This window comes from Aplidium turbinatum, chromosome 4 (assembly GCF_918807975.1).
Source record: "Aplidium turbinatum chromosome 4, kaAplTurb1.1, whole genome shotgun sequence".
Taxonomy (NCBI): domain Eukaryota; kingdom Metazoa; phylum Chordata; class Ascidiacea; order Aplousobranchia; family Polyclinidae; genus Aplidium; species Aplidium turbinatum.
This window is the reverse complement of record NC_137475.1, coordinates 5444667-5516755: the sequence shown is the minus strand read 5'-3', so window position 1 is coordinate 5516755 and position 72089 is coordinate 5444667. Positions and strand designations below refer to the sequence as shown.

General features: G+C 36.4%; 2 protein-coding genes across 3 annotated transcripts in view; both read left to right on the top strand.

The window, feature by feature from the left end:
• The window catches only part of LOC145768446 (protein FAM78B-like), an 11890-nt gene extending 1652 nt beyond the window's left edge, over positions 1-10238 (top strand). Inside the window, exons 2-3 of the mRNA XM_082579937.1 lie at positions 4827-4974; positions 5793-10238. Coding sequence (XP_082436063.1) covers positions 4827-4974; positions 5793-6374 — 730 coding nt within the window. The 3' untranslated portion in view covers positions 6375-10238. The remainder of the gene's footprint in view (positions 1-4826; positions 4975-5792) is intronic.
• Positions 10239-29377: 19139 nt separating this feature from the next.
• LOC145769475 (uncharacterized) lies at positions 29378-61357 on the top strand. Of its 2 annotated transcripts, XM_082581122.1 has the most exons (12): positions 29378-29717; positions 30189-30276; positions 31634-31730; positions 32658-32718; positions 57485-57614; positions 58254-58314; positions 58522-58651; positions 58800-58905; positions 59204-59301; positions 59624-59716; positions 60246-60462; positions 60857-61357. In XM_082581122.1, the coding sequence occupies exons 1-12, from the start codon at positions 29680-29682 to the stop codon at positions 61022-61024; spliced, it is 1287 nt and encodes a 428-aa protein (XP_082437248.1). In that variant the 5' UTR covers positions 29378-29679; the 3' UTR covers positions 61025-61357. The 2 variants fall into 2 exon arrangements, with proteins under 2 accessions (XP_082437248.1, XP_082437247.1); XM_082581121.1 differs by lacking the exons at positions 29378-29717; positions 30189-30276; positions 31634-31730; positions 32658-32718 and adding an exon at positions 54261-54801.
• Positions 61358-72089: the final 10732 nt, after the last annotated feature.

The following is a 72089-nucleotide window of genomic DNA, read 5'->3' as shown; positions in this document are numbered from 1 at the left end:
TTAGAGGATAAGCCCCCCCCCCAGGCCACCGTTCAACGAGGTGTTTCTTTGGGCGCCGGTTTTAGATTGTCCACTTGTATTAACAAGTTTTGCTTTGTTAAAATTATGGTACTTCTCAAATTGTTTTTCTACATGTAGACCCGCTACTGGGTTAGGGTTATTAGTATCTATACTTATTCCCTGATTCATAGTCCCACGCCTGTTTGCAATCTTGTGACTTACCTAAGACGATAAAATGAAAATGAATCTATCATATGTTCTGAAAAGCCTTGCGCATCCGAACCATCTGTTGCCTGATGTTGCTCAGCTTTTCAGTATCTTCGCTTAAATTAAAAAAGAAAACAAAACTGCAACCACCTGTTTCCTACCGTCTACTTACTACGTTGGCTTACCGTGTAGTGCTTTGTAATGCAAAGAAAATAGCCTGCTTTACTTGACGAGAATGTTAGGTCTATTGCAGTAGACTATTTTGGATAGCGGCTTAACAAATTTGTTGCATTACCATTTGTCGAGCATAAAACTTATTAGCTTGACCCAGGCGCGAATCTAAGAGTTTTTTTCGGGGGGGGGGGGGGGGGGGGGGCAGAAAATTTGAAAATCAATTAAAAAGAAAGAAAAAGCTAAACAGATATGAACAATGATACTACGACATATACGATATGCTAGAAAATAGACATTAAAACAACCATTTTCATCAATTGTGATGCCGAGGGACTAATATCAGCTGTTTAGAAGCATATCAAACCATTTGATGCGGAAACATACAATTTTTCACAAAATTTCGGGGGGGGGGGGGGCCGGGCCCCCCCCCATAAATCCGCGCCTGGCTTGACCCAAACTTCGCTAGTTTGTGTCAGCACGGCAATTAAAGCGGTCGCTTTTTTACAAAAAAGCGCCCTTTGAATTCAGTCTGACGCAGTCTACTGGCTTCATAGATTTCTCCTGCATGTTTGGCATTCAGCTATAATACTCTAGGGATTAATTTAGGCCAGAATGTAGTTGCGGTTGTAACCAGTAGTGAGTTGACCAGAAGTTTACACCCAGGGAGCATACTTTAGGCCAATGGCCATATCTTGTATGCAAATGTCGTGTGTGTGACACGAAATCTTCTATCTTGCTCCACTTTTCCTCTTCAGCTTGCCATGAAAGACAGATCGCCCCCTCGTCTCTTGCATCTTTCCCCTTTGATAAAACACCGTTTGTGACAAAACCAAAGAACATATTTCATACTTTCGAAGACAAACCTTCTGAAAAATGCTCCACTTCACAAACTTTCCTTTTTACATTGATTCGTCAGAAGGAACTGTTTTTTCATTTAAGATGCACACTCATCAAATTAAAAACTAGATTTCTGCAAAAGTTACAATTACAAAGTTTGATTTACATTGAAATTAGATTTCAAATCATATTTTTTTGAGACCACCGAACATTTCGGTAGTGTATTTTTGACGGCGTTTTGCATAGTCTTGTGTGATGTTACACAGGCTTTCAGGGAATCTTTGAAAATCCATCAGAGATACCCTCATGTTTGCTTTTAGGCACATTTCATCTCATACATCAATTGACACTGGAGTAGTTTAATTAATTGTTAACTAGATGAGCGAGCAATGTGTTCAGTTCGGAATATTTCATTATTTTTTCCAGCGAGGGGCATAAGAATCTCTACTTCTAAAACCCACTGTTGAAAACACGGATGCCCTATGCCTCGGATAGGTTAACAAAATGTATTCAAGCAATTAGCGAGAAAATTTTGCAGTCAATTTGATTTTGTTATTTTAAATCAACTTTTCCTATTGTTTGTCCACTACTTTTATAGTTTCTTTAAGGATCCACTCCATATATCGCCTTGATTTGCTTCAGTGTACTGTATACAATCTCTGCCTTGTGTGTAGTTAGAGTCCAATGGACCCAAAGGTAAAAAAATGGCATGTTTTTGTGGGAGACAACGGAATAAAGATATGCTTTATTATGTGTGTCTATACGAGCAGTTCTAGCACTTAACCGACGATCCATACGTCGACGGTTTGACACCCTGCGTGAGCATGAAGTTGTGGTCTTAGTAAAGCACCGCACTATCAATATATTTAAATGTGAGCTCAAAGATTAGCTTCCTTTCATTTTAGGCCAGGCCCGTAATTGCCGGGGGGGCTTGGGGGGGCAATGCCCCCCCAAGCTCAAAGTAAGAGATACATATTGTATTCAAATCTGTTAGGGAAGTCAAAAAACTGGTGAAAATGATTCTGTTAGCACCATCAACTAATGCTTGCAGGGAACGTTCATTTTCAGCAATGAAGCGTTTAAAAACTTGTTTAAGAACATCTATGTCTCATGACAGATTGTACAATTTTTTGCTGTTGCATGTACACAAAGAAGAAGTCTCTAGCTTGAATGTGAACGATATATCAAGGGACTTCATCAATGCAAACTCTGCCAGGCAAGCTACATTTGGTTTTCCAAATGAGTAATCCCAGACCCAAGACTTTCTATATTTAATTTGTTTTGATTCTCATAGCCTATGTCACTTTGTACAATTATCTTGCTTGTAATTTTGTAGTTGTGATGTAGGCTACTGGTAGAGTAATAGTTATAGGGTTCGTCGTCGTCGTCGTCTGAGCTTCTGGGGTCGAGGGTCTATCCTTTTACCACCCCAGATTTACGATGTTCCCGGACTACACTGGAAAGCTGCTAGAGAGCAGCCAGTCTTTAGTTTCATCACCCATGACACGCAGACCTTCCACTCCGTTAGGTGGCTTGAAGATGGTACAGTCATTGATGATGTGGTCTGCGGTCTGTTCCTCGGCACCACATTCACAGGAGGAGGAAGAAGCCATTCCCCACTGGTGCATGGTTGAGCGGAAAAGCCCGACGCCCGTACGGAGACGGTTGAGGCGCACCCATGCCTGTCTCTGTAGTGTCAGGCCGATGGGGCGTGTGTCGGTGTTATAGGGTTATTCCAGACAGATTGCACGATAATGATTTTTAAATTTGGGTGATTTTTTTTGGCAAAGCATCTCAGGTAAAAGCAATTACAATGGAGTAAGATGCTGGTTTTGGAAATATTGTCCATAAATATCTCTTAAAAACAAATCCATCAACATTGGATAGCTGTTAGAGTTTTTTGAAGTTTACTGGCGAATATTACACCCCAAAGGGGATAAATTGGTTTGGTGGAGACCTGTACCAGACAAAGTCACGAGGGTCATTCCTGACAAAGTTGTGTGTTAAAAATATTGCATCTATTCTATTCTGCAATCATCATGGCTGGAATTACCCATGTTTTGGATGGAATTATCCCAATCATTCGAAATTACTGCTATCTAGCACCTTGTGACTTCATAACATATGCCGTGCCTTTGTCCGAAAAACCGCAAATTAGACTCATTGCAACTACAAATGTTATGTGCATAGCCTTTTACTTCGCAACAGCTTTTGAGCCCCCCCCCCCAAGCTAAAATGTATGATTACGGGCCTGTTTTAGGCTACTTGATTCAGTAAATTATGGATAAAGCAAAAACTCTGTGCAACGAGCCAGAAGAATATCGTCTTCAGTCAAGCTAAAATCTAATCAAGTAAAAGAATCAATATGCATTTTTTCGCATGAGTTTCAACGTGCATCGCGGAAGCCTTCGGTTATGTTTTCATGTAAACATACTTTTGGATTACGCAAAGCTTTTCCGTGCATGTGGGTTTGACTAACGTAAGAAAACGTTTTTTCAACGCAACTTAAAACACTCTGGACAGCAGGGATGGTAAACTGTCTCTTGACGCATTGCTTCCGGAAGTGACGTCACGGTAAAGTTTTGAAAATGTTAATGTCTGAGCGCTGAGTGGACAACAGATGTTTGTGTACAGTGAGAAGCACATTTACTCTTTCAGTTCATAAAACCCTACACAATAACACTTTGAAACTAGCACTGAGGTATACCAACCTCCACCAGTGCCAAACGGTCGTGAACGTACTTCACAAAGGCAGGGGAAGCGTTGCCATTTCGCAAGCTAAATGCTAATAAGTTGGATACCCGAGTAGTTGATAATGTACATCACAATACGCATTATTTGCATTACATTTACATAAAATAATGTGACTAGTGTGACCGGTTAATTCCTTTTGTATTCCCTTTTACCATCGCCTTTCTCTCTGATACTACAATTTCTAGTAGATAACGTCAGAGTAAACTGTAACTTATTTAGTTTTGCCAACCACAGCTTCTTCATGTCGATCTTTCGGTTATTCAGAGTGCTGCTTTTTCAGCAACACTTGCTTGATGCTGTGGCTGATTTCCCTGGTTTCTTACAGACATTGTAAAACTTTTCGCAACAGATTGCTTTAAGCTTTCAGTATTTTACTGTGGTTGGAATAAAACAGCTGTTTTGGTGCACATTTTCCCCTATAGGATATCGACTATTATGTAGCGAAGACTAATGATTTTCTTGTTTTTGAAGATGAAAAAACCATCAACGACAAGAGATTATAGACTTAAAAATTTCCGAATTTAAAAGTACAAAGTGTGCGAGTGAAATCCATTCAATCTCAAACAATGCCTTCTACTCACATTGCCTGTATTTTGTAACATGTGATGTCACAACCATGGGATGATGATAGACCACGTGACAGACTATCTTGTTCAGACTGTAGCCTACTTCCCAAAACCCAATTGTTGAGAATCATATTATGAAACAAATAACTGATATTTTGTGCTATGCCATGAAATTTGTTCAGTTTTGTTTTTTTGCGAGGCATGCGCGCACATTACCATTTGAAACTAAGCAAGTTTGAGTCTACAAATTTGGAATATAAAAAGCTAATCACTGGTTTTGCTTTGCAGTTCAAGCTGGGAGATCCCTGCTTTGAAATCAGGAAAAATTTCCGCTGTGAGCGACAGCGACGGGGTATCCTACCCTTGGTATGGCAACACTACGGAAATAGCTACCATTGTGGGACCCACCGATGGCTACAGACGAATGAACCTTACTGTAAGTGTAGTCATCCGATGTCTTAATGGTAATGCTATCATTGCTTGCTCAATAGGAGTCTGTATAAATTAAGGATTATTTACAACTCAATATTTATCCATTTGTACCACACCCCTTCTGCTGTAACCCAGTGACGTAGCTAGAAAGAAAATTTCAAGGAACAAAAGCAACTGTAGGGGGACAAACTTCATTTAACATAAATTACTATGGTATTTTTTTAGGGGGGGGGGGCGATTGCTACCCAAGCCCAACCCCCCCTCTTCCCCCGTGGCTACATCCCTGCCGTAATCATACTTTCTTACCATTATCATCCCAACTTATTCCCACGGCTTTGGGTCAGAAAGAACATAATCAATATCGTTTTCAAAATCTGTGGTGTAACCCGGCCTGGAATCGAACCATACCTATTAGTAGTATAATGGTTGAAATACTAACCACATTGAAGGGGAATACACGTCTGTTCAAAAATCAAATATTTGGAAATGTCAACCGCACTGAAGTCATATATTTTCTATTCTGCAATTTCTTGACTGACAAATTGGTGTGCCGGGGCATATACCGCGGGGAATGGCTGATGGTTGCCGAAATTTTGTCATCTTATGTCTGAAACAAAATACGTTGAAGTAAGCTATAGAACTCTTTATAATGTCAGAGAGAAAACGTTGATCGGTTGTCTGTTTTGGCGCAATTAAGATTAATTTGGCACATATTGATTTGACTTAATTGCACACCCACTACGCACATTATATCACGAAACGTAATATGTTTTTCACAGTATTTCAAACATACAAAATTTACATTTTTAAACTTTTTTGCAGATGAATGACAATTTTTATCCATCCGTCACGTGGGATATACCAGTAAGTGAAGGTACAAACGCCCATCTCACCAGGATAGTCCGAAACCAAAGTTTTATAACCTGGCTGGCTGCTGTCAATGAAACGACCAAAGAAATTTTCGTTTTGAAAACCGTCAGATGGAGATTTAATCTGGAAATTGACATTGACCCACAAAAGGAACTTGGCCGTCGAGCCAACATAGTCTCCGCTCCCATTCAACAACAACCCCTGGTGTCAAACGGGCCTTGCGAAGTCAACCTCATAAACAACTCAACAAAGACCCGACGTCGTGGGGTTGTTACAGACAATAATAGCAATAGTAATTACGTTGGACAGATACCAATAACTGCTTTGGTAAGGCCGAGTGCTAACAACGCCCAGACATTAATTTGGAGACCAACAGACAACCAAGACGTTGTTGTGGTCCCTGCCAAAGAAGAACACAGAGATTCAAATGAACTAGTATTCTTCAACGGCTGCTCAGCTATGCATGGTAAAGAATCTATTGTCAAAGAAGTGTCCAAACAAGAATTGATTCGATTACAGCGCCTCACCAGGTGACGACTTGTATTCATTGAGTAATTGTTTACCTTGTTCATACTTTGCGTGTTACTCTTTCAAAGGTGAACAGAGTCATTGTAAGTTCCTCAACAATGACCCTATGTCCTATTTGTGTCTTTGTAGCTTGTCATGCCCCATAAAAAGGTCGTTTTTGTTGATTATAAAACTAGACTTGAAAATTGCAGCTACAGTCAAACTTGATTGATCAAGATCCTCTTCTGTCCTATTGCTTCCAATGCATACACTTTTTTGTTTTCTGATGAGACAACCTCGCTAAATCGATGTTATTGGATGCAATGGGGTAGGTCTGATTAGCAAGGTCTCACTGTACGAGAGACAACAATGGAACAAATACACATCTTTGAAGAACACTGCGCACTCCAAGTAGGATCTTCATGATTGCACACACGAACGAATTGTACGTACACAGCTTAAACATACACTACACACGCACAGATTGCAAGTGTGGTGAGAAATTTTGTTTCAAAAACTCGCTTTTGTTGTGTTTGTAACTCTTGGATTGATTGAACGGTGTTTCGAGGAGAAAGATAAAAGATCTTTTGCACTTATGTTTCTTGGTTTATTTATTCTAACTACATTATGTTTTCTAAGGAAGTCACTTGTTGTTTGCAAGTTGACAGTATCTCAGCAACAAAACGCGTTATGGGCCTTCCAATTAGGGTCGTTCAACACAAACATGGTTTCTTGCAAAAACTTGCTTGGCTAGGTTTGCACGATGCAACAACAATATGCATATTGAAATTGATAGCACCTCCCTTTTAAGACATTGAGTTGATTGTTACAAAAGTTCAATTGTGCTGGTATAAATAAGGCCATAGCTTGAAAACACAAACTTGATTTGTAGAGCTGGGAGGAACAAAACGGTTTTCTACAATCTCATAAATTTTTATGTTTTTCTGTGATCAAAACTCTGAAAAATACTAAAAATGTTGTCAATACAATGTTCTTGCCGTAGTCTATTTTTACAACAATGGGACTGAGTTTTGTGAAAATTATTCACAGTTTTAACTAAGTGATCAATCAACTATTTTTTCTCGTTAATGAAATGTAATTTTATGTTGTTTCAATTCTTAATCGACTTGAATTTACGCACTAGTGATTTGAAACGCTGCAAGAGATTTCAGAGAAATATTGCACAACAAAATTTATTGATTACTATTTCTAATGGTCGCGTGTGTTGTGCTTGCATGGAAATGGTCAGGCATCTCAAACCGGTTTTGACTTGTTACAGCCAGTTAAATGTAAAGCTGGAGGAACTCTTCTTTGCTATCCATCTCAACATATTTGCAACGTTTTAAAATTTTGTCTAACTTATTTTGGAACATCTACATTCTACAAGGGTGTATTTTCAATCTTGTATCATCGTCTTAATGTTATCTGACAGCATCTGGCAACACTTTTGTAATTCTTGTGATTCTAGCTCGATATTCTATTATTGTAATAAAAAACCTTCTAAAACGTCAAACCATCTCAACAAAAATGCTAAACATGTTTCCAATGCTCTGAAAACTTGGCGTCATCACATCCTAATATCTATCCATAAACAGATGACATATAAACATGGTAGGGCATGTCCAAGTACAGCCACAATGCAGAGGGGAAGCTTTTCAATACAAGCCTACTTTCTCAAAATCACTTTGTGAGCTACCTCAGTAATAGTTCGGCTGTCAAAACATTAAAAATGTATAACACTTCAGCTTTCTAGAGGCATGGAAGGTGACAAAGCAAACTGCAAAATTCGTCATTTGTACGTTAATTCAACATCTGCAGATGATTCAACGGGAGCAATGAACAAATGGCGAATTTTGCTGTCTGGGATATTCTCAGTCTACATCGTTAAAATGTAATCACTTTGGACCCCAGATTACATGCACAAAAGCTATCAGCACGGCATTTGTGTCAAAATGTGCCCAGCAACTAGACACGTAGGCTATCTGTTTGCATTTGTTCCTTGCTCAAATTTTCAGTTCATTAACTGCTTGTAGTATGTCATACGTAACAAGGTTAGCCTCCTTCAACAAAGCGACACTACTAAATGCAACTGAAAATTTTTTTTGAAAATTTTACACATTTTCTTCAGACTAATTTTGTTTTACGTAGTCAGTTTGAAAAATTAATGATTTGGTGAAAAGTCCTTCTGTATCCTACTTTATCATCTGAGGTTGTTTGTGCTTGTGCAATCAATAGATATCTTGGCTAATTAAACGTTTTTCATTATAATGCAATGTTGTCTTGAGCTAACTTGGCATGTTACACAAGTGTGCAACCATCAACACAAAAATTTTACCGCTCTAATACCTTCAGTTTGCATTGAAACGTTGGTGAAGCAATGCGCCGTTCAGAGACATGTGTTTTATGTGCATGCCGTCTATACCAGCTGTTCCTGAAACATTTCGCACCAGTTTCTTTGTTAATTTGCTCAGTGTGTCAGTGCGTAGTCTCTGCTGTCATCTAGCGGTTTTTATAATCACTGTGTTTTGCCCAGCCGTTCTCTTCCTATTGCTTAGTAGCTCCTACAAGCTTCACTGTGCTCCTAAAGTTGTTATGGACAAATTTTGCAGTAGACGTCTTCTTCAATCCGATGCCCTTTCTATTGCTTTCCCTTAGGACGTCTTACATCACTTTTGCATTGGCTTTCTGATGTCGAATGTCAAACTGAATTAGCCTACTTCACAACTGTGTGCAAAATAATTATGTTACTTGTTACATATGTTGATCAAAATTATTAAAAAACAATAATCAATTATTGTGTCGTCATTACTGTCATCCAAATTTATATAAAAACATGTCTTAAATCCTCTCGGTTTGAAGTTTTTCTCAAAGCGTCTTATTGCAAACTGCACTTCTACTGTACTGTAGAACACAGGAAAAACGGGTATCTCAATCTTGGTAACGTCTAATCTTTTGACAATTTTCTGTTACAATTTTACGCCCTCTCACGAAGGGAAATTGTCCTTTCGGTTTTTGTTATTTGTCGTGTTCTTGCCCCCTTGAGTTCCTTGGGTTGAAAAGTTCCTTAACTTTTAAGAGATTTTGTTCTTGTTCAATCAAGCTTAAACTAAAGCGCTGTAATTATTACGTTTGTTTTTTACGACTTCTTGTACGATGCAGCACATTATCATGAAGTGCAGTGTTTTCCTTTTTAAAATAAACTCAGTCATGTTTTGTGGTCGTTTTATGGAAGCAACTTTTATTGCGCCAAAGAATGACACATATAATCCTTTTTAGACCATTTTACACAACCAACTCGTATATTCTCTTAAATAGAAACACACAGATCATATTTTTAGCTCTTTTGCTTTGTCACTTGAAGTGACCATTATTTCAAAATATTTAGGGTATAAGAGACTTTACTCAGCAGGAGAAAAGTAGTAATGGATAATTTACTGTTAATGTAACAGTTCTTCATTTCACAAATTCGAAACTTGACTTTAGCCTGATCTTAATCAGGCATCTTTTAAGGACTTTAGTATTTTATCTTCGACATAGTCTAACAATACTGTCGATACCCAGACAATAAATCAACCGTTTTTTACATTGATTCAACGGTCCACACATTGAATCAAGTAAAGCTGTAAGTTGATCAAAACGTTATTACACAATTACTATCATCGCTCGTGACTGCAGCTCTGTTTATTTCTTTATTATTTTAGTTCTTTAATTTATTTATTGCTATCTTTTTGTTGTTACTCGTATTGCAATGAAATTTTAACAATCAATGTTATTTCACGTTTGATTTGCGCAAAACATGAGCTATAGCATATCTGTCTTGTTATTTAAATTTTTCTCGTTATTTTTGATGAAAATGAATTTAATCAGACATATGAAAATAAAACAAAATCAATTAAATGTTGTTTATGTTTTTATGAACTTTAGAGACCATTAAAATAACGTGCAAGTTCAGGGCTGCATAAAAACAAAACCAGGAGACAAAAGTTTGAATCTTATCCTAATCAAATTTCAAACTGCTCCAATTTTTCAGTGACCTATCTCCGCGATTGAGCCTAATATATTTCTGTCAGTCGTGGTAACCAGACCTACAAGTAGGCCAATGAGGGATTGTTAGGATTTAACGTTTAAAGAGGCTTTCGCAATCCAAAGATAAAGATTTCACCACCCTGTTGCAACCGAGGTTATGTTGAAAGAGCCCTCGAAGAGTCCAAATTGTTGAATCAAAGTAAAAATGACAGATTTTAACAAGTGACCATGAACATGCAGTGAATATCCAGGCCTGATGCTAATAGCCCAATGCTGGTTATCATAACAAGATTTATTAAACTACTAACAGTACCAATTGACATTTTATGATAAACAGAAGCCCTTCTATTGTCAAACGTAATAAAAGCCTTTGTATCCCCTTCTTTAGATATCTCTGAGTTGAATTGACAGTGATTTGAATTTGTTAAAAATATCAAACAGTTTGAATGAATGGCATTAAACTTTGCAAATAAATAAACGAAAATACTTAAAGATAGATGGCAGTAAACGACCAAGATGCTGTAATAGCGAATTGCACTAGCTTTCTGAACACAGTTCCCCAGTCATGTGCTATGACGAATCATGTTGAAGTCAATGAGTCGTTGTTTTATGCTGCTCTTTTGTTTTAAATTTTTGTTGCTCTGTGTCCACAACAACTAGTGCTCTTTAGAGACCGTATATTTGCCAAGTTTCTATCACATTTACAATGTACTTGCATTACTAGGTTAACTTATTCTTTCTACTTTGTAGAAGATAAAACACACTCGACGCCATGTTTAAAGTTTTTAGATTGCCTTGCCCTGGAATTGAACCCAGACGTAAAAGTGAAGGCACTAGCCAGTAGTTTGCGCGGATAGTGAATTAAGGATTGTCCAGTTGATCGTGAGGTCATGACCTTTAAGGAGATGGTTACTGCCCAGACAGTTCCAGTCCATATACCACGAAGCGATTCGCGTCTGATGCACTTCAACGCTCTTTTTATTGCGTCGATTCGCTGAAATTGTAAATCTAATCAACGTCTAAACAACTATGGTAGCGTATAATCTTAACATTTCACGAAGTCGATGGAGTTAATTAAAGAACAAAAATCGCTTATTGATTGATGGTAACGTAACAAGCGAATCGGTCTAGGAAGTCTTTGCCGATTCTGATTAATTCAATTGACAGAAAGCAATTCTAAGCCAAAAAGTCAGTTGTGTTAGCATATTCCACAATCTGTAGACGTTGAACCGATAAAAAATGGAACTGGTTTGCTGACTGGGAAAATAGGCACAATTGCGTAAATCGGGGTCACTTCTACTACAATGTACCAGAGTCGGTGCAACACCTGGTCATATACTTTCAACGGTTGTGTAAAGAAAACTCAACAGCAGGTGAGTTTATGAGCGCAAGCTGTGGTATTGTACTTATGTTGCTTCTTCTTGCTTATGAGGCAGCAATTCAGGTAGCATCTCCCAATTGTTGCAACCAGAGCAATGTCTTCATATCAGGGTCTATGAGATCCACATGTTCTGCAGGTCGAAACACTGGACAGTGATTTATGATGTGCTGTGCTGTTTGACATTCACCACAAATACAGGCTGCTGAGTCACACAATCCCCAGGAAAACATATTGTGTTCGAACCGACCAAACACAATAAATGTAGCTGTTGCTTACTCACACAATGTATACAGATAAGTTCATAAGTAATATTAAACTGACCAAAAGAAAGTTGCTCAAACAAGAAAGACGAACTGCATTTTTAAATACCCAAATTCTGGTAAAAAAAAATAATTTGTGGGGATAAATTTATTTTCCGAAAGTCTGTACATGAGTGTACAGAGTTAAACGAGATTAAAATGGCTCTGAGAGCCTCTGATTTATCAATTTACTGTAGTTTTTCTTTTCATGTGAGATGTAAAGTATACAGATGTCATCGGTTATAATAAGTTTCACGCTTTAACAAATGACCTTAGTAATTTAATATAAGTTACGTAAGGGCACGTATTTTAAAAAGGCACTGAATGAATCACATGGCTTCAAAAACCTTGAGACTAAACAGCAGAGGACATTGCTTATTGCTGATAACACACTGTAGGTGTATGAAAACCCCTTCATGTAGAATCGTGAATCACTAGGGAAGAGGAAGAGACACAAAAGAAATTGTGTCAGAATTAACCACTGTTGTCAACAATCGTCTTTACATACAACCATTGTGTCATTGCTTGCCCATTACTCGTCTAATTTTACGTCATTGACAAACCTGCAGATGACGTAACGACAACCACCAAACATCTTTGACTGATGGTTCCACTTAAGGGAAAAACCCACTGCTTAAATAGAAAATATTTCATTTGCTTATAAATGCATAAGAACGACAGATAGTGAGATGTAGTAAATAAAAAAGGGCCATACTAGAAAATGTCATGTGGCGTTGATCTAACTCTGAGCAAAAAGATTTTTAAAACGCAGAAACTAACCTTAAATGTCAAACGTAGCGCAACAACCAAACCATTTTCCTTTTCAATAACAAACTTCAATCACTTCATTCATGTACATTGTACACTTGTACAGCACCAAACTCATGTACGCCATTAAGAGCAAGTAAAACATGATAAAGCCGTGAAACCAACCAAAGATTGGTTTACAGTCACTACACTATCAACATGCATCTTTTACAACTCTACCGCCACCTAACAGAAACATAGAGTACAATTTGAAAGCCTCAAGAAACAACAACGTAACATAATGTACACTTCTTCTTCGTCGTATGAGCTGTCTTCTTTCGGACTATATGTTTGGGCATGAGGTCATCAGCCACTCGACAGTCTCATCATCCAGGGCCTTCAGTCCAAGCGTTCCATGTGGTGGTTGATGGATTGGGTAGTCATGGACGACATGGTCTACTGTCTGGTCTGTGGCACCACACTCGCATCCCGGTGAGGGAGCCATGCCCCATCTGCACATGTCTAAACGAAAGCGACCGACGCCGGTTCGTAGGCGGTTAAGCCGGGCCCACGCAAGTCTTGCGAGGGACATTCCCGGAGGGTGGGGATCGACGTCGGGTAGGAAATCACGGAGTCGGGAGGTGTTGTTTTGCCACTCCGTGTTCCATGTGTAGTTCGTCCAGTGTGCCGCACTTATTCCAAGATCTTCAACGTTGTTCAGAAGTTGTCGTGCGGCGGGCGCAAATGGGCGTCTTGATTTCAGTCGCTGCTGTTCTCCATGTAGGCGCTGGAATGTACTGTGGACTGTGGAGGAGGTGGTCGGGGTCCAGTGCGCGACGAGCAAGGGAAATCATGGCTCCTTTACGGCAAAGCTCAGCAGGTTGAATGCCTGCAAGGATGGGAAGGCAGTCCGTTGGAGTGGGACGCAGGCATCCTGTCACAGTGCGTAGTGCGTCGTTGATGGCGGTGTCAATGTGGCGGGTGTGAGAGCTGCGGCACCACACTGGTGCGCAGTACTCAGCGGTAGAATGGAAGAGGGCCAAGGTAGTTGTGCGAAGGGTTTTCGCGCCAGCTCCCCAGCCAGAACCCGCCAGCCGCCTCAAAAGTGCAATGCGCGCAGATAGTTTTTTGCGCAGTGACTCCAGGTGTCGTCCGTACGTGAGTGACCTGTCCAGGGTTACGCCGAGGTAGGTGGGTTCGGCGCAGTATGGCAGGCGTTCGTCATCGGTGGTAATGTTGATTTCACGTTTTGCTTCCTTGTTGTTTAGATGGAAGGCCATCGACACTGTCTTTGCCTTGCTGAGCTGTAGCTTCCATTTCTGGAGATATATTAATATAGTTGACATGTCCTGGCTTAGGTTCCTCTCCATTGACTGCCAATCTCCGGCTGGATGTAAGAGAGCCAGGTCGTCTGCGTAAGCATACTTCCTGGAGATGGTGTCAGGCAGGTCATAGATGTAAGTGTTAAAGAGGAGGGGGGCCAGGACAGAGCCCTGTGGGACGCCGTTCCTGAGTCGACGTAGTCTACTTCGTCGGCCGCTACCAGTGGAAAGGGTAAAGCTGCGGTTTTGTACAAGTTCCATAATCATATGGACCATGTGCCTGTCAGGAAGGAGACGGAGTAGTTTGCAGGTAAGGCCGCTGTGCCATACAGTGTCGTAGGCAGCCGTGAGATCGACAAACACGGCACCAGCCTTCTTTTTTGCCGAGAAGCTATCCTCGATGTCTTGGATCATCAGAGTGACCTGGTCTACGGTTGATCTTCCGTGGCGAAAGCCGGCTTGTTCCCGAGAGAGCTGAGAGTCTATTATCGGTTCGACACGGGCGTAGATAAGTCTTTCGAGTATCTTGAAGGGGATACAGAGCAGAGAGATGGGACGGTAGCTCTTCGGATCTCCTGAGGGCTTCTTCGGCTTTGGGACTGCAACCACTAGGGCTCTTCTCCAGATTCTTGGGATGCGCAGGTGACGCAAGCAGCAGGAAAGGAAGTCTTTTAACCAGGACCTCATAGTGGGGGCAGCTTGGAGTATTAGTTCCGGGCATAGGTGGTCAAGGCCCGGGGATTTGGTTGGCTTTAGGTGCTGGAGGGCGGAGGCAAATTCCTCTGGGGTAAACTCACCAGAGATGTTGCCCTCGACAGGTGTTGGGATCTTCCAGAGGTAGGTCCGTCATTTCCTTGAGGGAGGACTTGTCTGATTCACGGTCTCTCGTTCTGTGCACTCCATTTTTCACAAGTTGTGAGGCGATGGCATTTGCTGAAATGGGGCATTGGCGACGAGAGGCACGTGATCTGCCAGTGAGGTTGTTGAGTGTACTCCATGCTGTGCGGCTGGAGTGCGTGAAGTCGATTGAGTCGATGGCTTCTGTCCAGCGCTCTTTCCTCTTTGAATCCAATCTTGCCAGCAGGGCTGTTGCTGAGTTGGAGGTGGCGGTGCCCTGGGGGGAACGGAGGAAGTCGCGGTAGAGCCTGTCGCACTCCACATCCCAGCAAGGTATGTAGCTTTTTCGTCGACCTCGCGGGATGGAGTCTTTTGCTGCAGATATGATTGCATCACAGAAATCCTGGTAGGCTTGGTCCACTTTGATGGTGTGTGGAGATGGGAGATACTGCGTAGCTTCGTTTGTGAGGAAGCTGTAGTATTCCCAATCGGCCTTTCTGAAGTTCCATCGCTTGACAGGCTTGCTCGGAATAGGTGTGGCGAGCAAGGGGGACGTGATAAGCGAGGGTCGATGTTGAGACCTTGGGAACTTTTCTAGCACACGTCTGTCCGGCTGGCGATCATCGGGGTCATCACTTGCGAAAGCCAGGTCTGGGTTCGTGCCAGTGTTCCAACGACCGGAGAGGAAGCTCGCTGCGCCCTTAGGATCGTATAGGAGGGCGAGGTTGTTGTTGGTTGCCCAAGCGGCCAGACTTTCTCCGTCGTTGTTGATGGAGTTGTAGCCCCAGTCAGTGTGGTGGCAGTTAAAGTCGCCAGCGTAGAGGCTGGGGTGGGGGAACACTGGGATGGCTGTTGATGTTATCCGCGAAGGTGGGGACTTGTAGACATTGACGATGTTGTAGCCTGCTACATCTATACAATGCCACTCGGTCTCCGATTGAGCTTGGGATTGATCAACCAAGGACCAGCTCAGCTGGTCATGGACAAACGTGGTGAGACCATGTTTCCTGCTGCAGGTTGCGCCTGCTAGTGTGAAGTTGGTGAGTACCAACTTATCCACAGATGTGCAGTGGGTCTCCTGGAGGAGGATGATGAGGGCTTGATGCTAGGTGGCCAGGTGCTCAATGATGCTGAGCTGGCCTGGCTGGCCGTGATGCCCTCAGTGTTCAGCTGCAGTACGGTGGGTCGTCGTTACTTTTCAACAGTGCGAGGACTGCCGTGCCATGAAAAGGGCATTCCCCTGTCCACCCTGCGCTGAACAGTCTCGTTAGCTCTTGTTTGACAAGCTTCGTTCGCATACGTTTCATTTATGTTTCGTATGTTATTGACGGGGGGACCACGTGAAGGTGCTTGTCTTCCTCCCCCTTGTTTATAATGTACGCTGGAGTTCCATTACTCATGTTTTTTTAGGCACTATTACAAATTTTCACCACGAAAGTTATTGTCTCAAATGAAAGAAATATACAAAGACTGAGCCTTGTTAACTGAGCCAAGCTAAGTTAACTAAAGTCTATCTCTTCAAATTGCTTATGGTAGTCTCATGGCTACAATTGCATCTTGTTGATAAATTTGTAAATCTATGAAAGTAATATTTTTAAATTTGTTTGGGACATAAAACCCCTCATGATCGTATAAATAACATTCAAGTAAAAAGCAAAATTGATCAATGTCCGTGTCGACATATGCGGAAACAACTCTAAAGGCTTCAGCACGCTGCAATTCGTCCCAGAATGGAACCTAAATCTGCAAGAATAACGGAAGAAGAGCCATCTGTTCGAACGCTACAACATGGTCTCCAATGAAGCATTATATTCAATGTTTTTGTTCTAACTGCCGCTATTTTACACGATTTATTCTGCTAATGCCGATTATTGATAAAACTGTTTGGAAACAATGTAATTCAAATCTTGACGTTTCGACGCAAAATTCCATTGTCGCGATTTTGCTTTGAATTAATTTTTTTTGTGAAAAATTTTGTTTTTTAATTTTTGAACCATCTTTAACAAAGGAATACTTTTATTTTGAGCAAACCATTTTTAATAAATAACCTTACATAGTAGTCTGAGAAGCTTTGTTACTATGGTAATAGCATCTTGAACTACTCTAGGCTGATTTTCTAATTCCTTAACCGAGAATCAGATTGTGCAAAGTTCATCTGTGGATTAGTAATCGGGATTCTAATCAGTGGATTGCGATTGGCGCATAAGAAAAAATATTGCGCTGATAAAGCTGCTAAATTGGCGAATTAGCTTAATCAGTGCTTGAATTGTTGTTGATGCGTTCACCTAAAAAAATGAAATGCAAAGAATTGTTTCAAATGACGTCACTCATAAGCAAGGACTAAGATGTTATTGTTCAGCTCTGTATGGACTGACCTGTTATTTGACAGTCTCTTGTTGTTTATAGTTGCAAACCAATAGGCTTATGAAGCATGATAACATGTTTTTTGTTTGTTCTGTGAGTTTTCATAAATTAAAAGCTTGTGAAATTGTATACGATGATTGAGATTTTTCAGTCTGTAAAAACAATAGCCGTCAAAGAAACATCAACAAATTATTTCACCCGAAAATATGAGGTGGAATGCTCAAAGTTTTGGAACTGAATAATCGGACAATTAATAAAAAAAATCAGATGCCCTTCTGACAGCAAATCAACCATGTTTTACATTGATTCAACGTCTGCAGACGTTATCATCTTGCACTGAGTATTGTTACCGCATAACTGCGTAATGTGACCACGTTGTCTTTAGGACTGCAGAGTCACAGTAGAATCGGATGAGATGTACAAAGTCCTGGGCAGAAATTGGTCAAAAAAACAACTTTGACTCTATTTTGTTTTTGTCTTAGTCTATGTCCATTTTCTCTGTGTTGTTTTTGAGCCTCGTACAACTAGAATTTTAACTGGTTGGTCTGTACAGCAACTGCAACAGGTAAAACAAAGAAGTCAAACGCAGCACTAACAATAAAGTTATGGCTTATTTATACAACGGCAAAGGTTGGTAAGCAACAGCAAATTTATTCAATTTTGTGTCATAGTTTCAACGTAAGTACGTGATCACTCGAATTATCCTCGCTGTGTTATGCAAGAAAAAAAACACAATGGATAGCGCACCGGTTCTAAAGTTTTTAGTATGACCCGACTTGGAATCGAACCCAGACCAGCAATCATGGGCCTAAAGGCGATATCCATCCGCCCACTGAGCTGGTGAGAAGTGAAGAAATAATAATAATAATAATGGTAGGCCTATGTCTTATTTATTGTCGCTTTATAACGGCTCAGGTTGTTTAGCAACAGGTGTCTTTTTCAATATTGTATCATATTCAAAATGTTACCATGGTATCACCCAGCCTGTCCTTTATGCGTTATGTAAAAAAAACACAATTGGCATCGTTTTTAAATAAAAGATTTAGATTTCAAAATAAGGAAACAATTTTTAAGCTGGAACAGAACGAAATATTTCTATTTCCAACAACTTTAGTCAACATCGCCATAACGTACATTGTTGCTTGAGTTTACATAATTTTTTCTTTTAAATCTCGAATTCAATAAAATTACGACTTAAAATTTCTAATTCAGAGACGAGCAGACAATAGTGTTGTAACCCTATTAAAAATCACAGCCACTGTTGCGAAGTAAAAACACCCATCACCATTATTATTATCACTCCACGTTTGAAAAAGCAATGTAATACATTACTTTTAGGAACAGATATCCGTGAGCCAAATTGACAAATTTCTCAAATTTTCTAAGTCTAACTAAAGGTCTAAAATTCGCTTGATCAAGTCAATCTAAACGTCCGTTTAACATCTACAAGTGCTTGAAAAATACTATTAACTTTGACTTTATGTTGTGAATGATCGGTCGTGTGAAATCCGATCTCATCTTACTCATGTGCTCTTCAACTTCATGATGGTCCAGTAGTCTTCGTTAATGTGTTTGCAGTAAAGTTTCATTCAACAAAGACGCCTTCGAAACGTTCTCAGGCTTGCCTTGTTACGTCACAATAGGCAAAATACCAGTAACGGTCTAGTGAGCATGCTGGTCACAAAAAATGCCCCCACAATCAGCTGCAACAAAAAAGGGTGAAAAGCGTCTTGAGCTCATGTTTACTTTATGCTGAACTGACAAATTTGACCTTGCAATGATCGTACATTGATTTGTGCTTTTGTCTTTTTTGATGGAAAATATAAACAACGTGAAAAGTTTTTTATAGCTATAATATAGCATGCTTTCATTAGAAGGACAGCTTGCCAAGTTTTACTGAGCCAATCCCAATGTATTGTATCACTTGTGATTGTGCTGAAATGTATTCTGGCTACGTTTGCGCAGCTACAGCTACTGTTTGTGTACAACTGTATGTCTTTAATTTTTGGGTATTTTTATTTTTTATTCGAATATGGCATTCTTGTCTGATGCAAATAAATAACAATAGTAACAAATGAGCGAATATTATTGTCCTAAAACCTTTACAGCCTGTTAGCACTCTTGATGTAGAGTTAATAAGATTAGTTGCATTATATAATACATATCGCTTTTTTTCAAAAAAAGAATGGTTTGCTTGACTGGCAAAAGAGCATTTGTTAACAAAAATAATCAACTTATAATTATCTGCGATTAGTCCATAAGTTTACTGATTGTTACAATTTCGATGTAATCACATTTATCAAGCAAAAACGGTCTTTTTAAAAGCGTTTGAAGAAAATGACCCCCAGTGATTGAGTAGGTTTTTTTCCAGAGCTCACAGCACTGGGCTGTTAACAGCTTAACATACCAAAGCCCCATTCCACTTGGAAAATATGACGTCGAAGTGTAGGCTGATTGAAAAATTAAAACCATTGAGCGAAAATGAAGCAGCAAGTAGGTTAACACATACATGTACAAACTTCACAGGCTATTAGGATAACTGACCCGCGTCAAGTTTGAAGGGTTCAAAAGTGTAGGTCTTTCAAAATCCTTGTGTAAACATCGCAAAGATCAATAAATCCTTGTGCGACAACGCAGAGTTAACCAATTGCAAACACTGCTGTTATTTTCCACATTTTTGGGAAAGACGTGCTGTTGTAGTCAGGCCCGGATTTAGGGGGGGGCAGAGGGGGCAGTTGCCCCGGGCCCCCCGACTTTTGAAGGGCCTCCCTATGTGGAAAAAAAGGTGATTTTGTGCTATTTTTTTCCTTTTGGCCTTTAAAGTTTCTGCAAAATGCTGTGCAGTACTGGACTGATACTACTGTATACGTAGAGATGGTTTTTCGCGCCGTAGGCGCGAAGAATTTTTTTGCACGGGGGCCCCCCGATCTAAAAGTGCCCCGGGCCCCCCATCAGCTAAATCCGGCCCTGGTTGTAGTTAAGGTAGCTAGGTTTATAGATATTTTCACGAAAACTATTGGTCAAAGAAGGCAAACAGAAGAATCGTTGAACACACACAGTGAAATTTAGTTCTTGAACTTTTTCATGGTCCGTTGGACTTTGCTTTTGTTGGTCCACTTTGCCGTGTTAATAATAGAGAGAAAAAAAACAGTGAAACTCATATCTGCTTTCGTGAGTGGTTCTCAATAGGTTAAATTCAAGCATGGTCAGTCAACAGTAATTCATGTCATTTAACTTAAAGTACAACACTCGGTCTCAGATGCAAGATTGCGGTAAAGTTTGCAAGTAAAAAGTAGGAATACCATTAACTTTGCTTTTCGTTTTGCTAAGCATATGTAGTTCTTACAAAATTAAAATATTTCATCAAAAAACTGAAGAGAGAAAAATAGTTTTGTCAAGAGAATTCATCTTTGAAAGGTGATGAAAGAGATACACCCAAAAGAAGTAGCGGAAGACAAATGTGATTGAAGCGCGAAGCGCGAGAATAGATCAGCAAGAAAATGGTTTTCAATGCGGTATCTCAAAACTTCCACTTTAACTTGTAGTGTAGAGCATGTGAAAGAGACAGCGTTTACTGACCGAAGTCTTTTTTCGAACGTTGAACGTAAATTTTTGCATACTTGTGGCCCTGCCAATACACGTTTCAAAGTTTTGCGTGGGTAAAGCAGATCCTAAAATTGTCAGGTTGGTGACATTTTTCATTGCAGTTTAAGGTTTGTTAGAAAATTATTTTATTACAGGGTTTGAGATTTTGTTGAATCAAAAATTATTCATCGTTGATACAAGGCAATAGTAAACTAACGGGCCGAGGTTTAAACTAATGTCACTACATCTTGCTTCCTTTGCACACAAATTAGTGGAAATATAAATAATGTACAGTATTGATTTACAGGACTGGCGTAGGCTACGCTCAACACATTATAGCATCACAGAGTACAGTGGAAACCTGGGTAGAGTCTGATTCTCTACCAGGGGCTTCTTCAGAATCCCAGCCAAGTTAGACCAGAAGTTTAGAAGTGATGCCAAGTGTAGTTTTTCTTGTGTATGCTATGACAGTAACGCTATGCGGAGATGGTAATGTGGTAACATTTTCGAAACAATGTACGTATAATCATAAAATGCAGCCGCTAAAAAAAACACTAGCTAGACCTACACAATGTCAATAAATAAACCCAGCCATTGCTCGTTACTAATTACTGTAATCCCATTTTCCAGTACGTAAGTTGTTTGCTGCAGTTTTTATTATCAATCGAACCTTCTGTTGTGGTAGCTTCAAAGCTGTTGACGTAAAAGTAGTTCCAAAGTACATGGATCACTTGAATTTGCCGGTTGCTTGTAGGCTACTGGCTCATGACTGTATGAAACTATCATGTTTCAGCTTGGTAAACATTTTGTGCTCAGCTTCCAACAGATGGTTTATGGTTCAAATTACAGATCACTCAATTAACATCAAATCACGTGGACTTTTTGTCGGTAAATGTTTCAAAAACGTAATCATTAGTTTTTTATGGACATGACTTGCCTTTAGTTGCTGTGCGGCAACTCACCAAGGGTTCTTTATTTGTAAGCATCACTTAATCGACATGTGTGAGACAATAATGGCAGCTCAATGAGAAACGCCTGAACACATGCGCAACCAAATAAACAAAGTTGTTTGAGGCTGGAGTAAAAAGCAATAGCTTCATGCAGAAAATTGGCAATGAAAATGAGAGCCATCTAACCATAACTGCAACAGATTTATGCAGATAATATATGCAGATAAAAATCTGTCCTTATCTACATATTATGTAGATAAGGACAGATTTTTTTTACTAATGACAAGAAACCAGTGAACAGAATTGTTTTTCTGTTCAAAGTTCATTTAGTTTTTGTTGTGGAATAAATAGATGTAGTCTACTTTTAGTAGTTGACTACACATAAAACATTTGCGATGGTCATTACTTATCGTAAAACAAACAAGAAGAATTTGTCAGAACGCATTAGCTGAAACACTCATGCATTCTCTGAGTTTCTAATTTACAATATGTCAATGTTTTTGACTGAGTGAATATTTTAAACTATTGTGAAGAAGTTAGGACACCAAAATCATAACGGAGTCAGATATTTTGATGTTATTTGTAGAAAATAAATACGTTTTTTTACAAGTTTTTGTTGCAATAGTTCTCATCACAGTGAACACAAACATCGCTCACCGCATTTTCGAAATAACAACGTTGAGAAACGTTGAAAAGTTAATGCAAGCATGACCTACTAGAACACGGCCAAATATGTTGCTATTTGAGGAAATCTCTAAAAGTCTGAATTGTTACAATCATAGCTATGACAAACCTGTCATCTTCCCATTTCCAGAAGTAAGTAAAATAAGCAATATTTGCACCTAGACATATGTTTGGCTTGTTTAACCGGAGATTAAGTATGTAGGTTCAACACAGTTTATGCAATAATAATGTAATATGTAAGACTTTTCAACTGCACCCTGGAGGTAGTATCGTTTGGTGCAATTGCATGTTCCATTCAAAATATCAAGATTTTTTTGTGAATTCTATGTTGTGAGCTGTTCATTTGATGTGCCAATTTAAATTTTAGTTTGTTTTGTTTTTCGCTAAGTTTAATTTTGCAAGTAAAACGGTAAGTCTTTTGGTGAAAGATCCTGTTTAATACAAAAAACCTAACGACTGTATGATGAGACTACCTCCAGGATGCAGTTGGAAAGTCTTACATATTTTACATTTTTATTGCATAAATTGTGTTTAACATACATATCTAATCTCCGGCAAAACAAGCCAAAAATATGTCTAGATGCAAATACATATTGCTTATTTTACATACTTCTGTAAGTGGGAAAATGACAAGTTTTGTCATGGCTATGATTGTAACAATGAAGACTCTTAGAAATTTTACCAAATAGCAACATGTTTGGCCGTGTTCTAGTAGGCCGTGATGCAAGATTGAATCAAAAAACTTCGAAGCAAAAATTGCTTTGAATTTGTTTCTTGAGGAATTTTTTATCGACCAAACTAAACAATAAAAAGAGATACGGACTTCACGTAAAATACCATTCATCACTAGCAACTGTTTTACACGCAGGGTTGTAGCTAGAGATGTAAAAAGACGTTTTTTTTTTATTTTCAAAAAAACGAGCTCGTTTTTTTGTTTTTTATCGTTTTTTTTTTGTTTTTTATTCGTTTTTTTTGTTTTTTTTACCTATTTTGACATTAAATGTCACAATATGTAGCAATTAAGGTAAACTCATTGCAATAACACAACAGATTATTCATCTGAGGACTCTGATCTTGCACAACTACTTTGTAGCAGACAAATAGACTCTTACTGCATCAGATTTTTGTTAGTTTCATTAAATTTGTTCTTGTACCCACATAAAATAAGTTTTCATCTTTGATGTTTGTTTTGTATCTTTCTCCTGCATTGCGGGAATATGGGTAAAACTTTATACTTGTCAGGAAAAGTATTATGAAGCATTTTATTCACTATGTGAACACTGAGCAGTGCTGAAAAACTCCACTTTAAAGGAACAGTTTCTTCATTCAGAGTTGGTAGTTACTAACAATAGTCAACATGGGTGGTGGGTATTTGAAAGGAACATTAACCTAAACCTTTTCTGACAAATGCACTTACTTCTGACAGCTAAAAATATCAGTGATAAGATCTCTTGCTGTATGTCACAAATGATCTGCAAGAAGCATCAATGACAAAGTGTCTAAGACCTTACAACACACGAAAGGAATACTTCTGTTTCAACATTTATAAAGCATAGCTTATACAATTATACATTGTTGCTAAGCTATCAGTTAAAAAACATGTTTAAACAAGCTATTGGCAATAGCTTGCATTAGTAAATTACCACAAACAAGGTAATGTGTTTTCTGAATACTGTCATCCAGTGGCGTAGCCAAGGGGGTGTTTTAGGGTTTTCAACCCTCCCTTTGGCACGCGTGTGACGTCACGATATTGAAAATGATGCTTTTAGTCTCTTTATGTCTCTAAAACAAAGTTTGCCTAATTTTAAACGAAACTGCATTAAAAGAGCGAGTTTTGCCACTACCAAACATTTAACTATCAGAAGAAAACATAGAGACTTAGCTTTATTTCCGAAAAATGCCGAAGAAAACATGATCTTATCCTTTTGCTATGCCGCCGGACAGCACTATTTTACAGGAATATTTATATCCACATTTTTGATGAAAATGCTCTCAAAATGCACCAAATTCAAAGTAATTTTTCAAAATTTTCTGGGGGTGGCCCCCCAGACCCCCCACCGCTGGGTGTAGTCTTAGGCGAACACGCCGACTGGCTTCGCCCGCCGGCCGTCAAAACACTCCGTTGCAAAATTCCTGGCTACGACACTGCAGTGTCATCTTGATTTTGCCAAATTTTCGTCAACCCATTAAATGTGTACAAGAATAACAAGTACCGGTACACTAACATCGTAGGCTACCTTCCATAAAGGGCACTTCCATAAAAGGAAAAAGAAATTAACTCATGTGCATTATGTCATGTATCAAATTGCATTAATTCAATGTTTGTCAGGCCTACTGCCACAGCCCACAACACATGCCAGAGAATGAAGAAGAAAGTGAAACAACGTAGGGCTATGCAGAAAACATAAACTGCTGCCAAGCACAAACACTTAGGAATTTCAGCACACCAATAAAAACCATTTTTACTAGCTTAATGTTTTTCAAGAGCACTATAATGAAACTATGCTGCAAATTGTAAAAAATTTGCCACTTTTTCAGAAAAATATGAAAAAAAAACAAAAAAAAATTAAAACCAAAAAACGCGTGTTTTTTTTGGCCCAAGTTTTTTTTGAAAAAAAACACTTTTTTTTAAAAAAAAAACGGTTCGTTTTTTTGCATTTACAACTCTAGTTGTAGCAGACCAGTTAACTGATTTGCTTGTTTTGTGTACACCATGGCCATGTGTATTGTGTACACGTATGATGACTTTCACTGCCATCAAGTCTAAGCTGTTTTTAGAAAATGAGCCACTTTGTCAAAAACCTTGCGCGTGGAATACAAACAGCATTATGACGTATCCATTTATCACAATGACCATCTCAACACAACAATGTGGTAAAATTGAAAAACGTGTTTGCGATCAAAATAATAACCAGAAATTTGTTTTAGTTGCTCAATACAAGATTTTTGCATGTTTTGTTGTTCTATTTTAAAAAAAAGGCAATTTATAGTTAAATTTATCAGCCTGATGCTTTTCTAAACTTTGCATTGTTTATAACTCCGACATCGATTTTGAAAAATTTAAACAAAAATTTAGAATTTAGGTGAAGCTGTAATCTTTGCTTAAGTGAGTGATTTTTTTAACAACTGCCAGAATTGGTCATTGGTTGCATTGTTTCAACTTTTGCAGATGTTAAATCAATGTGCAAAGGTAGAATTTTGCTAGGTGGGCTTGTGAGGACAGACCTACTGTCCTTAAAGATTATTAAAATAGAGAAGCGTTATTAGCACACCTCATCCAAACTGTATTTTTATACGTTCTGTAGTAGTCAGCAGCAAACCTGTAAGAATAGCAAGGCCAAAATTTAAGAAAAATAAAACGACGTTTTGTCATTGTAGCTGTTGTTTTTATCCAGATGAATAATTTTAGTAGACCTTGAAGCTCAAGGACTTGAGACAGAAGCGTTTGAAGGAATAAAAACAACAACAAGCCATTACTACCCAAAAGTGAACAGTCTGTATAGGCTTAGAGGACGTATTGGCACACCTGGCAATGCATATAAGAAAAATGATTTTTCAGTTTGAAATCTTTTCTTTAAAATTACAGTTTAACAAATTTTTGAGACTTTCAATTCCTGAAACATTTAAACATCAAGCTAGTGGGCATACTGCATGCTACATGCGTTGAAAAAAATTGAATCTTTCGGAACTAGGGGTAAAAAATCGATACACGATACAATTATATATAATATGAATTAATATAATAATAGATATAAATCAAATATAGTTATTAGTCTCTAAACCCTTGACAGCCTGTTTCACCCTAAAAGGGTTTAGAGAGTAATAACTATATTTGATTTAGATTAAATTAAGGTTATAACATTTAATATCTTTTCAGGTTTTACCGATTTGTTGCTTTTGCATATTTTTCAGGACCTTCTGATGATCCCCCTTTTTAGGTGAAACAGGCTGTAAAGGTTTTAAAAAGTATAATAACTATATTTGATGTAATAATAATTATATAATATATACAGTACATCAAAATTAGTTACCAGATCAGTAAAAATCTTTTAGTATCTAAAAAGTTTTTAGTTTTTAGGAAGTTTTTAGTGAACTAGTGACTAATTTTGATGTAATTTGCTTTGCTTAGCTTTTCGCTTGGTATTGAGCACTTTTTGTAATATTAATAGAATACAAGGTATTGTTTAATACATTTATAATATATAATACATGATTCCATTTGAATAAGGACCTTCTGATGATCCCCACTAAAGGATGAAACAGATTGTAGAGGTTGTTAGAAAATAGTAACTAAACTTGATGTATTTATATCCATACAGTTCCAAGATATAGCCTAATATCAATCAAATAACGTAACTTAATTCTTTTTTTGTGTGAGAATATTTGCAGACACTTTTTAGATTACAATTACTTTAATTTAACTCCGTAGATTGAAAATTAATAGACTCGGTTTTCTTATCTGAAAAATCTTTATTTTCTCCCCGCAATTTTCTGATAATCTTACTCAGCAATGCAAGATTGCATTCTTTTTCATACCCGACACCAGACTCAATATCTATTTTGACAAGAAATGTTTCTTTATTGTGTAAAAAAAGCAAAACAATTTTGCAAGCGCGCTAATCATAGTTTTTACTGATTAAGTCAATTTTAACCAATTGCCACAATCTGGCTAAATTGCTAAGAAAACTATGAAAAGTATGGGTTAGACTGGGCGTTTAAGACTTGGCTATACGACAGCTTAACTTGGGGGAACGAAAACCGCTGTAATATTTTTATTAGGTGGCGAAATAATATGATACGATTCAAAAACTGTTGACTGCATTGCTTCTTTCGTTTGTTTGTGTTTTATTGAAGACAAGTAAAAGATATTGTTAGTTTTTGGATTGAAGTTCTGTAAGTTATAGAAATATAAAAGTGACAGTTTGAAAATTATTACTCTGAATGTTTTTTTACCAAAATCGAAGACTTGTCATTTCTGGGACAAACAGAAGAAGATTCTATTTCTGCAGCTTAAAAAAAATGCTCTGAAAGTTAATGAAAAAGGTTAAGCTTAACAGGCTACTTGTCGTATAAACTCGGCTTTGTTCAGTTGTCGGTACTTATATGTGAATTCTAAGAATTCAGAGAAACCTGATTTTCTCTGCCAGAAAAGCAAGAAATTTCCTTTGTTTCTATGGTTGACAAAAATTGCCAGAAACATTTTTTTGATTTTTCTGTGTAATCAAGAATTGGAGTTGTTTGTGCAAACTCTTACGTTAAACTAACGTATAATCTACGCACAAACGCCCTAATATGTCGGCTCAGCATCAAGTGTAGAATAAGCGTCAAGTTAGGGCTAGATCAAGGGTTAGTGAAGTGTTTGTGTGGCGGATATCACGAGATGCCCGATCGATATGATTTCCAGCATTGCACTTGACAATATTGGTCGAGTGCGTGCTCATAATGAAGTTTCAAATAGAAATTGATTTTTTTTTTGCCACCAAGTACTTAGAAAAGCTTTTTATCACGGTAGCAACAAAGGCAACTAGCCTGCTCTTACGAGTTTAAGCGACGAAAGCAGACAAGACAAAGTTAAAAGTACATTTGGCATCTTTCGCGACACTGATGAAAACTCGTTAAATTCAAAAAAAAATAATTTCAATCCAATAATCAGGTTTGGAAATGTGTTTTGCACTGCGCGTTTCCTCATTAATGTTATGATGGTTTTTAAATCAGTCGTTTATTAAACTCTAAAATCACGACCGAAATGAGTTTATGAAGCCAGTTTTCATCCATTGTCAAATTGTTATTTCTTAGTTCAGCGATTGCGGCAATCGTTCCAGTTTTGTCGTGGGCAACTGGGCATGCAGGGTAACGCAGCGCTGTTACGTCAGAAAGATCTTGTGTTCATAGCAGAAGATAGGTGTTCTAATTTTTCTACTCCAACTTCATAGCTGTTGTATTGTTATACTCAAAGACGGTATAAAGTCCTGCAAGCTTCTGGAGTCAAAGGCAGATGTTTTCGATCCAAATTTACAACACTAAGACCATGACAACCCGTGTGTAAAGCACAACATAAGTGTCGTGAAAAGCCAAAACAAGTTAAAGTATGGACTGTTAGAGCACTAAAGCAAAACAGATGGCAGACTCTGATGTAAATTACTACACTGTCTGCATATTAACTGTAGCCTACCTTTCAGAGAACGTGAGAGTTTATTTTGTACTAAAAAGACGAAAGTGAATTTTTTATTTCTTTTTATTGAAACAGTTTGCTGCCCTAACCCAATGTTTTCTTGCCTTATTTTTTTAACAAGCTCACGATTTGAAAACTACCATTGTAAAACTTTTTAATCGCCATTACTAAAAGTAGAGATCCACCGGTTGTTTTCAGTGGGGTGGGAGAAAAACGGTGCTCTCACGGCAGCCTATTGGACAAATGTAAAGCTTGTTGACACCTGGAGCATGGCCAATAATAGAAAAAAAATAATAGTTTATTAATCGGGATTGCGGTGTTGGGATGTGATTATTTGATTATGTTGATGCTTTTCAAGATTGATTAGATGCCAAAATATCATTTTCGAAAATGATTATATTAATGTATCCGTTATAAAATTAATCTCAAAACGCGAAATTGTTCTTCAATCTGACCCAAAACTATTCCAACAAGGCAACATCAAACTAACTTCAACATACCGTAAACAATTATTTCTACTTTTCCATGCTGCACCAATTGTGTCTGCATTGAGACTACTTTAGCAATTGTGTCATCTTTATGACCAATATGACGTCATAATCAACATCAACCTTAAAACAGAATTACTTTTGAGTCATTTTTATTGATCTAGGTAAGAGTAGCAATAAGTGGCAAGAAAGTGCGTCTACAGCTTTTGTTTTCTTCATTGAAGCTGACATTATTAAAGTCATTTCTGCAATGTTCACCATGAAATTTGCAGATTAGGTTAAAGCTTGCAGTACATCTTGTACTTTTTGAGCCTAGGTATATCAAACATAAAATGTGTATAGTCAATGGTGTACGTTACACTGTAACGCTATTTAAGCTGGGTTAAGAGCTTTAATAGAAATTTTGTATTGAGTAATATGGTATTCTTTCAGATATTACTAGTAACTTTAGAAGTGTTTTATTACAAGTAATAAGAAATGACCATACCAGACCATTTATACACCAGTAAAGAGGGGTGAGTATAAAAATTTGGCTTTAATCTTGTATTACTAATTGTTTAGCAAACCAAAAAGACTATGATGAATTAACATCACTAGACGCATTCAAGCATGGTCTACGCGCTTTTTAAATATCATTAAATCTTCAAAGCAGGTTTAAATTTCTCAACCTTCGATTTTCCGCATCGAACTATTGGTAAACAGAATCAAGTTTTTATGGTTTGAATCTTTATCATTCAAATTATATCACATTTTATGGATGTTCCTGAACCTGTTTATGCTTGCATTGCCACTTGAAAAAGGTTTTTAACTCAAACAGATGTTGGATCCAAAGTTGCTTAAAATAAACACAACGCTCTGTTTACTTTAGCGTTGAAAAGTAGTTTTTTTTAAGTTTAAAAAAAGTTAGAATTTTAGTCCTTGCATGCTGACCGCGTATGTTGTGCTGCTATATTTAAGTTCTTTAGTTTATTTACTCAACTTTTTAGAATAACTGTCTCCGAAAGCCAAGCATCCGCATCAAACCAAGCTTCGAAACAGGCTGCAAAGAGAAATATAGACAAAGCAGAATTCCAGGTAAAAACAACGATAAAAACAGCAAATATTTTATCAGTTATGGTTGCAAACGTTTGAAAACAGTTTAACTTTCTAAAATTTTCAAAATATTTGTCACCATGAGTGTAAATTTTACATTCTTGCATGTGTATCTCAGATTAACTAAGCTTTCCCGCCATTGTGTTCCTAAATTTCTCATTTATTTTGTATTGCAAAATTTTTCATGCGTTGATTTGATAAAACAGACAGTTTTATTTTACAAAAAACACTCAGTGCCTAACACAATGTTTTGTAATTAAATGAAATCGTTGTTATCAAAAGAACACTGAAAACTTAGCTTTCAAATCTGAATTATGGAAGATACTTCTTGAAATTGTGGTAACTTTTTTTTATTTTTAGTGCAAATCTGTTACAACCGTCCTGAAGGAAAATAGTCTATGCGTACCATTGTTTCGATACTAGATTGTAAAATTGTGACGTCTAATTTACAGCCGGATGAAAAAAATCAACTTTTGAGAATGGCCAAGATATTTTTCTTGTTTACAATTTACTTGAATTTTAAACTTTATTTTCTTGTTTTTGAAGCAGCTTGTTTCATAAAGTTATGACCTTCAATAAAATGTTAAATGTATCCAACTCTTAGAAACGCCTCTACCAACAAGCAAAAATATTGGCTGTTTTACTCTCGTTACCATGGCAACTAACCAATACGACAAAAAAATAGGTTCGCAACTGAATTTATTTGAATGAGATTTCCGACAAAAGTAGGCTACTTCTGCAATGGCGAAAGGTTTAGTCACAACGTAACAGTTAAATAGACTGGGCGCTTATATGTAGTGAACACTGAAGCTGTTTAAAACAAAATTTTGCCAACAAATTCGTTATCTTGTCTTTGTTTCTTTGTAAAATTGAAATAAATAGAAACAAACCTTGGAATGCAAAAGGCTCCCTAGATTGGGTTCACGTCATCTGACGTCATGTTATTACATATTGTTACAAGGTCATTGGAGTGTCAACTGTCACACAAAGCTTGTTCGATTTTTTTTGTACAAAATGAAATTTATTTGCCAAAGAAAACTATCCATATTTCAGATTCTTAATGTTTTGCTTAGATTGTCCAAGCGTTTCAATCATTTTGCTCTCAAAAAAATCTACAAATTTATTTATTCATTTTTCCATTTTTTTCCATAACGTAGATATGCCAGAACTGAGCTTAAAAAATACCATTTTTATCCAGTCTGCAAAAATTACCATTTTTATATCATTTCGTCGTAGTTGACGATATTGTTGTATAGTGACAAACACATGACTTCATTATCAAAGTGGTATGATGTGACCTTCATTAAAAAATGACAAAAACTTTTTCCTCTGTTTTCAGGAAAAGTTTGGAAGCATTGTTGATTCCCTGCAGGGTCAGTTGCACAATGTGCTTTCTTATCCCTCAGCTCTTCACCAGCAAAGCAACAACACTGAAGGTGTGTATTATTACATCAACGTTTAGATGTGCAACCGGGGTTTGCAGGGATTTTGCATGACAGACTAATTCAAAATGTAACAAGTGTAACTGGATGAATTTTCCGCTTTGCACGGAATTATAGTTTTTAATATAATTATGCAATAAATACCATTAATACTGCAAAATGTACTCAATGCCAAGCAAAAAGCCATGCAGATCGAATTAAATCAAGTAGCCTACAGTTATTACTGATTTAACATAACTATACATATCGCACATGAACTCAACAGCCGCGTGTCCAGTAGGATTTTTAGACTCGTGTTTCAGGAGCCATAGACGTTGTGTACCAATCAATACACTAATAAATTAATTACGTGTGAACAAAAATAGGCGTATACAACTTGGAACTTGGATTTAGTGTTATTTCACGTCTTAGCTATTCTTGAGTAACGCAACTAGCCGTGTGGAAGAGAAAAACTATGCTATGCTATATTGTTACTTAAAATGCTGTTGTGAGTGATAGCCTAGGCCCTAGGCTGATGATCAAGGTTTAGACTTTAGATAAAAGACTATTGATCTTGTTTTTTTAGGAATAAAAATCTTCTTTTTTTCCCTATATTTCGCATCAACGTATGGTGTATTATGAAGACTGAACAACGTTGTCAACCTGGGGTGGTAAAAAGACAGACCCTGGGCCCGATGAGCTCCAACGAATAAGAAAAATACATAATGTAGTCGTTAAGCAGATATCAGCTATATTTCCAACCCAAGAACAAAACGGAAATTTTTGCAATGATGTTGTTTTTGCAAATAGTGGAGCGCGGAAAGATAATTTTTGTTTAATCTAAAATCGAAAATTTCTTGACGAAAAAGAAATGCTTTCTCAGCAATTTAAACCCAACAAACTTTTTCAATGCAGAAGTAATTTAGTTTATAAACATTGCAGGAATGTACATCACACCATACCTGAAGGCATTGACTGAAAAAGTAAACATCGAATTCGTGAGGTAAGTTCGTTGATGATATAATAATACGTGTATTTATATCGGGCTGTATCCATCGCAGATATGTGTTGCTCCTCAGCGCTTCACAAAGCAAACAGTGCTCAGACAAATCGCACGGTTTTATCATAAGTTCATAATATAGAAGTTTAGCCTGGCAGTCTTCTGAGTAAGGTTTGTCAGCAAATTTAAATATTTGAGACGAAATTCTTTTCGCAATGTCTTTGTTGTCACATCATCACGTGGTGTCAACACGAATCACCTGGTTGTTGTATACAGAACCACACAGCGGGATAAGTTGTTATTTATTTTGTCCGCTAGACGGTGTATGTGAACAGTGTATCAATTGGATAAAAAGGAGTTTTGCTAAGATTTCTGTGCCAAAAAAAGAGATACAATGCATATCTTTTCGAACATTTAAACTACGCCCACGGCATGCCTATATTTCTTGCACTCAGTCAACTACATTATACAAACAAATGCAGCAACATACTCTATGTGGTAGCACGAGGCATTTCTAGAGTGATGATTTTTCAGAGTTAAACCCGTCTGTGATGAAGTAAACGAATTTTCAACAAAACGTTTGCAAGAATGTTAGATAGTCGTCGTATGAAGAAAATATGATGGCCAAAAGAATACTTTGTAAACGTTATTCAACACATGGAAAAGACAATTTTAACGTGCAACTTTTCAAACCTAAGTGCAAACCAACCTATAATCAGCGAGCTTTGTGTAAAGTGCATTGATTAAATTATCATACAAACGTACAACATGAAGAGCTACAAGAACAAAGTTTTTCTTTCACACGTGATCACACATGGCTATGCTGTCTAGATTGTTTTTCACGACCATACTTGGCATGACTGCTTTGTTTTGGGATTTTTTTTTTGGAAACACAAAACAATCATTGCATCAAATTTACTGATTTGTTCAACAGCTTCAAAAATTAACATTTCAGTCTGGCATGCGAAAATTCAGAGGTGCATGATAAAGTTTAAACAGCTTGTACTTTTTTGCAAAATTTTCATAAATTTTCCATGACGATGGCCATGTTGCAAGCTGTTGGCAAAACAAAGCGCTATTCAATTTTTATTGTCTGGCTCGAGTGCAAAAATAGATTTCCTCATTAAAACGTATTTAAATATCATTGACCACGTTTCGTATATTGGCGTATAAGGCTGCTAAAGTCGACACAGGGATAATTATTGTTTCTTGCTCTAGTAACAGTTGTGAATGCAGTTAGGTCAGTGACTATCCAGCAAACAAACCAGTTTTTTTACATTGATTCAACGTCTGCAAACGATAAAAACTAATACAAACTCAAACAGAACTGGATGTCAGCACAAATCGATCGCGTCGCACAGCACGAACACAAATTTAACAATTTTGAAAATTGGTAAAAAGTAAGATCGATTTGCTCTTGAGGGACCACTACCTGTCTGGCGAGAAATTTTACTTAGAAAATTAATGCTAATAATGACTTTGTTTTCTGGGAAAACTTCACACTCTGCTAAGCATAAAAGCGAGTCTTTAAAAAAAATCACTGAATTTGAATTTATTGAAACTGATGAAGTCAGACTTAGTATAACAAATCTATCGGAATATATCTTTAAGAAATTTTGACCGAATTCCACCGTCTTTGTCGCAGCAATAGGCTGCATAACAAAACATTATCTAATGTCTAATTTCATCAATTCAGTGGATAAACAAACTTTTTAACTCGTAACATATGCAGACGTTATTTTCTGACTGCTTTTAAATCAAGTTAATTTCCATGTGTACAAGTCCCTTAACCTAAAAAAAGGAATTAGCGTACAAATGGTCGCATTGATTTCAAATTAATATTATGCTTCAAACATTTAGGGAAATTTATTTTATTTTAAAAAGATCATTTTCCCCAGTTCCACTTCAGTGAAACAACACAATCTTCAAATGCTTTGTTTTTTTTAGACATTAAATCAATTTTATGCTTTTCAAAATAAACACTTTCAACAAACATAAATCTTTTTCGTCAGTAAGTTTTTATAACCATTACAATATTTTCATATATAACAATTAACTTTAAACAACAAAAGAATACTCGTTGTCAGATGTAACCAACTTGTCATATCAATCAATGTCTTGTGCCGTGTGTTTTGCAAAAAGTTGAATAACTCTTTCATTTAAATTTCAAACGTTTAAGACTCAAAGAAAAGTAAAAAAATAAACATTACCTATGTGATGTAGTCTTACCGCCTACACTTTGCAATTTAGCTTCCTTTCCTTATTGGAAGAAATGGCACTAGTTTTTACAAAAGCACCAGGACTTTCTAAATGAGTTCGTTTAATAAATCCAACTGCGCTTTAAACCCAGCTTGTGAGCGAAACTTTAGCGTTGTAGCTTACATTGTAGTTATGTCTACTTTGCAATTAATACATAAAATCTTTGAGGACCACGACGGGGCGTAGCGAAAAGGTAGAAGATTTAAGCAATTTTATAGTAATACCGAAATAAAACGAAACTCGATTTGTTAAGAAATATTTTTACTTCACACACAAGTAACACCAAACTAATTGCTAGAGACGTTACCATTTGCGTCAAGTTTCACTTTTGTGTTCTAAAATTCTCGTGGGTTTCGTCTTTGTTGTAACTGCAAGACGAAAACGAAACGAAATCGTTTAGAATTTGATAGTGAAGCAAAATGAGTCAAGAAAACAATTGATCTTCCAAAATCAAAAGAATATATATTTGCTTCATAACAACTTCGTTTTGAGCTGCTAGGAAACATGTTAATACTTTTGAAGCGGGCAATTAAATGTTATTCAGAACTTTAAGTTCCGTAGCATATAGCCCCAAGATCTATAACAGTTTAATTCAGTTATAAATCCTTAAAGTTGGAGGTCTTACATCACTTTAATTACAAAAGTGCGTGCAATGTTCAAAAACCACAATTATTAAGAAGACAACTCAATTTAGAAATAATGTAAACACACAACAACAGATCTAGCCGGGAAATTTCCATGCGGAACTTAGAAAGCTATCACGTGCAAATCCAGTTTCACACCCTCAGGTGGCTATCTTGCATTTGTTAGCATTTCGCAACACTGCAAGCCGGCCCTTGTCACATTGATTAAGTGTCTGCAGACGTTGAATCAATGTACAAAAATAACTGATTTGCTAGCTGAGGTTATTGTATGATATCATAGACCGAATTAAAAACGTACTTTCAAAGTTAGAGCATGAAGTCATTTGCGCAAAAAAACTTAATTCAGAGAATTAAATGGTTTTCAGAATACCCAAGAAGTTAATTGGGGAAAAATGCAAATCTTTCCATGCTGAAAGTTTAATGGGGTTTTCTTATCGTTATTGCAAAGTCTGGCCAAAATAAAAGTAATACTTCCCAAATGTAGATGCAAACGACCTGTTTTAGCGTGACGTTGCAAGTTCGCTGTGGTAGTGGCGGTTTGCACTAGCTTTCGTAAAACAGTTCCCTAGTCATGTGCTATGACGAATGGGGTTGGAGTCAGTGTGTCGTTGTTTCATGCGTTGTTTATTAACTTTCTTTATGCAGTACGTCGTATGTCAGTGTGTCGTTGTTTAAATGTTTATTCAATGTAAAAATGACAGATTTTGTTGTCAGGGGCGTTTACTACACGACATCTGTAAACTTTTCAGCTGAATTGATGTTTTCTGAATTGTGTTTTCACGAGTTGGTTTGTTTACAACGCTTGTCTCTGCTGGCAAACACATTGATTCAACTTCAACGTATGCGGACGTTAAATCAAATTAACGAAGAATTGATTTGCTGGCTGAAATGGAGATCAACAAAACATATGATGCACATTGTACATAGCCGTTCACAACTGTTAAACGTTGGAAGTCGGTCTGCCAACTTTGGAACGATGACAAAATAAAGTTCTGAAGCTGGGCATAGATTAGGGGATTTCCCTAGTGGAAAATCGCATCTGATCTAATGGAATGTTGCGGTCTCAAACAGTTTCGAGTTTGAAAAGAAGTCGTAAGCCAGCACAATAGGGTACTGTCCATAGTGTCCAAAGTAAATATTATGAAAGTCATTCATGCACCAATAGTAGGCCAACAAAACAAATATCAAAATTAATGATGTTTTTCCTCAAAACGCACCATCACTGAATAGAGACATAAGTTAATAATTTTCCACCCGTCATAAAAGTAGTGTTAGAAGTTATTTCGAAATAAAGATCTTTTAATGGTTTTGAAACAATTTGACATTTTGGCATACAAAACTTGCTTTTCTATAAAAACAGTCAGAGCATGAATGTGTTAAGAGCGAATTTATTTGACCAAACACAACGAAATTTTAATCAAAACCAAAAGAAATTTTTGCAAAAAAATATTTATTGGAAAAGAAATCAAGACAATTAGATTAATGCGGCGTTGAAACGAAACAAAAATTCATTTCAAATCGTTTGTATCAATCTACCTTTCAGGTTGTTAGCTGCTTTGTACCAATGGAATTTTACGACGTGGGTTGTGATACTCAAACCTCAAACTGCACCTTTAAATTCTAATTGCAAACTCCCTTTGAAAACCTGACGACACAAACGTCCATTGTTGACGGAGTGTTTTAAAATTTAAATGATAGGTTCCCGCTTCAATTCCAGGTAGAGTTTCACCAAAGGCTCCAAAAATTTAACCAATTCTGAGTGAAAAAGTAATTCTTTTTTGTGAAAAGTAATTTTAGCTTGTTGCTTGTGAGAGTCGTTACTTAATGGAATCTGGTGTCGCTTGTACGACTCCATTGTGGTGCTTTTATCTCAAGTTATCAATCTCAAATAATCATTTATTTCACATCATTTTGCCACTTGCAAGTCGTCTTGGTTCATGATGTAAATTAAAGAGATTTGATGAAAGAAAAGAATGTTTATGTGTTTGCGTTGTGTGACAATTGCATGGTTCTTGCACCACTTGTTGGGATTGGCGGTCAAAAATATTTTGTTAGTTATTTGAATCGTGTTTTTCACTATATTTGTTGTTCTGTGCGATGCAGTCATTAGTTCATGCTGCAGCTTGTCCAGCTGGAACAAACACCTAACCAGAAAGTTTTTTGTAGCTTGATCGTTTTACAACGTCGAAACAATGTAAAAATTGTGACACTTTTGACTGGGAGTGACTTCTGCTTTTCAAAGGTATCACAGATCTCGCCTAATGTTTGCCATGATTCACATTTGTTTGACACTACCTTTTGAGATCATAAAAGTATGGACACAGGTCCTTGTTTTTTTACTTAAATAAATGTGGAAACACGGCAAGACAAAATACATACCGCCTAATATCAAATCAGCTGATTCGGGCGTCACAGACACAAAAATCGAAGTCTCTTTTGTCCTTTCTGAAAGTGGAACAATGCATCACAAAACAAGGGAGGACAAATAACAAATATTATAATCGGGAAGTGCTCTTCGTATTCTTATGATGGCGACATATTATGACGTCAAAGTGTTTACTCAATTATTTTACGATGGTTCACAATAAGACAAAAATCATCGCTGAACAAACTATTCAAAAACATACTTGTCTTCTCCATGGGATTATCTAGTTTCATTTTGCATTAAAAATACTAAAACCTGAGCTCCAGAAAGTGTTATTTCTAATACAAAAGTTATCGTATTAATGAATGGAAATATGATCTTTGATTAATCAATAAGACAGCTGTTCTAAAGTGGCCCAAGTTAAAAAAGTGGATTTGAGATCATCAAGTTCAAAGACCCATGCCACGACAAACGCTGCCACTGAACGTTTGCAATCTTTATTTTAATAAAGATTGCAAACCTTCAGCGACAACGTCCACCACAGCATGAATCTCCCAACTCGATTATCTCAAAATCACTGTTTTGACTTGGGCCACTTTAGAATCAACTGTCCCAATTTGGAACTTATTCTGAACTTTACTTTCAATTTTTCACCTCACTAAACTGACTCAGTGAGTTTGTCTGGGGTGCCGAGTTGAAGATCTTTATTTGACAATGAATTGCAACAAATCACCGAAGTGAATGCATTGCTGCATATCGCATAGATAGCATGTATAATTGTCCTACATAGCATAGTCATGAAAGATGATGAGGCTAAAAGCTAAAAAGACACATAAACAAAAAGCAACACATTGAAAAAAATTCTAATCATCAAATTAACTTGTTTAGTAACCGAGCATAAGAAAAAGTATGATCCCTCTGCGAATGTGATAATTTGAAAATGATGGTATGGATGTAATACGTCGAACAGTCCACGTGTTGCCAATACCGACTCGTATTGTTGAAGGAGACATTAAACCACGTCATTGAAAGCTACTTGGAATTGGTTTCTGTTCCGCATTTCACATGTTGACCGAAAACATGCTGTCAAAACACAAATTATCAGAAATGTTTACCGTAAAAGCAAGCAAATTTTATACGTTATGTTCAATTGTAATTTAAAGGAAGCAGTACATCATTGACCGGTAATGTCAAAAGTAAAGATCTATGTGAAATGTTATCTTTAGTAAACTGTACATTATATCCGGCTAGTTTCTTTCCAAAAAAAAAGCATCCACCGTATAAAACACAGTTTGTTAATTGCATTTAAAAGCTTCTTCTACCAAGGCGACCAAGCCAAATACTAAGTCTTCTGAGGTTATTGTTTTAACCTGATAGCATAAGTTTTGAAAATTTCATCAAATTTTAACGCGTTTAGTTTTTGTTTGAAATTGGACCATAAGCAAACTTTAGCAGGTAGCCTACTTTTTTCCTTCATGCTCAGGTTAGAATTACAATATAAAAGAAATTAAAAAATAAAATAACCGTATAAAACACAAAATGTTATTAATGTAATTTTGTGGGCAAACTAGAACTTGTTTTCTAGGTTGTGAGTTTCTCCTTTTTGCTAAATTCTTCTTTTTGAAACAAAATAACCGCAATAGACGGAACGAACATCAAGTGAAATCAATTTTTTTCTAAAATTAGCTGCATTCGTAATCCTGGTACAAACAGTAGACAAAGTATGTTGTTCATGTGCACTTTTTTCTTTTGCTTGAAATGATGAAATTTCTAAAATAACTAGATTTTTGCAAAATTACGGAAAAACAGCTGCTGTATCATAATTTCTGTGATTAAAAAAGAAAACCGTTGTAGAGAATGGTAGCAAATATACACATTACATAAAAAAATTCGAGTAATTTTCCATTCTGTCAAACCGGTGGTCAAAAAACCCCTTTTGTGTTTTGAAGTGGAATCACTCATCCATGACAAGTAGCATAGTTTTTTTTCTTTTGATTTCTCTTCTCTATTTACAATTTGGTCATGGAAAGTTTTAGAAATTTCTTCCTGTCTGTTCTTCTGAATTTGTGTCCAACCAAACTTCAGACCCACCCACAATTAGGTAATAATTTTAAACGGCACTCAATTTTCTCAACAACAAACTATATTTACAACTCCGCAAGCCAACACTTGAGTTTCAAAAATGCGACAATTTACAACATCCTAAATGAGCTTATAAATTCCAGTGGGAATTCAAGCGCTAACCTCGATCATGAAATACAACATGTGATTTTAATTAGGTTCCATTGAAGTATTGGTCCCATATATCATACAGCTTTGTGTAACAACGATGGGGCAGACTCGTTTAATGAGAAAACCATCACAATTCTGAGTCCCGGTTTACTTAGCATCATAAGTGATATTTTATCATTTTAGTTCATGAAAACCTACAAAAACAGTTTAATTTTAAGGTATGCAAAATTATGAATTTAGTTTTTTGAACGTAGATTTAATTTTATTCAAGTTAATTTGCGTCTGACGCTTGTTTGATAAAAACGTGCATCTTGTTTTTCTTTTTGGTAAAATTGTTTCAGTAGAACCATTTGAGTCTTAAAATTTTATTTGTGTTGCCCTTCCTTTTGACAGGGGTTTTTAAATGAAAGTTTAATTTTTCATAAAATTTTGTTTTTGAAACCCTTTGCAAAATTTCAAGGCTTTTTGCAAATGCCTGAGGCAACTAGCAGCTTAAAAATCTATAACTTCCTATTTTTATCAAAACAATTGGCAAACTGGGCATCTGCAATCCCAACAGTACAGATTAATTTCCGTGTGGTGCAAAAAAGATGACACGCAAATCAACTTTACTCTCTTGTTGTAGATTGCATCAGCACACAACAATGACTCATTCTAACGTAACTATTCATAAAAACTAATACTGGCTGGAAGATTGTAAAAAATCCTAAATAACATCACGTGTTAAAAACATTCATCAAAATAGTCTCTTTTCCAGACAAGATTTTGAGGAAGTAGTTTGACTCAAAGCTGCAAAATATGGAGTGTTAAAATTGCAGCATGTTTGCGGAAAAAAGGAACATTCATTTTCAACAAACATTCTGGTTTTAACAAACTTTGTAAGAGCTTTTCGACTTGTTTTTATTTGATTTATCATGAAATAAAAAACTTTCCCATTCTTGCTCTCAAAACCAGGTATTTCGATTTCAAAACTAACTGTCTGGATAACATGAGGTGGAAGAAGCAATTGGCCGCAAGGAATATTTTACATAAAATTTAACTTGCTTTAAGCAAAGACAAACTCCCCAAAATGTTTTAGCAAATGGGGATTCTTTCACCGTTATAACTATGATACGTCAAATTGGTTTGATGAGCGAATGTTGAAAACTATAAGGTACCCGAAGCGAACAACATGGTAGATTGTGGGGTAGACCGTTGTGCCCTAGACCTTGCTTTTTCACTATATGTATACATTTTCTAACAAATTTTGAGTTGATTGTGCTCTGGTAAGAGTTGTGGCAGTTAGGCCCACTCGTTGTTTTGGTGGGTGATTTGGTTGTTAGTTGGTTTGGTGGTCATTTTGGTGCTATACTGATAAAGCGTTCCCACGTTTGTTTGGAAAACTTGCATGAAAACAAAGTGTAGCTTGGATGCGAATATAGCGACGTCCACGCTTGAAGAACCGAAACTACAGAATTGCACCACTTTTCTGACGCCCGACAGGAAAAATGTGAAAAGTCAACGAGTTTGTGTGTTGGAAAGGCGAGCAATGCAATTATGAACAATATGTGAGAAATTTGAATTATTCTGGCCGTTTTTCAACGGTATTTTCCCATGTAGTTCTAGGAGGGATTGTTATTCGTTCAGCTTTATACAAAATTAATAACAGAGATTTAATAAAAGTGCTGAATCTATTAATCTAAAGCAATTGTAGCACGACAATTGGTTGGTCGGAATCGACCAATTTCATGTCTTTGTTTTTACCGTTTGGTTTATCTCTTTGCGCGATATAAAGAAGAAAAAAATTATCTCTTGGTCTAACTACAGTGTTCGAGTATGATAAAAAAACAATTAAATTTTGCAAAAAAACATTTCTGTTTTTTTGAGTTTTCTACTCTCGTCGTATCGAAAGAGTGCTAAAACTTTACATGAATTCTCAATTGTAGACGGATTACAAACTGAGTGAACATAGCTATGACTGGTACCGAATTTTGATTCAATGGTGTAGTTACAGTATTCTGTTTTTCGAATTGGCGCAGCTTCTTGGCTTCATAAATGTTTTTAAGAAAAAAGAAGATTTTTGTAAAAGACTATTTCAAGCGAATGTCTTGTTTACCACACAACGAAACGTTGATGTGTATGAAATTTAATAATTCTTTCTACCAAAGTGATTTTCTTCCAGCAATCGCCAAACTATAGCATTGTTTCATCTATAATTGAATGATGTAAACGTTTTTGCGTTAGGGTCAGGGTCCTTTGAGCGATTTATGTATGTTGAATGACGTTAAATCAACGCAAAACCAACAAGTTTTACTAGCTAGGATGTGCGCAGTACTTCCTGGAAGGAAGAATTCTTTTGATCTGGGCCAAGCAAATCAGTCTTTTTAAATTCGGCAAACGTTGAATTAATGTAAAAAAGTACTGATTTGTTGGCTTGTGGGAATATTTTCGAAACTGAAGTGGTGTCGTATTTTGACTTTTCAATTTGTTCGTCGTTTTTTTGCTTGCATTTGACGGAAACAGTTCATTTGCTTATATTTTGCAAGCGTGACTTTCAACAGCTTCTCCTCCCCAACTAAATCCGTTTTTGTTCACCGATCCAAGGTTTGCAACATACATTGGTCGATGCAAACAAGACAGGTTTTGTTACCTGGGTAACTTCAAGCTTAGCTGACCTGCTGAATACTTCAAGTTCCGTCCAATCTTTGATGTGAAAAAACGTTGAAAGAAAATGTATTTCTTCTGTGGGAAAGACCCAACCTATCAAAAATTTTGCAAACATTGAATAAACGCAAAATCAATCAGTAAAAAGAAGTCCATTTAGAACAAAAATCAACATGCGGTTGTTTGCTAACGTTGAATCAATGTAAAAAGGACAGGATTTTACAATCTGAGATGAGAACAACAACGAAATGTCCATTGAAAGATCTAACTTCTACAGATTTATATAGATTTAATATTTTCGAACTTTAAACCACAAACAGATTTGTCATTCAGCGTTGCGTAGAAAACAATTAGAATGATATTGGTTTGTTTAATTGTCAAAACGAATCTCCTTTTATGAATTTTGGCTACGCTTGTTTGGTTGGACAAGGCCAAAGCGTGCAAAACGAAGTTATTTAAAAACGTAAATACAGTAAAATCTTAATTGATTCAGCAATTAAGAAATACTGTTTAATTGAGCAATGGTATTGAAATCCTTTTACCAATTTTGAAAGCTCAATCAATAACCAAACAGGTCAGGAAGCAAAGAAACGGTGAAAGCAAGCGACGGTGGTTCGTCTCTTAGCGTGTGTACGTTAAGGGGTTGGCTTTGCATTCAGCAGAGCCTACTAGATAGAGCAATTTATGTCGGCAATACTTCAACTTGAAGCAGAAATAGCCATCGTCTGTAACCGGATCTGCGTCAGTCGTCCAATCGACTCTCTACGACAATGGCTGTGCCAAATGCTTGAGATCAATATTCAAAACTGGATTTCTTGGTCTGTTGTTGAACATTAAATCGATCAATCAAAATCAACAACAACAAAAACCACAAGAGGTTCTTTTTCGGGTATTCCCCTAAGGGATTCTAACCATGTCATGACTATAATATTTTTCAAAACAATTAACCTATAGATGTTGAGTGGCAATTCATCTGAATACAGTAGACTGCAACTGGCAGACCGCTGTCGTGCGGCAATTCTCCAACCTGCAAAACTTTCCATAATCGGAATGGAAAGTTTTCCAGGCTAGGAAACAAGAGCCACTTTCGAAGATGTCTGATACGTTTGAACAAAAAATTTTTTTTACTTTTTCTTATGTTACTAGCAACTTACAAAGTCTTTTTTTACTTTAAACGGTTAATTTTATTTATAAATATTATTTGTCAGAAACATTAGCAAAATCTGAGTTTTGCACTTCTTCTATTCGCAGGTCGGCTGGTATTGGTTGGTTGGTTGACTAATAATAATAAATATTATTTTCCAGAAACATTAGCAAAATCTGAGTTTTGCACTCCTTCTATTCACAGGTCGGCTGGTATTGGTTGGTTGGTTGACTAATAATAAGAACGATAAAATATAAATTTCATTATCACAATAATAATTATAACAAACTGGAGAATAATATTGTTTGTAATTAGTTTACTATGCAAGGAAAAATAAAGATATGCAGAAAACCAATAACCAAATTGAGAAAATTTAACAATTTTATTAAAAACTGTCAAGTTTCAATTTTTGAAAAAAGTTTCATGTCACCATTGTCGAACGGAGGTTTCAATTTATTTTTCTTGCATCGTTAACAAAGTTTGTAAGTTTTGTGCGATTTTAAGTATAAACAATTTTCTCTTGAAGTCGGAAATGTATTTGTCATTGTTTTCCTAGCGTATTAGGGTTTGAAATGTACTCACTGCGTTGTGTAGTGGTAAATTCAATCACATTCCCAGTCACCAAATCAGACGTCTGCCGACGTTGAACCAATGTAAAAAACGGCTGATTTGCTGTGTGATTTGCTTTTTTTAGTAATTTGAAACCGCAACGTTATAATGTAATCGCTTGGTCTACAAAACCGAGTTTCACTTCGGCACTTTTGCGTGAAGCGATATTGAACTTCCGTAATCTCGTTGACATAGAGTAACCTCTAACGTGATTAGTCACCTTGATCGAGAAAGGTTACTATAGCACAAATCATATAAAAAGGCAAGTTCCTTACAATAGAATGACCCGAGCCTGTCTGATTGGCCTATGTTAAAGATAAATATAACAACTAATCAAATATTAAAACTTCAATCAAGAAACAATATTTCCTCAATCATTTCCTTTCAAGTAATTACGTACAACGTCTAGAATCATCTGGGTTCATTGTTTTTTTTACTGTGTATGAAGTGTTACAAGTGGCACTGCCTTTATATTATTATTATTAAAAAAGTGTTTTGGGTAACAATAGGTCTGGAAAATTCTTTAGAATTCGACAGCTGACATTGACTGTAAAAATTTTAAATCTAAATTTGTCGTCAGACTGCATTGGCGTTACTGGCGTAGCCCGAAAGCTTTACACCGGAAATTTGGCTGGAACTTTAGCTTTTCTGGCTTCGAGTGAGGTAAAATAAAATTGTAAGTTAGTCAGGCTGGCCTATCATCGACCTTTCTTTTAGCTTAAAATATGCTTTATCTCGCTATTTGTTGGTTTAATATCTGTTAATTTGCACTAGATTGATTTCAGGGGGTAAATAATAATAATCATTGATTTATGTCGCGTTTTGACCATTTATGTAGCTGTTAATATTTTTTACGACTTAACAAATTCGTAAATTTTTTTTCGGCGTCCGATCAAACGACAGTCATTCGACTTGGATTTACCGAGCAATTGACCTCTTGATCTACATTTGACCTTTGCTATATATATCTACAAATAAGAGGGGGTAGTCTAAATTGTTAAAGTTTAAGAGTAAAAAAATACTCTGTTACTTGGAAACGTTTTCGGAACTGACTGTGCCAACCCTAGACAGTAAAGCAGTCTTTTTTTGAATTGATTGAACGTCTGCAGACATTAATGTAATGTGAAAATGACTAATTTCTTGTCTTGGAAGTTTGTGTTGAAGGAGGCCGTTTGTACGCAGCTAAGAAACCTCTTCATAAATTTCAATTTTCTAAAAGGAAACATGAATATTCTCGATGATGTAATAAAGAAGTCTAACACTAAAAAGATTCTCGTTTTTCGTATCATTTCAATGAAATGAATGGCTATTGCAATTGGCCATTGTGTAGCAAGTACCGAAAAGAATTCTCGCAACAATTATATCTTGTTGAGAATGTTTTGTGATTGAATCTAATTTTCTCGCCTGTTTCCAAACCGCAGGGTCTTGTATTTCTTCTGCGTAGAAAATTCTAAGATTGCCCAATAAAAAATACTACTGGATATTTCACGTGTGCTGTTTCAGTGCATTCCATGCAGTACAAATTACGGAATGCCAAGCACTTTGCATCGTTTTCTGGACAAATTGGAATCTTACTCCTACACTTATCAAAAAGCAGCCGCATTGTAACCTCACAAGCTCTTTGGTGATGTATTTATGAAATGAATTAGAACTACGATTTATCAGGTTACTGGAGGTCACATAAATCACTGTCTCACGGAAAGCACTTACAAGGCAATTACAAATGTTGAGCTTGCAAACAAAGAAATAAATTAGTTTTGTTCACAGAATATGTGTTGGAATGGAGTGCCAACAGCGACAAGAGAATGTGTTTGCTGAGTGCAAATAAATTGCCATGTTATCACAAACCTAATCGATCCTGTTACGCGGTATGCTTCGTACAGTCAGCCAAACCGCTGCTACATGCATTTTAGCAAAAAAAATAATCAACTTTATTAGACCCACGGACCACAAGGATAGGTACCATTTGGGGGGCGAGGGTTGATGTCTGCTTTGATAATAAACATAAGTTATGTATTAGCATAATTGAATATGCATAATTTTATATTTTATAGAAACAATTAAGCGAATGTAAATAAATATGAAAGAACTACACTACATAGACAAACAAACAGAAGAATAAACCAAAAAAAGAATAATACTTGATCTAAATTACCTCTTATGGCATTTTTTATTTTTATTTTGGGCGTACTTTGTCAAGACTTGGCAACATAGGGGCATGTCAATATTCAACCTCTTACAGTCAATTTATCAGTCTAATTAGAATCCATAAGAAGAATGCGATTAAAACTTTATGTTTCTGTCAAGCTATCTCGATTTTTGATGTGGTAATGATTCGTTGGTTCATTTTGTAAATGCTCAAAATTTTTATTTTTATGTTTTTGCAAATAAAACTTTGTTGCAAAATATCAAATTGATAAGTTCTCACCATTTTGTTGCTTATCATTTACATTACAAATTTAAATAATTTTGTTTTTAATTATATTAAAAACAAAACAGATTTAACAAATCTTTTGACAGATTTCAGTTATTGGGAAAGAAACAGATAAGTGAAATTTGGTTACAAAAAAGCGAAATATATGTATTTTCCAATTTTTCTTACATATTATGGGCTACGCAAAACATAATAAAATTATTTTGTAAAAGGCTATAAAAATTAGAAAACAACCTCAAAGTTCTTTCGACAACTCATAATCATACATTGGACATGCTTTAGAAATCAAAATTCCAACTCATCACATTTTATGCAAGTGTGCATTTGTAGATATTGTCAAGCATTCTAGACTCCCTTGAAAGTCACACGCTAAGCCGTGGGAACCTAGCATGGGGAGTAGCTCCAGTCTGCAATGTCATCATCCAAGCATGTCAGTGCTGATAGTTTTTATGGCTTTCTCTTCTATGCGATCATAGCCGATGTTGTTTCAAATAACAAAACCTAAACCATTACGTCACAAAACGATGTATACTTGTTGAAACGGCTCGTTTGTGATCTGACATTCGCCACCTACGCAGATTTGATGATATGCAGTTTAGCTCTAACGAAATTAGTTTAAATGAGACAAAGACAGTTTTGACTGCTTATTTCCAACCAACAAACTGCTCCAGTTATAAACAGTTAATTTTCAATTCAAATATCATTTAAAGTTACAACGAAGCTCCAGTGAAGCCAATGAAAAATAGTTTTATCAAAAAACTAACCTACCGCCACCGGCCATTTCACATTTCAAAGACCGATTTACTTTGACGTACAAGCGTCGTCCGTAGGCGTACCTGACGTCACTCTCACACGATCACGCATTCGATAACTGCGTTGTAATATCACAGGTTAGGTTTTAGCTTTGCGAACTTGAACAGCCGTTGCAAGAAGTAGCCAATTGGGAATACTGTGGAAAACAACTGACATGCACCCTGTGGACTAAAGTCGGTTACTTGTGCATTTATTCAACGTCTGCAGACATATTTTTAGCCTGGCAGCTGTACTAAATTTGCAAAAGAGTTTGAAAAAGTTTACAAGAAATACCATTCAAACACTTGGCGACACTGCGCGAGTCATCTCAAAATCGGCATTCTTGGGAACAACTAACCCATGTTGATGTGCAATCTGCTGCAAGCGGAGATGGCGACTGATGATGTTGACCATCCAAACACCCTCCACAATTAACGTTTTCACTACAAGTTTTGAACCGAACCGAATAAAGTTTGTTTCATTTTTTTAGTCGCGATTATTATCTTTGACGTCAGGTCGGTCACGTGCGGAGGTATTCGTCAACCGTCAGCGAAAACGTTTTCCTGGAATCCTTACCGGCAAACGTTTCCGTGTAACAACGATGTAATAGGCGACTTTTGTCGTATCCGAGACAACAAAATCCGTCAGTTTAGGATTGCCTCAACGTTTGCAACGCTTGCACTTGCTTTACCACACAAAGGTGCGTAATTGAGTGGGATGATTTGACGCTTGTGCCGGCCTCCTAAAATGCTAATTGCTCCCACGTGAGAGCTAATCTCTGATTAAATCTGTCGCAAATGTCGCTGTTAGTAAATAGCAATTATTCGGTATTCTTTTGTAATCGTGTTTATTACCTTGTGGTGTGTAGATAATCACTGACGATAGTTATAGGGTGAAGGGGTGACATGACGTCACTGGTGACGTCAAGCAGCCACTTTCTGTCAATATACGATGTCGCAAGCTTATTGTATGTCAATATTGCAAGACCTTTAAAAACTTTAATAGCGTGCCCAATTTATTGCAAACCAATTTCCAAGAATATGTCTTGTAATTACAAATGTGAATAATTGAATATCTGTCTGAGTTTAATACCGAAAGAAAATCCTTCAAACACATAAAACTTGTAATTTTTATGGAAAAATACAAAGTGGTTAGCAATTGGAAGCGATTCAAAAAAAGCAAAAAAATAGAAGAGAAACAAAATTTACTCAGACACACCTCCTTTTTGCTAACTCGATATGAGGAACTACTGACAACAAAAGCATATTTGAAACTTGAAAACTGAAGAAAAATAATTTTTCAATACATAAAGACGTAACTCTGTTCATTAACCGACACTTTGAGTTGAGGTTTCGTGTGCAACAAGCGGAAATGGAATTGTGAGTGTTTGTGTGTTAAAAGTTTCACCGCGTTCGCATTTGGAAAACCGAAATTTGAAATGATTGGAAACTTGCAAAGTAGGTTAACCAGGTAACAAAAGTATTTTTTCATCTAGTTTTTTTCTCCACACATAAGCTACATGTTCGTTTTATTGGTGGCGCTTTATTGTTCCAATCGAGTGCTTGACCAACACTTAGAATTCTTTCAAAAGCGGAAAAAAGTCGGCGTATTCATACAACAAACGAACAGGAGAAAATGCGAATTTTGTTTATAAAAAGAACAAAAACAAAAAAGTAAAAACAATGTTTCATCAAAGTCATCCAAACTATGTATATGTTTGAAATTGCTTTGCAAAGTGATAACATTTGCCGTGTTTAGATATTTAAAGACCTAAAACGCATTTTCACTATCAATGAGTGTTTTATAAATATATTTTAAAAACGAAAATAGTGAGTTTTGTTATTTAACAAAACCTGATTAGTTGAAAAATATTACTCTGTTTAAGAAAACATCAAAATCTACTCAACAGTTAAAATTAAGTTGAGAAAAGCAGAATAGTTAAGCAACTTTTCATAAAGGATCTAAAATAAAAACACAATAGTCTACAGAACAAATGAAAAACAGTGATTAAAAATTATATTATTGCAGAAAAACTGCGCAAACCTACTATAGTATAAAAATTAAAACACGGTAAAATTGTTGCGGTAAAATTATTCAAGTTATGTCAAGAAAAAATACGTCATATAATATTTAACCTCAATTTCTTGTAGTAAATTTGATTTCGTTCGGCAAAGTGATACTTTCATCTTGATCAAATGTCAGTAAGTTCAATAAATTAGTTTGTTGCCTAAACTGGACATTTGACAAAGCGTCGAGCATGTCAGATGACCTGGAACTAATTCTATTTGAAAACTGAACTTGACTTTGTAAAAGCTTATTATGGGTCAAAGTTTAAAGTTTTTGCAATGATTCAACGTCTAATAACGTTAAATTAACGAAAAAGTGTTTGCTTGGTTTTGATATGAAATCCACTTTTTTAAACCGAACGTGAACATTTACAAAGTGTGTGTTCATATAAACAAAAGGGTAAAGTCAACACAGACAAAAATGATAATTTACAGAAAAAACTTTTTCTTTTTCTTCTTCAAACACTTTAAAATATGTTTCGGGTCACTTAAGACCGCCTTGCGGACTACATGTAGCAATTTCACTTTCACTAATCAACCAAGCCAACAAAACAATGCAAAACAAGCCAACAAACAATGCCACACTTTTGAGAGTCGCCTCTAATGGCATCGCTCTATGTGTGTAACCTTGCTGCCATTTCTGGGCAACACGAAAAGTTTGTATAGCTGATGATGACGAAATATTCCAAATAATATACTTTTGCTTCAGAGCTTTGTAGAGCTTAATAGTAAAATTCTCAATGCGTGATATTGTACCAGTTATTCAACTTAAAAATTTCTGCACTTTTTTACTTGCTTGTTTCAAAATATTTATGAGTATTGTTTTCAAAAAAGTGGTAACGAAACATTTTGGATTAATTTTTATAGAGCTTTAGGAAAGTGTTCAGTTCGTGATATAACAATTTCTGCACTTTTTCACTTGTTCGTTTGAAAATATACATGTCTCACTGCAATCAAAATGGCGACAGAATTTTGACATCAGCATGATTTGCAAACTTTAGCATTTTTACGAATGCAAGATTTGATATTTCGAAAAGAATGCAGAATTGCCAATCTTTGAGCATCTGCAAAAGTTGTTTGCAATATGAAACGATAGTTTTTAGCTGGCCAGCCAGTATACCAGTCACGTTCTGAAAGTCTGATGACAGCTACGTCATCACAAAATATTTCAGGGGGAAGCCCCTTGGTACAAATACCTTGCAGAAACATTTTGGTGAATTAAAGAAAAGAAAAAAAAAGTGTTTTATATTTAAAATAGAGCTTTCCTTTTTTTGTGACATTCCCAAATCACTACTTAAAAGCTGAGCTCGTTGAACTGTGCTAACTTGTAACATGTTCAACAGGGACGTGGTAAACAAGTCTGATCAATTAGAATGAGTCAGATCACCCCTTTAATGTGATGATGCAAATTGTTTCTGTTTACAATTGCAAAGATTGTGAACAATGCATTTCAGTTATGATGAAGTAGCGTGATGTGAAACTCAGTCCGTTTTTAGACGTCTGCAGACGTTGAATCAATGTAAAAAGACTGATTTTACACATGAGTATTGATCACCGTGTTTTTACTTGATTCATATTCTACTTTAAATCTAATAGTCAGCAACCGCACTTAGCGCATCGGGATTAGTCCGAAGCGTAATGTTCGCAACTTACAGTAGATGTACCTCAGTAACCTTGAAAGACCTAATCAACCTTAATTCCATTGTAATCTTTCTGTTGAAGTGCGTGTGCTCTCTGAAGAGTAAAGCTAGAGAGAAGGTAACCAATTTTGAAAGTGATTTTCACACTGAGTTGCGTCGTTTTAAGCAATGTGGTTTTGTGATCTTAAAATTGTATCTGTTTAAAGTTTTTTTGTAACGTAAGTTACTTGTGACTAAAAGATTGAAATTAACTAAAACTTAAAAAACAAAGCATATGACACTAGGTCGCTGAGACTGCGATCGATGAAACGGCATCGCTTAATGGAAGGACGTGTTACGGCTAAATTTCATCTTAAAACATTATTTCAACGAAGGAAAATTTATAAGCGTGCATCGAACATCGGTTGAACAAAGAATAGCAATAAAGTTTAGAGTTAGACTATTAGGTAAGGTGCAGAAGAGATAGTTTTAATTGCATTAGATAACAGATTACTTGATTTAAGATCGCATCCAATTATGGTCATCATAGCCCAGACAGGAAAATCCGTTATTTTTAAATTGATTCAACGTCTGCAGATATTGCATCAATGTAAAAATGACGGATTTTTTTGTCTGGGAGTATCATGCATAGTTGTGTGCCTTCACGTACAGTGAACGCTACGGACAGATCAAAGTCAAGTTGGATGCAATTCGCGTATTTCGAATGACATCGTGTTTTTCTAGTTCTGAAAACAGACGTTTCTCACAGACTTCCAACTTTGTTTGAAATGTTGATCAGGTTATCATCATGCAAGTTTGCATGTCAGAGTAGAGTCCATTGTCATACGATACATTCTTTGTTGTGGAAATTTCCATTTTGCGGTGAGGAAGTTCGTTCTTATGGGAGGCAAAGTTTTACTAGTTACTACGAAGCAATCAAAACAATATAATTGAATAAATTTTGTCACTTTTACGTAGTTCCAATGCATTTTGATGGCACATTGGGAAATAAAAATGCGTGCAGTGATGTGATGTATTTCTGTTTTTGTCATGTGACAATGCAAAAGAAATGAACGCAAGCAGAAGATATCGAACTGTTGTTACAACATCTTTGTAGATTTGTATGTCTCCGTCCATAGCTTTGCGTGAGGCACAACAATTTAGTTGCCACAACAACTAACGTTTACAATCACAATGTTATTTTTTTTCCATTTCCAGAAGGCCTCTTCATACAACAACCTATTGTTGCACAAAGCCACAAAGCCTTTTATCAAAACATTTTGCACTTTCGATTGTGGCATTGATCTTTAGAAAAAAACGGTTGAAATCATTAAATCACAATTTTATTGAATTGCGTTAATGAACATTAAGGTTTGATTTATTTTCCGATCGATTAAAATAATAAAGTATGAAAACCATTGGAATGTACATTCTTGGAATGCGTTTTCCGGGTAAAACAGATTGGAAAAACAGAACATTTTATTGACACTGTGTACGAAGTTTATGGTTCAAAAACCAAAACCTTTAACAACTGTTTTTTCTTCTTTCTTGGAGGACTAAGTAGGAGAGTTCCCACGGTGGCTAGTAGGTTTGGAAGTTCACTGGTGAAAATTGACTTTTGTGTTTTGGGAGTTAAGACTTGGTTGCTTCATTCTATTTGTTTTTATAAATAGTACGTCAATAAGACGTTGGAAAATGTTGAATTTATGCACTAGTTGTGTGAAGTGTGGAAAGCCAAGTCAAAATTTAACAAGTTTGTTTCTGTCAATGTGATTTTATAGATGACGTAATTTTCTTTTTTCTCAACACAAAATGAGCTCATGAAAATTAATTTTTTGATGAAATACAAAAGCACTGCATATATGAATAAGTTTTAACTCACACAAATATCGCTCTATCTTCTTTAAGGGGGAAGAACCCCAAAAAAAAGTCCAGGTGTTTAAAGCTAAAATTGATGAATAGCGCGAGGTGTCCTAGTTCTCTCATATAATCTTCGTCGTGACGCGCTTAGCTTCATAAGGAAAGAAAGCAAAGCAGTAGGCACAGCTTGTTTATCTCGTGATGGGTGAATTAATGTTTGAAAGGTTGTTCATTTATATGGTTGCAACCTTGCAAACGTTTCAGGAAAGCTGGTCAAGAAATAGATAAAGAATTTTGTTTCACTTACGCTTTTGATGAAATTACTGGCTTTTAAATGGTGTTTTTATGGTAAGAATTGTACTTGACTCAAAAAAGTTATCAATTATCCAAATGTAAGGACAAGGACTGGAAAGGCCTTAGCGCAGATCGATAACCGGACTTGAAGCTTAGCCTGATAATAGGTTTCGTTTTTTTATGTTAATTCATTGTTGCAAAACGTAGAAGAAACGTGAAAGAACGGGACTAAGAAACGGCAAACAGCAAGATCGATGCTTAAACCCTCTGAGAGCAGTTGTTGCATTTTACGTAATTAAAAAGCTGAGTTAAAATAAATTAGTACCCGATAATGTTTTTTTTCTTTTCTACTCTCCAAACTCGCGATAAAAAATAAAATACAGCTCATCCAATTTTTATTTTACCGATTCAAGTATAGAGAAGACATTTTTATATATTTTAAAATTTCGAAATGTAATCCTGCAGGCCCCATGGATGCAATACAGTAGATCCCAAAAAATGGTAAGGAGTCAGTGCCGGTCTATGTTTATTGTAAAGCCCTGTTAAGATTATTTAAAAAAATAGCGTTTTATTTTACAGCGTTGTGTTTTATTGTTTTGTTTAATTGCTTGACTTCTGCTCTTGTATATTAAAAATGCCCAACTATCGATATTCATCTCCCAAGAGGAGAATTCCATCTGCTCCATCTGAAGAGGAGATTCTTGGTTGGTCTGAACCACCACCTCCTTACTCGACCATCTGTCCTGAGGGAGGCGTACACCCTCCTGAAGATCGTTATCGCTATTGTCGCTCTAGGAGCGAGGAGAGAAGACGTGGAAATTGCCGAATAATCCACACTAAGGTTCTTGAATGTGATGGGGAGCAACTTGTCTACATGGATGAAGTCTCATACAGGAAGCATGAAAGGAACAATAGAAATCTAAGAAACTGCACTTCACCACAAGCTTTGGATGAGATTGATTTTTATCCCACCCAACAAGTGCGTTGCTCTAATCCGTCTTCAAACCATCACTTGCATTGCCCTATCCGCAAAGAAAATGGCGTCACGTACGCTATGCCAATATCACGCCATTCAAGGCACAACTCAAGAAAGATTAAAGACGACTTTGATGTTGAATATGCGATGTGAGTGGCCTACAACTACTGTTACTTTAATAAACCAAAATAAGTTCACAAATTTACACCGGTAGTTCCAAAAAAACACGTCACAAAATGGTTCGGTACTGAAAATAAGAAACAAAAAAGCGATTTTCATATTTTGAAGTATTTGGTGCAGGACATACTCAAAATGAATCGCGTTTTCAACAAATCCTAAGGCTATGTTTCATCTACTTCTCAAAATTACATCATCAACTAACACAAATTTTCTTTATTGATAGCAGTCTATTTGAGGCTGTAACTTATTATTTTGCGTTCTTGACAGTGTCAGCAGCGGGATGGAAATAAATGACATACGATAGGATCTGTTACAACCATTGCACATTCCAAATTTTACCCACATTAGCTTTATTATTGGATGTAAAAAAAATCAAAAAAATCCCTTTCCAAGCGCTTTCCATAATTTTATGAAACACGAGTTCTCAATAAGACTTGTAGTGTAGTAAGAACAATAAATGTTTTGAGACGCGATTAAATTCCGCTTTCTTTTGTTGAATCTTTTGAGTTTCATTTTTCACTGTTCAATTTGGAGATGTACAGTAGCTTATTGATAGAATGTATCATACGAAACAATAGGCAGCTTTGCTGTAGAAAATTGATTGTTTCAAATAATAGAACAATACAGCTTAAGTCACAGAAAATTTAGAACTGTATATAGGCTTCTGGGTGTAGAACTGTAGATGAGGACGAGAAAATATGGTAAAAATATGGATTGAATTTCTTGCATGCTATTCTACAAACTCAAAGGTGGTCTAACGTTTAGAACGCACATGTGGGTTTCAATAAAAAATTTTCGAAAATCCTTTCCAAGTGATGAAATGTGAACCTAAAGCGACAAACCTAAATTCCTTCTCATAACTTTTATATGTTTTACTCTCAAGGATGTGTTTGGGTTTTGTTTGCTTTACCAAAATTTAACAGCCTTGGAATTGAATGAGCTACCAGGCGTGAAAAAAAAACTTGTAAAATTTCATCAATTATTTCATTTTCGAAAAGGGTAAATATAAGTAAACACTGTTCTTACTAAATGCATTGATGACCAATGAAGCTTAAACTAAAGCAGTTTTTTTGGGAAAAAAAATTATTTATTTTTTAGCGCTTGACTTGAAAAGTGATTTACCATAGCCTAAAATTGACCTCTGTAAAATGAACATTTTAATATTTATACAAATGCAACAGCTGGCAGTGCACAGCAAGTACACTGTGGCATTACTTACTTGCTGCCATGAAACACTCTGGAATGGTTGACAGCAACTACAGAACGGTAGAAAAAGTTGTGGGAAAATATCTTTCACCAACAAAGTGTTTTCAAATGCCTGGTTCAAAGTATAGTGTGACAGAGCATCCATGTTTGTTGTTCAATTTCCTAATTTGTGTCCACAGAATGTGGCTGTTGGTAACAGATGTTAATATGAGACACCTATAAAAGCTCACTGAGTCTATTTGATAATGATGACGGTCATGTTCATTGATTTTAGCCGATTCGATTGCCATATGTCTCGGTTTGTACTGTGGTCATAACGGTTCAGGTCTTTTCCTCGACAGCGTAATGAGTTTTTGCTGTTTCATCATCCGCAGAAACAACTGTGGACAAAAATATTGACTCTCGAAAGCAACTGGATTAAACGCAAATTATCTTTTCATTTTGTTGTCCCCGGCGCTGGACACTGTTTGCTTGATCAGTCAGGTTTCGCTAGTGGCTTTCAGTGAAGTTCCAATGCGAAGAACAATATTATCTTTTTTATTTATCGAGTCTTGAAAGACTGCTGCTGTGTGAGTCTAAGAGTCTGGAAGGCATAAAAAGTGCCGCATGGTAAACACCCTCGCGGTTTCCCAACTGTATTATTACGTCATCGATAGCATTATCAGCCAGTTAAGGCTATGGTCAACTAACTGTCAAATGTAGCGGCATTTATCGGCACTTTGGCGCTGATGTACTTGTGCAAACTAGGCTGTTGACGCTGAGAAAAAACAAAATGCTTATCGCCGCCAAACGACATTGGCTTGATAACACCAAAGTTATTGCCGTGAGATTAATTGAGGTCTTCTATGTTGAATATTTGACAAAACAAATTCGTGACGTGGTCTTTATCTAAGAGTCCTAGATAAGTTGTGCATTTCGTTTTTTTTTTAATGAACGCGTTGAACAAGTTAATGGTTTCTGATCGAAAAACAGGGAATAGTTAAGACAGATGCGACGAACGGCAATGCTTTCAGCTCTTAATCTCCGTTTTACAATGAATGATTGTGTCCATCAAGCTTGTTTCGTAATGGCCTTAACCTTCCTTCAACAATCGGAAAAAAGTTATAAAAAGTGCAGTAGTAAAATTGTACTTCATTGTAAAATAGCAAAAGTAGTAGTGTCATCTTATTGATTAGTTCTTGTCAAAACAATATTTGAAAATAACAAATTTATCTCAGAGTATTAAAACTTAGTAGTCACTGCTAAACTTTCCAGTTGTGTGAAAGTTTTGACGCATCTGAGAAACCATAAAAACTAGGGTTGCTATGTGAGGATTTTACTGTAAGCCAATCTGGCCACCTCATTTCGACAACACTTGAATCACAATTGAGATCTTTTGAACTGAGAAAATATGCATTTCATTTCTTTTTAAGTGATTCCCTTTTATCAAAATATTTTTATTTACAGGATTCCACCACTTTCAAACAGTGAAGCATACGACGTCATCCAGAAGTTCATGAAGAAGCATAGTTTGTTGAAAGGAAACAAATATAAGAACTACGATGTCCTTGAGATTAATATTTTCCCGGTTTGGCATGTACGTGCATTTGCATTTAAAACTTTCCTTAACCTAATGGAATGGTTCTATTAACTGTTCAAAAATCTTGACTACCCTAAATAAAGATAAAAACTGATATGAGAGTTAAATTCCTTGTTGGTTATTTTATTGTAACTTCTCTTCAACTTTTGTATGTTTAACCATAGAGAGACAAAACAAAGTAACTTTAGCGGATTTAACAGGATGTATTACATACACAAATATAAAATAATTAAACATAAACTCTAACGTTTTCGACACGTACGTGTGTCCTCATCAGGAATTACATATCTGCAATATACATAAAATGAAAATTGTAAGGTAAATTTGACTTTGCACTGTAACTGTATACTAACGACACTCCAGACTGAAAAGCACAAACTGAACGAGTAACACAGGAATGATTACAAGTAAATTTATACGGTGGAAAACAGATCACATGAGGTGTAAACTACAGGCATTTGACAAACAATTAGAACACACACAAGAGGAACGATGAGCCACATAGGCGAATAACTGCCTGTTGAGAGACGGATTTTCTAACAATGCAAAGTTTGGAAGGGTGCATAATACCTCACCTAGTGATGTTAACTGACATGGTAGATGGATTCCTATTTTAATCCTCCCATTTTTCAACAGTATCGCATCACCACGATCCTTGAAAGTCGTCAGCTCACTGATGAGAAGAAGCCTTGTCAAGGTGAGGGTCGTTTAAGCAAATTCTGATTTGAACAAAAATAAACAGCCAAATCTTATATTCACTGCACTTGAACCAGCCTTGGTCTATTCTTTAAGCTTTCACCTACGCACAAACAGTACACGACGTTTCAAAACGAAGAGTGATCAATAACCTATCATTGTCAGAATTGTTCTTTTTTTTACAGTATTTCATTTTCATTGTTAATAGGTAGACGCAGTACCTCGTCCAAGCCCCAACATTTCAGCTCGGAATGGGACGTTACCATTGACATGCCAATAGATGGGAAATCGAGAACCGTAGTAGTCCCTGGAACATCTGCTGAAGTAGAGTGCGATCGGTGAGCAATGTCAAGATTTTAAGGCTTGAATCGATGCAATTTTATGTTTTTAATGTCAAAATGCAATAGGAAGTTATCGCTAGAATTACTTTAGAATGAATGATGCGACAAAGACAAACTAATACTTTATGTTGTAAATATGCTTCAGCTGCTGTGGTAACGGTACTAAAGAATGCGGCGACTGCAGAGGAAGTGGACAAGTTGATTGTTACAGCTGTCATGCGTTGGGTCATACGACCACAAACGAAACAGTCGTAAGTGTTTTACAGGTTTAAATATGATTTAAAGATGTGGAAAAACTTTAAAGTTTTTTGTACTGCATTAGAATCAAGGCTGTAGCTTTGCAGACATTTTCAGAAGAGCCCTACTGTTCAGGCTTAACAAATTTGAGTACTTTAACTTCGAAGTGAACTTTCATTCATAAACTAGTAATTGCAAACTTAACACTCATCATCGATAAAAAGAATAAGGCCATCAACAGGAAGATTAAAACCTTCCCGGCACGTTCTTGATTTCTCTGGTCAATACTGATATATATTTTTTCATTATTAGGTGCGCAGTTACAGCACAGATTCAAACAACCAACCAACAACAGAAGTTGTTTCGAGGCAAGTGCAATGCCACCACTGTGGAGGAATGGGCCGGAATATGTAAGTCGATTTAAAATTTCAAAATCAACATTATCTTTGTGAGAATCACAAGTTTAAGTTGTTGTAAAAGATCTTTACCTATATTAGGAGTGACTAAACGTTTTTCAAAGCCATAGAATAAGGATAAAGCAAAGATTTCAATGAATTGATCCAAGGTATCTTTAAAATTTAAATAATACGGAAATTTTGGAAAATCAATTGGTTGGAAATGCTGCTACCTTAAGTCATAACTCCGTATAAGACTGCACTCAATTTTTCTTTCAGGTACTTCTTGTTAAAGTTTTTTCTTTATCATCAATTTTATCGTATTATATTTTTGTAGCTGTCACTCTTGTAGTGGAAGTTGCGCAAAGCGATGCAGAGGATGTAGCGGCTCAGGAAAAATGGTCATTTTTCAACAAGTGACCGCCAAGTGGTAGGTTTAAATAATAAGATACTTCTTTATTTTTGTAAAGATAAAAGGATACTATTCCTTCAATAATCTTCACTTCAATATATATAAACTTTGGCACCAAAGTTTCCCTGAACAACTCTTGTAACTAAAGGTGAAGCAATATTAGTTCAACTTCTCCAATCTGCACATTGACAACACGCAGTACACACTTTCATTCAGCGGCACCTAAAGGGTGTAGTTTCTGTATTTCCCTTTAACGATATTTTAAGTATTTTTTGAAAACATTCAACTGTCAATTTCCTTGGCCTGTTCTGTGTCGGTTTGAAGTCGCTACAAGCACACCTACAAGGAGGCTAATTTGTTGAAACAAAGCTTCAGAAAGGACTTTTCAATACAAGGATTATCATGCTTTAATTTGTCGTGTTTGTAATATTATAAAATCTGACAATGTCCAATATTTGCTTCGGTTCTTGAATTGGCTACATCTGTATTTGTGAAGATTATTGCAATTTTCAAGAGCACTTTTATAAAAGTTTGATAACTTGTACAGGACAACCAAATCTTCATATCACTTGAGTGAATCCAATGTACCTGATGAATACCTTACAAAAGGGGGTGGATTGCATGTGTTTAATGATACAAGGTCCAATTGCCCTCTTGATCCTATCCACAGCAGTGATTGCTTGAACAAAGAAATCCAAGCTGCGTCAGAGATACAGGTTGCCAAACACAGAGTCATTCGATATGACGAGATGCTGAGAGAGCAGGTAAAGACAATTCATGTTTTCTGTAAAACAAATTGTTTTTTATGCATACTAAAATTTAATATTACTCTTACTCATTCATGCAATTTCATTCTCTCGATCACTAACTTCTACCTCGTTTGCTCTCTTCCTACTCATTTCTTCTACTTCAGAAAATTGAGAAATTTGAAATAATAACTTAATCTATCAACATTTTTACAAGTGCTGGCAGCATCCTTACTGAAAAAGATTAAAACATTTTTTTAGTCTTCGAGCAGTTTTCAAACTCAAACACGTTTGTGGGCTTCCAGGATTTTCCTTTTTCTAATTCAAATCCTGTTTCCCACCCTACTCTGGCTTCTTTACTATTTCAGAAACATTTCTTGTAATAAAACTAATCACTGAATTTATTGTTTAGTCTCATTTCGTTCAACTTGTGCCCGTGTACGAAGTGACAATGGGAAAACCTGAAAAGAAAACGCAATTCAACCGAACTCAGTTATACAAAAAACAAAAAGTCTTCTACATTGTGGGGACGAACAAGCTGGTGTACAATCCTAACGGCAAGAGCTGCAGGAAATCTTAAGCTGATTCCAACTTTGAAAGTTCATGCACTTTGTTCCTTGAGAAGCTGCCTGCGAAACTTTTTCAACGCCAAGACTTAAGATTGTTGGGATTGTCAAGATGGACTAAATTTCAACACAATCTATTGCTTTTAAGTTAACTTGATAAGATTGCCAAGATTGGTTACTGGGAACAGTTGTGTTTTAAAGCAGATGAACTTGTGATACGATGAAAAAGTTTTTAAAACAATTGTATCAATGTAAAACGTCAACTGAGCATTTTATTCGACAGTTTTCGCTGTTTTTGTCTTTTAGTGTCGTTCGTGTGTTGACACAATAAAAACATACGTGCTTTGTGTTTGTATTTAATATTGATAACTTTGTTTATAGAGTTGTAAGATATATATTGTGTTGTTTTATTTCATCCATAGCGCTTGTCCGTGCATTGCTGACAGTTGTTCTATAATCAAGCAATTGAGTTTTTCACAAAGATTGTGTTATATGATAACTGCGTCTGAGTATACTTAAAATCGATGTTTTATGTTGTAAACTTTACGTGAATACTTACACATAGTGTACTGAAGGGCTAGTGTAGTGTACTAAATACTAAAGCATTTTCTATACGAAACATATTGTAGACACAACAACCCAGGTTGATTCGCAAATTTAATGAATTTACCCTCACAACTGGTTTAAAAAAGCACTTTAGAGTAAGTTCAGTTTTGTTTTTAAAGAATGCATGTAAATGGAATAAAAAATATACACAATTTCGTGTTCAAGATGAGGAAATAGCGACGTCAACTACTTCTTTTGTTTTTTGTTTTTTTTACTTTGCAACTACTTCATTGATTGTAAGTTTAATGACGTATGTTAGATACATTTGCACTTTAGTGGATGCAGTTTTTTATTTTTTGTGTTTGTGGAATTGTTTCGAGTATTTTTATTTTACTTTGTGGACAAGTCTTTCAAAGCTTAAACGTTTCACATTTTGCGTTTGTTAATGTAAAAATTGTGAAATTTCAACTTAACCAGCTTGCCATAAACAGTTCTCTAAACAACAAGGAATCACAAACTCTGCTCAGCTAGCAAATCAGTTGTTTTTACATTGAATCAACTTCTGTTGACGTTGAATCAATTTAAGAAAGACTGAATCGCTTGCGAGTGCTGAGAAAGGAATGAAATGTGTTGGGAAGAAAATATTTCCCATTGTGTTGCCAGTCTGTATAATTGTTCAAAAAATGTACAGAGTTCTGTGTAACTTGCGTTTGTTGACGTGTACACTATGTAAAAGTTCTATTTGCTCAACAACTCGAGCTAAATCTCGTTTCATCATCAGCTCTTATGATTGCTTGGTTGTCTTAACATACGTTTTATGACAAGTCAAAAGAAGATATTTCTCTCAGAAGATATTTAAACCCGCCAGATACTTGCACCTGTCAGAAGATATTTCATTTTCTTGACGTTTTATAAAAGCATCATTTTTGGGTAAATTTTGCAAGTTTTAATGTAAATGGGATTTCTTTTTTGTGTTATTGTTGTCTCTTCACGCGATGTCTTCATATTGAAACGTGTGATGATCTGAAACACGTCGCACCTGTCGTGAGTATATCTGATGCATAATTACGTTTTGTTTAGAGATGTGCAAACCAATTGAAAAAATTTTCAATGCAAAGCGCGTGCAATGTTTTTCTGAAAACGCATTAAAACTTCTTAATATGATAAAAATACTCAATGACAAAAATGGATTGACGGAAGACATTTTAGATAGGAATGTCGTTATTTGAGGCAAACGACAGTCTCAGACTGAAAATCAACCGTTTTTTACATTGGCCGGCTATGTCACATATAAAGGCCTTTTTACAACTGGCCGATAGAAAAATGCTTGAAATTTTGACTAACAAAGAAACTGCTCTTACTGGCATGGGGTAAAACAAAGCAGATGTTTTTCAGACTTGTTAGGCGTTTAAAGCACTTAACAGGTGCCTGATCTTATATTTAAACATATTGTATTACCAAACTACATAATGAATAATGCAAATAAATAATTTGTAACTGAACAAACATCGCAAAATAAACAATAATAAACAGCACAGACTATTTTTTACAACAGAAATAGTGTAATAAAATGCGAAAATAATCATATATATGTCATTCATTGAAGTGGGGGGAACTAGAAAGACGATAGTGATCATGGTGACGGAAAAAAGGCATCCCGTAACTACAATAGAGTTTTAAACTACTTTTGCCGTTGCCTTTGCTTAAATGCTACAATGTCATCCTTTCTTATTGACTCATTTACAATCTTTTGGTAATTATTATAATAAATGTTAACAACGATTTTCGATGCAAAATGGTTGCCCCAGTCCACACTCCACATGTGTGTCACATGTAAACTTTACACCGGAGAAATAATATTTTTTTAAAACATACTGCATAGCCTTTCGACAAGGCAATCCACATTTTCGTACCTTTTTTTCAACAACATTTAAAACAGCAAAAGCACTACAAACAAAACCAGCAAGTGGCTGAGAAGGCACAGTGAAGCCACCCTTGACAAAAGCTGAAAGTACAAAGGAGCTTTAGCTGCAGAATCAGCTGTAAGTAAAGTTTTGCACATTGCACATTTGGAGCGTATAGCAAGTTTTTTTTTTGCAATATAACCAGCTATTGTAAAGCCAACTTCTGCACTTAGAAGATAATGTTGCGTCAAACATTTCAATGGCAACTTCATCCACATCTTCCTGAAACTTTTCAAAGCTTGAAATGCATGGATCAGTTGCAGTAGATCCTCTTTCCAAAAATGAATATCCATTTTCAACAAAGACTTGCACACAATAATTCTTTCAGAATTTGTCACTTCCCTTAAACCAACCAAAAATCGCCCTGCATTCATTTGCCTGTACTGTGAAAACCTTTTTTCTAAAGGATCAGCTTAAATTTTTCCCAGTCTGACAAACTGGTACCCATTCTCAAACAAATCGTTTGTCAATGAAACTTGTGCACGCAGCGTCTGGATGAGTGCACTTGATGTCTGTTTAGAGAATGAGAAATTTGCATTACCAGTTGTAGACCACTCTTCAAGCCAGGCGGAAAAATGTTGATAAAATCCTAGCTTTCCATCACCAGCAACAACAGCATTTCCCAAGGCATTGGACCCATAGCGTTTTTTCGAGTCTACTATGGTCCACCATGTGTGGATCAGAAAAAGAAAACTTGACATGTCCTTTCTTCCAGGGAAATAGTTTTTACAAGCAGCAATCGTACTTTCGTGAAATAATGCCAAAGCTAGGTTAACATTTTGCTTCTTATCTCCAAGGTGCAGAGCGTGAAAGGTTAATTTGGGAGCTTTTCTTAGATTTGCATCTAGCATCACGTCAGTATCATAAATTGTGTGAAGGTGTTTCCCAGCTTCACATGTCAAAGCATGATTGTTAACTGTAAATGCAAATGGTGGAAATGACAGCTTTTTAGCACGGAGCAAATTGTTACGAATATTTTTCACGATGTGTACATTGTCAAAAAAAAGGTAAGTTTTTGTGGAATTGTCCGGATGTTGAAAGGAGTATGGATTCGTTGAAGGATGTTGTTGTATCAGGTGTTTGAACGCATTAACATTTGTCGAGTGGTTGTCAATCACCACTGCTCCTACCTGAAATCCGTACCTTAACTCCCCATTGATCTTAACCTCAGGTGAAGCCTTTACAACAAAACCTGTAGATTTGTTCAGTCCTTGCACCATGAAAATCATTACTCCTTTGTACAAATTGCCTTGTTCATCAGCACCAGTACATTCTCCGCCACTATATTGCACACCTTGTTGCAAATACATTTCATCTGCCATCAAAACTAAGTCGCTCGATATTTCATCCTTTGAATGAAGAAGCTTTAAAGCTTTTACAGCATCAACTCCACCAGATTCTAATCATTTTAACAAAGAAAATGATGGTAGTGGGAATTCCTTAGCTAACACTTTGTAGGCTTGAGCTGAAGTATATCGCAGCATTATGGCAAATCTAATCACAGCTGCAGAATACATGGGTCTACCTTTTGGCATAAAATTTTTTATTCAATAATTCAGTTAACACACACGAAGTTTCATCTTCAGAAAAGGTTTTCAGGTATGGCCAGAACTTCTCTAGCATACTAAACTTTGTTAGTTTTACATTTCTAGCTTTTACAAACCACTATGGAAGTGGGACAGGCTTGCCATCATACCTTAACTGCACATGCAAATTTCGGTCTACTTTAACAGCTTCAGCAACCTTGGGAAAGCCAGACAACTTGTCAGAAATAATGTTGTAAAAAATCAAAAAGTTTTCTTCCCTACAGTACTGGAAACCATTTGGCAGTGTGCCTCAGTTATGTCACTGAAATCAGATATTCTGTCTTTCTGCGAGAAGTCTACCAGTTCATCAGGTTGTTTTATATGGATTTTCGGTGCTGCTGGAGTTGGTAAAGCTGATGGGCGTTTTAATGCTTCAATTGAGTGAACTGTCGGAACTGGGTTTAAATGCCACTTGAGGTTATTTCTTTTACCATAACTTTAACCATAACTAACTTAAACCATTTTACCATAACTACACTATCCAAAGGAAAAACAAACTTAGAAATATTCGCAGCGTCTGGATAAGTGCACTAGACTGAAGACTAGCATGAAGACTGAATACCTTCGTCACTCGTCAACCTGGGGTGGTAAAAAGACAGACCCTGAGCCCGATGAGCTCCAACGAATAAGAAAAATACATAATGTGGTCGTTAAGCAGATATCAGCTATATTTCCAACCCAAGAACACAACAGAATTTTTTGCAACGCTGTAGTTTTTGTAAATAGTGGAGCGCGGAAAGATAATTTTTGTTTAATCTAAAATCGAAAATTTCTTGACAAAAAAGAAATGCTTTCTCAACAATTTAAACCCAACAAACTTTTACAATGCAGAAGTAATTTAGTTTATGTACACTGCAGGAATGTACATCACACCATACCTAAAGGAAGGCATTGACTGAAAAAGTAAACATCGAATTCGTGAGGTAAGTTCGTTGATGATATAATAATACGTGTTTTTATATCGGGCTGTATCCATCGCAGATATGTGTTGCTCCTCAGCGCTTCACAAAGCAAACAGTGCTCAGAAAAATCGTACGGTTTTATCATAAGTTCATAATATAGAAGTTTAGCCTGGCAGTCTACTGAGCAAGGTTTGTCAGCAAATTCAAATATTTGTGGCTGAGTTCTTTTTGCAATGTCTTTGTGGTCACATGATGTCAACACGATTCACCTGGTTGTTGTATGCAGAACCACACAGCGACATAATCTTTTATTTATTTTGTCCGCTAGACGGTGTATGTGAACAGTTTATCAATTGAAAAAAAGGAGTTTCGCAAAGATTTATGTGCCAAAAAAAGGAGATGCAATGCATATCTTTTCAAACCTTTGAACTACGGTACGCCCACGGCATGCCTATATTTCTTGCACTCAGTCAATTACATTATACTACAAACAAATGCAGCAACACACTCTATGTGGCAGCACGAGGCATTTCTAGAGTGATGGTATTTCAGAGTTAAAAACCCGTCTGTGATGAAGGAAACGAAATTTCAACAAAACATTTGCGAGAATTTTAGATGGTCGTCGTATGAAGAATATATCATGACCAAAATAAAAAAAACATACTTTGTAAAAGTTATTCAACATATGGCAAAGACAATCAATGTAAAAGTGGCAGATTTTGTTGTCTGGGACCGTACTTGACATGACTGACTTTGTTTTGGGATTTTTTTTTTTTTGGAAACACAAAACAATCATTGCGTCAAATTTACAGATTTGTTCAGCAGCTCCAAAAATTAACATTTCAGTCTGGCATGCGAAACTTCAGAGATGCATAATAAAGTTTAAAAAGCTTGTATTTTTTTTGCAAAATTTTCATAAATTTTCCATGACGATGGCCATGTTGCAAGCTGTTGGCAAAACAAAGCGCTATTCAATTTTTATTGTCTGGCTAGAGTGCAAAAATAGATTTCCTCATTAAAACGTGTTTAAATATTATTGAGTACGTTTCACATAGGCCTATTGGCGTATAAGGCTGCTAAAGTCGACACAGTGATAATTATTGTTTTTGTAATTAAGTAACAGTTGTGAATGCAGTCAGGTCAGTGACTATCCAGCAAACAAACTAGTTTTTTACATTGATTCAACGTCTGCAGACGATGAAAACTAATACAAAATCAAACTGAACTGTAATCCAGCACTCACTGATCGCGCACAAGCACAATAGCCTTCACAAATTCAATCACTTTGACAATTGTTCAAAAGTAGGATCGATTTTCTCTTGAGGGACCACTATCTGTCTGGCGAGAAAATTTACTTTGAAAATTAATGCTAATAATGACTTTGTTGTCTGGAAAAACTTCACACTTTGCTAAGCATAAAATCGAGTCTTTAAAAATATCACTGAATTTGAACTTATTGAAACTGATGAAGTCAGACTTAGTATAACAAATCCATCGGAATTTATCTTTGAGAAATTTTGGCCAAATTCCACCGTCTTCGTCGCAGCAATAGACCGCATAACAAAACAATATCTAATGTTAAATTTCATCAATTAAGTGGATAAACAAACTTTTTAACTCGTAACATATGCGGACGTTATTTTCTGACTGCGGTTAAATCAAGTTAATTTCCATGTGTACAAGTCCCTTAACCTAAAAAGAGGAATTAGCGTACAAATGATCGCATTGATTTCAAATTAATATTATGCTTCAAAATTTAGAGAAATTGGTTTTATTTTAAAAAGATCATTTTCCAGTTCCACTTCAGTGAAACAACACAATCTTCAAATGCTTTGTTTTTTTTTAGACATTAAATCAATTTTATGCTTTACAAAATAAACACTTTCAACAAACATAAATCTTTTTCGTCAGTAAGTTTTTATAATCATTACAATATTTTTATATATAAGAATTAACTTTAAACAACAAAAGAATACTCGTTGTCAGATGTAACCAACTTGTCATATCAATCAATGTCTTGTGCCGTGTGTTTTGCAAAAAGTTAAATAACTTTTTCATTTAAATTTCAAACGTTTAAGACTCAAAGAAAAGTAAAAAAATAAACATTACCTATGTGATGCAGTCTTACCGCCTACACTTTGCAATTTAGCTTCCTTTCCTTATTGGGAAAAATGACACTAGTTTTTACAAAAGCACCAGGACTTTCTAAATAAGTTCGCTTAATAAATCCAACTGCGCTTTAAACCCAGCTTGTGAACGAAACTTTAGCGTTGTAGCTTACATTGTAGTTATTTCTGCTTTGCAATTAATACATAAAATCTTTGAGAACCACGACGGGGCGTGGCGAAAAGGGAGAAGATTTAGGCAATTTTATAGTAATACCGAAATAAAACGAAACTCGACTTGTTAAGAAATATTTTTACTTCACACACAAGTAACACCAAACTAATTGCTAGAGACGTTACCATTTGCGTCAAGTTTCACTTTTGTGTTGTAAAATTCTCGTGGGTTTCGTCTTAGTTGTATCTGCAGGACGAAAAAGAAACGAATTCGTTTAGAATTTGATAGTGAAGCGAAATGAGTCAAGAAAACAATTGATCTTCCAAAATCAAAAGAATATATAATTGCTTCATAACAACTTCGTTTTGAGCTGCTAGGAAACATGTTAATACTTTTGAAGCGGGCAATTAAATGTTATTCAGAAATTTAAGTTCCGTAGCATATAGCCCCAAGATCTATAACAGTTTAATTCAGTTATAAATCCTTAAAGTTGGAGGTCTTACATCACTTTAATTACAAAAGTGCGTGCAATGTTCAAAAACCACAATTATCAAGAAGACAACTTAATAGAGCGCGTAAGTGTGACGTCACCACGTAGCAACGCCGCCATCTTGGTTTCAAACAACTTTTATCAGCCATTGCAGCAGTATACCGGCTGATCTTCTTTCGTTTGCTATCGTCGTTAACAGAAGCATGGTTCAATGTTTTGTGCCTGATTGCAATCATCAATCCCAAAGGGATAACTGCAACAATTTTTTTCGTTTTCCAAGCAACGAAAAGGAGAAAAAACGCTGGGTGCAACTGATAAGGCGCAAGGACAAAGAGCCTACCACTTCTTCTAGGGAAGCAAGGACAAAGAGCCTACCACTTCTTTTGAAGCGGGCAATTAAATGTTATTCAGAAATTTAAGTTCCGTAGCATATAGCCCAGTGATTCCCAACCGCGGCTCTTAGAGCCGCATGCGGCTCCAAGGGTTGTAGGTGAATTGTTCGTAAACAGTTTTTCGTAAAACAACTGTTCGTAAACAATTGTTCGTAAAAGCAATTCTTCGTAAAGCAATTCTTCGTAAAGCCATTCTTCGTATACATCAATTCTTCGTATAGGTGAATTGTTCGTAAACAGGTGATAGGTCAATTGTTCGTGAACAATTTTTCGCAACAGCAAGGTTTGTCTTGCAATTTCCGATGAAGGTGCGTAATGCAAATTTTCCTGAATAACCAAGTTACGACGACACAAAGTAATAAGCACAATGAAAAAGCGCATTTTTTGTTATTTATTGGAATACAACAATTGTCTGTGTTTAGCAATTCTTTGCTTACACTACCAATACTACTTTAAGTAACTTCGTACAAATTGTCCACAAGCCAAGTTTAGTATGAAGTATTGTGTGCAATTCCACGCAAGTAGGCTAATCACAAATTTCATCATCTTGAAAGTCTTGACGCCAGGTTCGGACGACTCTAGTTTGTCTTTCTGCACTGTCCTTGTACTTCTTCTTTGGAGGGAGTCCTGCCTGGCCACTGACATACTGTTCAATGCGAACCTCATTTAGGTTTTGCTCTCGCTTGATTGCAGATATGAACTTCCAAATATCTGGATGATTTGCAGATACCTGGAACATGAACCCTCTGTGCCATCCTTCAATGCTATTATTAGTTTTGGGAAGGCCACTGAGGACGCCATCATAGCAGTTCCACATTTGAATTGCAAACATTGGAGGACGGCGCCCTTGACGACGATCTGGGCGCCCAAGCCAAGTGTCTTCAAAGTAGTCAATTACTGGCTGAGCAACATCTGGTAATACATTCCCATCGTTTTTCTCCAAATGCACTGGCACAAATGGAAGAACCAGCCACGGTGAGTTGAAAGTGGGTACTCTCTGCTTACTGCATTGACCATGGCCATCTCAAAGTCAGTCATGATTGTCTCTGGAACAGCAACAGCAGGTAACAACTCCATGAATGTATGTCCCTCTCCTTTTGTCCCCCAGCAGGGCATACACCAGAGGCACTGAAGTGTTTTCCGGCAGTCCGTGTATTGTGTAAAGCTGTTCAAACAGTGAAGGCACTGTCTTGAAGGTGCCGTCAGCATACCAGTGCTTTGAACGGGCAAGGAGCTGCAGATTTCTTTCAGTGGCACAATTATGTGTTTAAGCACAATTAGCACATCTCTAGCATATAGGCTACCCTAATTGATTGTTCGTAAACAATTGTAACTGTTTTTAAAAAAAAAAGCTGTAGCCTAACTTTTATGAACATTTGTTTACGAACAATTAGTATTACGGTCAATTGCATGCCCGAAGAATTGCTTTACGAAGAATTGCTTTTACGAAGAATTGCTTACGAACAATTGTTTTACGAAAAACTGTTTACGAAGAAAACGTCGGACACCGGCTCCAAGCTAGCCTTCTTGCGGCTCTCATTGACCCCTGAAAATCCCACAAAAAGTATAAAAAATCTATTTATATTAATTAGGGCGATTCTTTTTTGACTTGTCAAAATTATTTACGAAGTCAAAATTGTTTACAAACTGCATAGTCGTTGTGTCGTAGAGGTTGCACTGTCAGTAAACTTTTCATTTTACATCTTACACCAGGGGTACGTGTACCCTTTGGGGGTACGAAGCACCAAAGCAGGGGGTACGACATGCAATGTGAAATTATCAATCAAATCCTATTGCAGTTAATGTTGCCACTGCTCCTGATAATTTACAATTGGAGTTGCTAAGCATGCAGTCAGATATCGAGCTCAAACAATTATTTCAAAGTGAAGACCTACTTGAATTTTGGAGTCGAGTTCCAGAGGGAAAGTATCCCAACTTGAAAACCAATGCCCAGAAAAACGCCTCTGTGTTTGGATCAACTTACGTATGTGAAGCACTTTTCAGCAAATGATCAGAATCAAAAATAAATATCGCAATCGGTTGACCGATGACCACCTCAAGCAGCTACTGCACTGCATTATCTGCAATTGCGCCTCGCTTTGACAAACTTGTTAAAGCTCAAAGCCAATGCCAAGTTGGACATTAAATTGATTTGTGTTATTTTTCTTGTTAGTGTTGCTATTCGTTGGTACATGCTTTCATGCTTTAAAACTTTCGTCAAAATTACTTGAGCGTTTTCATGCGGCTCCATACGCACTCTGAAGTTTGAAATTCGGCTCCGACACCAAAAAAGGTTGGGAATCATTGATATAGCCCCAAGATCTATAACAGTTTAATTCAGTTATAAATCCTTAAAGTTGGAGGTCTTACATCACTTTAATTACAAAAGTGCGTGCAATGTTCAAAAACCACAATTATTAAGAAGACAACTTAATGTAGAAATAATGTAAACACACAACAACAGATCTTGCCGGGAAATTTCCATGCGGAACTTATAGGAAGCGATCACGTGCAAATCCAATTTCACACCCTCATGTGGCTGTCTTGCATTTGTTAGCATTTCGCAACACTGCAAGCCGGCCCTTCTCACATTGATTAAGTGTCTGCAGACGTTGAATCAATGTAAAAAAATAACTGATTTGCCAGCTGAGGTTATTGTATGATATCATAGACCGAATTAAAAACGTACTTTCAAAGTTAGAACATGAAGTCATTTGCGCAAAAAAACTTAATTCAGAGAATTAAATGGTGGTCAGAATACCCCAGAAGTTAATTGGGGAAAAATGCAAATCTTTCCATGCTGAAAGTTTAATGGGGTTTTCTTATCGTTATTGCAAAGTCTGGCCAAAATAAAAGTAATACTTCCCAAATGTAGATGCAAACGACCTGTTTTAGCGTGACGTTGCAAGTTCGCTGTGG

Coding starts and splice junctions, on each gene's coding strand:
- LOC145769475 (XM_082581121.1), top strand. CDS start 54,311: ATGCCCAACTATCGATATTCATCTCCCAAGAGGAGAATTCCATCTGCT. Junction 58,315..58,521: donor TGAGAAGAAGCCTTGTCAAG/GTGAGGGTCGTT, acceptor CATTGTTAATAG/GTAGACGCAGTACCTCGTCC. Junction 59,717..60,245: donor CAACAAGTGACCGCCAAGTG/GTAGGTTTAAAT, acceptor TAACTTGTACAG/GACAACCAAATCTTCATATC.